Consider the following 72,089-nt stretch of genomic DNA (forward strand, 5'->3'; position numbering starts at 1 on the left):
GAACAGATCAACACTGCTATAAAGCTACCAGAATAAAACCAAACAATGTTTAAAAGCTATCACAGTAAAATACACATCAAAAGTATTTGAAGGCATCGTAAAGGTTCTTTTGCCCCCGCCCTCCCCCATTTGGTGTGCGTCTTCACCGTTTAGTGTTTATTTGGTCCACTATCCCAGTGTTTTGTATGACTATTTTTCATTAAAAATCCTGAGTTGTGCACCGGGACTTCCCTCTCCTTTTTGCTTCTCGCATCCTGGGTTCAACTTCATTGCGCACCCGAGGCAAATCATGACAGAATACTCCCACCAAACCATGAAACCACCGGGAAGCGCTCAGAATACTCTTTTTGATTTTTCACGGGCTACAACCTGGTGTCGGCCCCTTGTACACTCCTTCCCCCTTGACGCTTGCGGGACAATGTTTCGGCGAACCCCCACTGGGGTTCACGTTTGACTCTCTACCTTGGAACTCTGCGTGGTGGCCTGCGAGGAGGCGAGGCTAGATGTTGCGTCCAGCTGGCTGGCCCTTGTTATGATGCCAAGGAGGACGGTCGGACCATGCCACCCGCTTAATGGCGGCGGCATGTGCCGTTGCGAATTCCGGCGGCCACCTTCGAGCATCGGATATTCAGGAGTTGTTTTTTCCTTCATATTTGGACAGCAGCCTTGCCCTCCTCCAGGCCCCCTGCCGCCCTCCCTTTGTTGTTGATAGTTGTTTGGTTTTGGGACGTCTGGGATTTGTCCCTTAAGGGCGGGTTACTATCACGTTTTGTTGGGGTTTTGGGTGGATTTATGTGTGTTTTCCTTCTGTGTACTTTCAGTCTGATTGTTGCATGCATTTCGCATCTTGTGTCACTCTGGGCTCCCCTTCCCTTGTTTGTCCAGGTGTTTGTAGTTAGCAATCAAGCCCTGTGTGTGTATTTAAACCCCTGTGTTTGGCGTGTCTGGTTGTGGGAGTATTGTCTAGTAATGTCTTCTGTATACTGTTTCGTGTTTCCAGTTGTTTTATAAGTAGTAGTTTTGCCCCCTTCGTTTGATGTGCGTCTTCCCCATTGGGTGTTTATTTGGTAAGTTTTTCCCAGTTTTTTATGTCTATTTTTCATTAAAAGATCCTAAGTTATGCACCAGAACTTCCCTCTCCCTTTTGCTTCCCACATTCTGGGTTCAACTTTGCTGCGCACCCGAGGCAATTCATGACAGATCTTCCCTTGCCTATCTCAACAGTCGATAACAAAGAAACCATTCTTAACCCATCTACAGGTACACATTATTTTTAAGCAATGAAATAATACGTGATTACAAGAAATATTTATCTTCAAGACCTCTACACAAAATTGTCCTTAGATGCGCTCAGATTGAATAGTGACCAGCTGAATATGTTCCTGGACTCTTATCCAAACTTCCTTTTCTTTCACTTGACCCTTAAAAAGCATGAGAAAATTGTCTATTCACATATGCTTTGAAGTCACTTGTAATTTACAGATTATGACATTTTAAGTTCATCATTCATTTGACCGTTAAATACATGATATTTTCGCCCAGTAATGAAGACAGAATGTATGAGACAAATGCATAAGTTGTTGTTTGTTTTTGGATTGTTTTTACGTGATAGAAAAATAAAACACTTTACAACCATTCTTTCTTTTCTGCTGCGGCAGCACCTTCAATAACCAAGTATATTTCTTTCAATGGTTTCAGGGGGCATCATCATCATCCATCATTGCAATTTCACAATGAGGCTTCAGTGTGCAATTTGTTTGCTGGCAGTGTTTTTTGGTCGAATCTTGTGTTCCCAGGGGAGGAAAAAAATACTATGTAGGAAAACAAGAAAAGCTGAAAGCAATTTGAAAATTCAACATTGCCTTTATATAATTTCCCATGCTTGTTTTGCTTTTGTTGGACTGTTTACTGAAGTGCCAAACAATACTATAAGATCACACCGTCTTATGTGTTATTTTTACAGTTGCTTCTAAACAATGCTTTACACAGCCTTTCCTGCAACTTTTTTGTTCTTCTCACCTCATCTTTGACCCTTCTCCCCTTCACCTTAGGTATGCTTAAAGAGGAGCCACTTCACTGAGGTAATCTGCTAATACAAAACCATCTATGTAAGACTATTTTTATATCTACCCACCGGTACAAGACTTTTGCATTTCTTAGTTACGTTAAGTCCCACTATCACCTCAGGGCGTACTTGACTGAATTTGATAGATTGGACTTCACTGAGCCACAACCTGTAGTCCTTTCCGTTGCATTTTTAATCCCATTTCTATGTTGGCCAGGAAGCCATAGTTAGTTATCAGGAGTGATAAAAGCGATGGCAGGCTTTTTCATGCACTGCATCCTCATCCGTTTACTTTCCTACCTGTAGTGGCCAGTGTATTAGTTTTTTTTCCCCTCCTAGAAATTCATTTTTTTTTTAATCAGAAAAAAAGATTACAATGGGTAGGTTATACATGTTGAGTAGGAAATTGCTCCAGTACGAACACTAACGATGAAAACCTATATTTATTTTCGTCCAACCAAGCAGTGAACTGTGTGGATTGAGAAAGTGGAGCAGCCATATTCTGCTACTTGGATCACAACATCTAACTGAAGACTGCGTTCACCAAGTTACAAATGAAATGTTGGCAATGAAAAGTTTTTTTCCAACAATATCAATTGAACAAAAAGTCTTTAACTGGTGTTGTTGGCCTGAGCTTCGCCAAAAGTGCACCAGTAAAAAGAAAAAAATCCTAGTTTCAATATTTAAAATGATAAATTATTGGTTATTCAATTGCTATGCTTGCTTGTAGAGTCGAGATGCAAAAATAAAGATATTTACCATTTATAAGGGGTCCGAGTTCTGCCCAAGATTCTTCCATGTTGGTCCTCGCTTGGCCTTTTTCTGGCTCAGCCACTTGTGCCAAGCTTTGGTGATTTTGCCTTCAGTTTGAACTTGTATAGTCAAATCTCCCCCAAAATCGGGACTTACTTCCTCCTCGGACGACCTTTCAATTTTGTGTTCAGACTCATTGCACGATAAAATCCAAGAATCTCTACTACTTTTTTCCGTGACCGGACATTTCGTCGCCGGACACTTCGTCGACGGACACTTCGTCGCCGGACGCTTCGTCTCCAGACAGTTCGCCTAACCTTAACCACTAACATTAACCACTATTAAAGAAGACAAAGGAAATTCACATATTCTTTATTAAAGAAAATAAAACAGCAAAAACTCAACTCGACAACACAAACACATTAACATTTGGGCGTGTGCGTACTAAATGGGCTCGTCTCTAAACACACTACGCACGAAAGGTTTCCTACGTTGAGCGCTCCATTTTTAAAATAAAAGGCGATACATAAAATTATTTTATAAAAAAAAATATTAAAAAGAAGACAAAGGAAATTCACATATTTTTCGTCGTCTTTCTTCTTTTTTTGCTTGGTATTCCCATAGGTATCGTGTATACACACTATATTTCCGATGCGCGTTGTGAGGCAACGGAGCTAGATGTCGTCGTTTGTCGGCCATTTTAAGAACAGGCCCATTCGCTCCTATTAATAGAGTCAATAGAATTTGTTCTTTGAAAGGACAATAGATTGCTTGATTTAAAATCAAACGTGTGCGTCTATATCAAAGTCAGAGATGCAGTATTTTTGGCATACTTCATAACAAATATCAGTATCCAGTCAGAATCGTAGCCACATCAATTCGCGATTAAAAACCGAACAGTTAATAGTAATTTAGTGGAGTCACTCAGTGACCCCCGAGGAACCGTTTTGTGCGTAGTGTGTTTAGAGACGAACCCATTTAGTACGCACACGCCCAAATGTTAATGTGTTTGTGTTGTCGAGCGAGTTTTTGCTGTTTTATTTTCTTTAATAAAGAATATGTGAATTTCCTTTGTCTTCTTTAATAGTGGTTAAGGTTAGGCGAACTGTCTGGCAACGAAGTGTCCATTTGACGAACCGTCCGGGGACAAAGCGTCCGGCGACGAAGTGTCCGTCGACGAAATGTCCGGGTACCCTTTTTTTCCAGTGAGTCATATGCCCTCTGCTGGAATCCTTACCTCTGAAAACGGTATCGATTTCAACTATGCCGAGGCGCACCATGACAAAAGTTGTCATTGCACATTTTTAGTAGTTTTGGATCTGTGTGAGACTTAATTTATTGATGAATACTCTTTGAGACGATCCAATTATTTAATCAGTGTATACAAACTTGTGATTATGGAAATGCATTGAAAGGTGACTGTCACCAAGAAAAAAAATGCAATGGTGAAAGTGGCTCATTCATTCATTCATTAATTCATCTTCCATACCACACATCCTTGGAAGGGTTGCGGGGGTCCTGGAGCCTAACCCAGTTGACTTTGGGCGAAAGGCCGACTACACCCTAGACTGGTCGCCAGTCAGCTGTAGGGTACACAGAGAGACAAACGACCATACGCACTCACAATCATACCGCCAGCAGCGGTAAGACAGCTTGACTGTCTGTGGGCACTGCCTACTGACGCGCTATATTTATATAGTGAAAAGGCGGATGGGTGAAAGGGGAATGTGTGTGCGCAATTTCATGCTTAAAGCATGACTATATCAGCACTCGACAATGATATTTTTGTCTGCTACCAGTGACCAGATTAGAGCTGAAATGGGTAAAATGAGATCAGGTTTACAAAAAACGTACTTAAAAAAATCCCGTACAAAAGTTGTTATACGGCGTACACAATTTGAAATCCAAACATTTATAAAATACGGGGAAAATGTATAGTCTAGGGCAGGGGTCCCCAAACTTTTTCTTGTGAGGGCCACATAACTTTTCCCTTCTCTGATGGGGGGCCGGTGTCAGTTTGTAACAGAAAAAGTGTGACGATCGTAGGGGAGCTTAATTTTTTTTTATTGTTTTCCAGAAAGCCACACATAACCAAATAACCCTTTCCAGGTTCTTTACAGAATAAAAGTCAGGAAACATATAATAACACTATTAATGAAATAAATAATAACTAAATAACCCTCTCTGAGTTCTTCACAGAAAAAACAGGAAATAAATAACACTATTTATGAAATAAATAATAACTAAATAACTCTCTCTGGGTTCTTCATAGAAAAAAAAGCCATGGAACATTAACTTTCTGTTGTGCCATGCACAATCTTCTCCCTTTGCTCTGAAGTTTATTCACGACACCACAACCGTCATTACAGAATCCCACGTCAACATTTTGCAGCACAGTGCTTGGTGTTGAATTTGGCAGTGGACTCGTAGCGGGGCGGTGAGACCCCTTTTTTCCAACTCCCGGTTCATGCGTCCCATTATTAGACCGCGAGTTTCGGCCACCATGCTAGGAGCCCCGTCAGTCGTGATGCTAGCTAGCTTTGACCGGTCCAGGTCCAACTTCTCCATGGTTTGGCACACTTTGTCAAAAATATCCTCTCCCGTTGTAGTCCCTTTGAGACTTTGGAGGGCTGCCAGATCCTCGCAAATCTCAAAGTTTGCGCTAACTCCACGAATAAAAATGAGCAGTTGCGCTGTGTCTTGCACGTCCGTGCTTTCATCCAGTGCTAATGAAAAAAAGTCAAATTATTTCGTCTTCTGCTGCAGCTGGGCATATACATTACTCCCGATTTCTTCAACGCGTCTGGTCATTGTACTCACCGACAGACTTACGACATTAAATGCATCTTTCTTCTCGGGACACACCTCCTCCGCGACAGTATCCATACATTTCTTAACAAACTCTCCGTCAGTGAAAGGCTTACCGCTGCTTGCTATCAATTTAGCAACCCAAAAGCTGGCCCGAACGGATGCCTGGTTCTGCTGAGATAGTAGTCCACTTTTTCGCTTTGAGAGTTTGTCTGCTCGTATTTGGCCTTGCAATCTATCGTACTTGTCTTTGTGACGGGATTCAGGGATTCATAGTGTCGGCAAAGATTGTATTCTTTGAATACCGCCACCGCCTCTTGACAAATGAGACAAACAGCCTTTTCTTTGCATTGAACAAAAAAATAATCGTTTGTCCACTCCAGGTTAAATACCCTGCATTCTGAATCAATTTTTCTCTCACCTAACTTTTTCGCCATTATTCCGTTCTCAAACAGGTTGCAGTTTTAATATGCTTGAATAGTCCGCGATGGTCCCAGGGCTCCGCCCTCACCTGCGATCGTCCAGATGTCTCGGTAACACTGCTCGTGCATGCAACGGTGGACGTGCCCGCATGCATCAAAGGGAAACACTCTCCCCGCGCGTGTCACAAAAGAAGCAATGCGAAGCCCCGCTTCACTGGGATGATTTGTGGGCTCAGCAGGGGAGCAATGAACAAAACACAAGATTAAAACGTCCCAGTCTTCAAGGCCAAATAGGAAAAAAAATCCGATAGCGTCTCTGGTATTGTTCAGAGGGCCGGTCCAAATGTGCCGGCGGGCAGCATCCCCCCCCCCCCCAAATAAAAAAAAAATTAAAAAAATCCGATAGCGTCTCTGGTATTGTTCAGAGGGCCGGTCCAAATGTGCCGGCGGGCAGCATCCCCCCCCCCAAAATAAAAAATAAAATAAAAAAAATCTGATAGCGTCTCTGGTATTTTTCAGAGGGCCGGTCCAAATGTGCCGGCGGGCAGCATCCCCCCCCCCCCCCAAAAAAATCCGATAGCGTCTCTGGTATTGTTCAGAGGGCCGGTCCAAATGTGCCGGCGGGCCGTATCCGGCCCGCGGACCGTAGTTTCGTGACCCCTGGTCTAGGGTGTTGTCTGCCTTTTGCCTGAAGACAGCTAGTATAGTCTCTATTAACCTCTGAAACCCCCTTAACCTGGTACGGCAGACTGATGAATAATTAAATAGTGGGTCACAGTCCGCAGCTGAGTGGTAGTTTGAAACTGTTCCTGTGACATTAAAGTGAGCGTTGTAGTGTATATTATGCTTATATTGGAGTGCAAATTTATTTGATCAAACCCTAGAGGTTCGGTGAGTCGGTCTCAGGGGGATTCGGTGGAGCCTCTGCCATGGAGGTCAAGACACATCGATTCATCATGTCTATTCACGATAACATGCCATCACTGGCTGCAAATGATCATATGACATTGCTTGGCCAATCAGTGCTGCGAGAAATTTATATATCTTGAATTTGAAAAAAATCACATTTTATTTTACACTAAAGTAGGGTTCGGTAGCTCCAACAAGATTAAGAACCACTGTATTAGACGCTAGCCCCCAATCTTGTTAGAACTCATAATTTTCTTATAACTCCACTTCAGAGAGCAAGCATGATAGAAAGAGAGAGAGAGACACAGAGAGAGAGAGAATGAGAAAAGAGATGGCGTGAGAATGAAAATGATAGGGGGTTGAAGAGAGAGTGTTTGTACAGCACTGCTCAATGTGCTGTGACAAAGTAAATGCTGACATCAACACTTGTTCCCTGAAGGTTACTTGAACCTTTCTTGGAGCATACTTGCTCCTGCACCTATCATCACCACATAAAAGACCTTCCTCGATAAACATATAGCTTAGGGTAGAAATAGAGAGGAAGAGAATAAAAGTATAGATAGAAGTGGACAACTTTTCTATTTACGAATTATAAAAAAACAGTTTGCTGTTTAGGTGAAAATTTTTGCAAGAAGCATGAAATACAGTTTCTGCAGCCGGGGCTCGGACCGTCAAGAATCCCTCCTTTGGCTGCCGCCCAGGTTTCGGAGCACCCGACCTCTTTGGCCCCTCTCATAGGTGGTGAGGCCATGTGAGGGGGAACCCACGTCGTCTCTTTGGGCTGTGCCCGGCCGGGCCCCATGGTATAAGTTGATGGGTCTGTAAAACAATTTAAGGAGCAGGTTAAGAAACAGTGAGACCAATTTAAATGAGATTCAGTTTATTACCAGACTGCAGAATGGGGAGAGCTCAAACAGCGTGAACCGCTCACAGTCTGTTGTCCTTGCAGCTCTCTCCGAATGACCAGTGAGGGAATCTTATATACAGGCAAAACTGACAGTTGTCAGCAGGACTTTGGACAGATATGTTTTAGTCATTTGCATGGCAAAAAGTAATTGATCAGTGTCGGACAGTTGCGTGTTTATGCTGACATGTCAGCCATTCACAGGGATGACTACGATGCTGTTATACTTACAAAAACTGATACCTTATGGACAAGCAATTGAAAGAGACTTTGTCTTATCTTACATAAGTCCTAGCCACCAGGCACTCGCCATCGTGCCCCTCTTTTGGTCCTGGCTCCAGAGTACCCGTGTCCGGGCGAGGCAATCGGTAGTTGTCTGGTCTTTTTCATCATAAGAGGTCTTCTGGGCCATTCTTTGTCTGAGAATCAACACCTTCAAATCTGAGACCGTGGTCCTCATTTGGAAAAAGGTGGCATGCCCTCTCTGGGTCAGGGATCAGGTCCTTCCCCATGTGGAGGAGTTTTAGTTCTTGGGGTCTTGTTCACGAGTGAGAAAAGAATGGAGCGGGAGATCGACAGGCGGAATGGTGCTGCATCTGCAGTGATGCGGACTCTGCACCGATCTGTCGTGGTGAAGAAGGAGCTGAGCCAAAAGTGAGGCTCTCTCTTTACCGGTCAATCTACGTTCCCACACTCATCTATTGACCACCAAAAGAACGAGATCCTGGATACAAGTGACTGAAATGAGTTTTCTCCACATGATGTAGCACTCTCCCTTAGAGATAGGGCCAGAAGCTTGGTCATTCGGGAGTGGCTCAGAGTAGAGCTGCTGCTCCTCCTGATCGAGTGGAGCTAGATAAATTGGCACAGGCATCTGATCAGGATGCCCCTTGAACACCTCACTGGAGAGGTGTTCCGGACACATCCCACCAGGAGGAGACCATGGGGCCAACCCAGGAAGCGCTGGGGAAACTATGTCTCCTGGCTAGCCCAGGAACGCCTTGGGGTCCTCCTGGAAGAGCAGTATGAAGTGGTTGCAGAGAGGGAAGCCTGGGCTTCCCTGCTGAACCTGCTGCCTCCGCGACCCGACTCCGGAGAAGCGGATGAAGATGGGATGAGAGATGAGGGATAAGATGAAGTAGATTATTTAGCTGATCATATGAAAAAGGAATCTTAACCACAGGTCTTGTATTTGGAATCAACACAGTAGAGTAATAGTTACTGATGGACTGATGGATGTAGTCTCCTGAACATCACATCTTACAATGGCTACCCAGTATCCCACGCATGTCACACTACTGTAATTTGTAGAATAAGGCTTAGGCCTCAGGCAGAAATAAACTGTTAATGTCACTAGAGAAGTCAAAACCACAGTCGTGTGTATTGTTTTGCTGCTGCTGTAGCTCATTATTTCAAGTCCACAAAACAAGCTTGACCTTTGTGACAATTTGTAATCATCAGCATAGCAGTACACCCACATGGATCGTTAAAACTGCTCTCTAGTGTGTCAGAAAGATAGATGCGGAGGATGAAATCCATGAAAATATTTGTGAAAAGACAAAATGCCATGACTTTGCCCAGACATATTATCTATACAGGTGTGTACAGTGAATGTATAGCTAGAAGTGGACAACTTTTCTATTTACAAACTGAAACAAGAATCTGTAGTTCTTGTTAAGGGTGCATTTTGATTACTTGTATAGCAGGAAAGGGACCTGAAAAGTGAACAGCAGGGCCTGGAAAATATAAATTTTTGTGTGAGAAATATATTTGTCTCGCAAAATAAATATAATTTAATTTTGGCCGCAGAAAATAAATATATTTAAATTTTCGCTCTAGAAAACAATAATTGAACATTATTGCAATATATTTTTAAATAGTTTTTAATATTTAGCAAATTTACAAAAGAAAATTGACGTGTAACTCGTTAAGTTTCAAGGAAATTTATCGCATTTGGCTACCTTCATAATTGAGTTCTGACATTGAGGGGGTGAACCGTCTAGAACTTTAAACCCCAAAAATTAAATTTTGATGACCCCTGAGACTACAACCCCAAAGTTCCCATCCAAAATCAAGAAGAAAATTGCGCTTTTTGGGTTTGCGGTTGTAGATTTATATGAAAAAATTGAAAACTATGGGGAACCTTCCAAAGGAGCATTGTACGATACGATACAAGAGACGAACTCGCGATCCCAAAATGGAGTCTCACCAGCGCTTCGTTCTTCTTGGACATGTTGAGCCAATGTTGAGTACGGAATAACGTTTGCAATTAGTGGTGCGCAGTTCAAAGCGTGCGGTCAACGTGGGGAAATGCATGAGCCAATCAACTGGCTCTAAATGTCCCGACCAATAATTAGCCGCATTGTGATCACGTGGATTACGCATGCACATGCAATGCTGGTGTGTGCGCACGTGTGCACAGCGCAAACAGCATGTGACCTTGAATGCATGGCGAAATGCGAGCAATTTGCATGCAAGCATGGTTTTTGCGTGCATGCATTTGCAAATTTCTCGCACGCTACGGAAATGGTCAAGGAAAATTATTGGAAATAATTGTGGTTCGGCGACCAATAATTGATAATTTTTCCACATAAACATAAGTATATTTACATTGTGAAAGCCCAATTGAAAATATATTTATGGCAATATACTGCAATAATTTTCTACCAATTATTTATTGCCAACCTTTGGTGAACAGGGATAATAAACTTGCTGATTGCATGGTTTTACAGGGCTAGAAATGCAGGTTTTGCTGCATTTTTGAAATTTTCATGAAGTGACATCCTTTAAGGAAACATTATCATCTAAACCATTTAGTGATGCGATAACAGAGATGATTTTCAACAATGTACATATTTTTTTAGGTTCACCCATAAATTATTAGGTATATTACTATAAGTAATTTAAGTACTCTTAATGTAAGTAATATTCAAGGGGTGTCAAACTCAACTTTGTGGTGGGCCACACTCAAGTTAAGGTTTCTTCCAAAGATCCATTATGTCTGTCGACTAAATAAACTAAATACTTAAGTGATTTTTAAATGTTGTTATTTTTTTGTTTTTTGAAAAAAAATCTGTAAATTTACTATTTTGTCTCTTTTATTTCTTTTGGCTTTAATTGATATTAATTTCAAATGTTACAGTTTTAATCAAAACAAAAAAGGAAAATGTAAATAAGTGGCCTGGTAGCCGGTGGTTAGCGTGTCCGCCTCACAGTTCTGGGGTCGAGGGTTTGATCCCAGGTCGGTCCTCACTGTGTGGAGTTTGCATGTTCTCCCCGGGCTTGTGTGAGATTTCCCCGGTTTCCTCCCACGTCCCAAAAATATGCAGGGTAGGCTGCCTGAACACTCATCCAGCGTAAATGGTTGTCCGTCTTTTTGTGCCCTGCGATCGGCTGTCCACCAATTCAGGATGTTCCCCGCTTGGTGCTCATAGTTAGCTGGTATAGGCTCCAGCACCCCCCACGACTGTTCTGAGAATAAACGGTTCACTATATAAATGAATAAATTAAAAAGGTAAATATTCATTCATTAATTTACTGAACCGCTTTATCTTCAATAGGGTCGCGGGGGTGCTGGAGCTATCCCGGCTGACTTCGAGCCAGAGGCAGGGGACATCCTGAATCGGTATCCAGCCGATCACAGTGCACGAGGAGATGGACAACCATTCGCAACCATTCACGCTCACACTCATACCTAGGGGCAATTTAAACTGACCGACCTGGTTTTGCACCCAGGACCCCAGTACTGTGAGGCCGGCGCGCTAACCACTCAGCTGACGGGCTGCCGGTAAATATTTTATTATCTTAAAATAAGTGTACATATTTATTGTACTTGTAAATATGCTGCAACAGAGTCTGAATTGCAAGTCATCCACATGGAAATTCCCTAAGAACTTTGGTTCCACATGCAGCACTTATCTTGTGCTACTAATTAATGTCATGAGTGTACGCATAAAAATGCATAAAACAAAACCAACACAGTTTGCAACTGTAACATACATGATACATACAAAATGCAAACTGTTCAATCTTTTATTAATCAAATAAAATGCTATGTTCCCTAATATATATACAAGGGCTTAATTTAATGAAAAGTTTTTGAGACACTTATAAATCGCTGGGGCTTAATTCAAAATACGCATAACTAAAAACCCAGGAGGACTTATAAAATAAATCTTAATGTCACTGCAAGTCTAATTTAGGCTGCAAAATAATTTTAAACCTCTGAAACTAAACATCAATGCCAATTTCTGTTGAGGGTAATATCAAGTCACAACCCGCTTTCTTTTAACACCATTTCTTGTGTCAGGGGAGAAATCTTAGCAAGTCAGCAGCCTCTGAAAATGTCTGGGATTGATAGGTGAATGAAAGGTTGGTTACCACCAGGTGCTGTCAGCGGCTGGTACAAGGCCACCGTTGACTGAGCATCCCTTGGCTAAATGCTCTGTTCGATATCACCCTGGAAGGAGGAAGAATCCGTCAGATTTAAATTTAAAAGCAGGCTTTTAATATTCCTTTAAAGGGCCCAGGAGAGCTCAGGCAAAAAAATAGATACTATATTTTAGAGTCTGATTAAAATGGAAAGAAGGCACTGACTGACCATCACTATAATCGCCTCCTGCCTAAAATCCATCACAAGAGAGTTGGCACGTACCCTCGTAGCATGCATTGTGGAAAATTCCCCCCAACCAACAAAGCAGTTAATAGCCAAGAAAGGAAACGTGTCAAGCAAACCACAAATTTTGCTTAAGCCCAACATTTAAAACATGACTTTCTCTGTTTTACCAAGATGCTATGCCCAAGTTGTAATGTATATTCATCAGTAAACCATTTGCTACCATTGACGGCTAGACAAACAATGCAAGCTGTGATTATTGGACATCTGCTGTCGTCAATGGCAGTGTAACATAACCACTCAATGCCAGCCATCCCAGTTCAAATTGATTTTATATGTATCACTGTCAATGGCACTCAATGATTTAACATGGTAGGTAAATGGGGTGACAATATTAGTCGTGCATGTTGGGTACTATTAATGCGATATTATAACTCTTACTTTTTTCATAGTTTGACTGAGCCCGACTTATACACAGGCAGTGCTGATAATAAATAAGGGCTGATGAGAAATTTAGCGAGCGAGTCAGGGGGTAAGAGATCATTGGAACTTTTTTTTCCACACTGGCAGCACTGTGAAGGAGAAAGCTCTGTCTTCTGTAGATAGGTGCATGTCTATAAATGCAGGCAGATCTGCAAATAAGGGTGTCACTGAAAATGTTTCATCTCCGGTCTATGGCTAACCCGATCAGCTAACCTGTCAATGAGCTCTAAACAAATCGATTGGAATGATTTTCCAACGTCAGGCTCTGAAATGAACGCCTTCATTATTTTATTTGATCTTAAGTAAATGCAAGTCACTGGGGATTTGCAGAGCCTCTTCTCACCGTCTGACCAAATAGGCTATTCAGTATGTATATTCATTCATTTTCTGAACCGCTTTATCCTCACTAGGGTTGGGAGTTGGGGGTTTGGGGTGGCGAGTGCTGGTTTTAAACCCAGGACCCCAGAGCTGTGAGGCCGACGTGCTAACCACTCAAGCTGCTAGGCCGCCCTCAGTACATATATACAATACATACAATTTGGGAGAAAATCTACTATTAGAAATGATGGTACTGTAACTTTATGTTATGTAGATTAACAGACACAACAGTCCTCTTCATATTTGTATCATCCATCTGGTTAGTTAAAGTATATGACCTACATTGCCAAGGCATATTGTGTATCCCTCTGCGTTGTATGCCCCGATAGTACCCTCCCACCAAGCTGTGAACCAACCCTATTTGATAGGAGACATTCCAGTGAATTTAGCTATATTTGGCACAGCTGAGCCCAGAGTCACCTTGCATTGTCCTTAGGCTTTTGGTGTGTGGTGTGTGTGCGTGTTGAATGAGGAGTGGCGGCTCTCCAGCTGGGACTGGCACCCACAGTGAAAGCACGAGGTGTCATAAGAAAAAGCAGTGACTCTGTAAAAAGTGACAATCACTTTTAGAATAGCGGATATCCGCCTGTCCATCTGTCCGTCCATCCATCCATGTCAGTGAAATAATAAAATTATTTTTACATTAGTTAGAAGTTCCAATTAACCTGATGCTAATAAAGCCAACATATATATCATAAATTCATGTGGGTATGTCAGATTTGTGTCCTATTAAAAATCAACAAGATTTAATACTGATAAAGTCCTGTTGTGGATAAATTAAAACAGCATCATGGTCCAAGGAGCTGAGGCGAAAGTTGAAGCTCCCTATTTACTGGTTGATCTACGGTTCTCTCCTCATTTTTGGTCACGAGCTGTGGGTCCTGACCAAAAAAACAAGATCCCAGACATAAGCGACTGAAATGAGTTTCCTCCACAGGGTGTCCGGACTCTCCTTAGGAGATAAGGTGGGAAGCTCGGTCATCCGGGAGGGGCTTAAAGTAGAGCTGTTGCTCCTCCAGATCGAGAGGAGCCGGATTAGTAGGCTCGGGCATCTGATTAGGATGTCTTCTGGACGCTTCCCTGGTGTGGTGGTCCGGGCACGTCCCACCGGGAGGAGACCACCCAGGAGGCGCAGGGGAGACTATGTCTCCTGGATGTCCTGGGAATGCTTTGGGAGCGCTAGATGAAGTGGCAGGGAAGTCTGTGTTTCCCCACTGAAGCTGCTGACCCTGCTTGGATAAGCGGAGCAAGATGAAAATAAAGAACATGGTCCATTGATAACATTTGTAACGTCGTTGGTGTGCCATGAAATTAAAATAGGGGCCATGACTGAATAAAGGTTAGGAAATTTCGATTTAGCATAATCAAACAGCACGCTAATGGAAGAAATTCACATACTAATTGAATGGAATACTAATAAGGAGTTGAAAGTTCAGGAGACAGTTATGCAGCCAGCAACCAATAACATCACATCTAGGTCTATGGCTTTTCCACTATTTGAAAGAATACCTTGGCTCACACATTGTAAATGTTTTAAAGTGCGACTCTAGTCAAGACAGTACCTTTCATTTTTTTCATTTTATTCTCTGTAATCACCTGAAATATAGAAGCAAGCTTATTCTCTCCAGACACAACTGAACATCACTGCATTACAAGGCGAGAGTGCGACTTCACGCAAGTGTTTTTTACACTGTTACGACGCCCTTCATTACTATTCAAATCATAAGTCCAGCCATCCATTCTGTTTGTTTCTCAGTCTCTGTTTCACTCTGGTGACCCTTGAGGGGATACGCCGAAAAGTCAGAACAAGGGGATGACGTGGGCAAGTGGAATGGGGAAGAAAAGAGACAGAGGTAACAATGCTATTGTTTACTGCATTGTATACACCTATCAATAGTCCAAATCTTGTAGGCGTCATGCCTTTTTCTCCTCATTTTCTTCCAACTCAACTGGTATGTCGGATGATAGCTTTTCTTTCTCATCCAAGTCATATCGTGATTCAAATCAATAGGCTTCGAGGGCAAACTCTTTTCGCTGGAAAACATGCCCCTCCACAACATCTCTCTCATCTTCACTCAAGATTATTTACGCCATAAGGTCTGAAATATTCAATGGTTTATGATCGGATTGTGATGGTCCATTGGTGGCCACCAAGTTCCTGACTGACTGTTCACTGCATCTTATGTCAAACCATTTAAAGAGAGCCACATTTTTTTGTTTGTTACAATAACTGCACTTCTCTCCGCGATGGACTAAAATAATTGCATCCAGCTATGACTACTTTATCTAGTCTAGTTGCTACCCATTCTCCCCTGTCACACTGTGGCCACTATGCCACTTGGCCGGTGTAGGCATCCGATCTGGTCAGGGTACCCAATGTGCTTGGAGGCTTGCCCCTAATGATGACGTCACTTCTATAGTCGAATTGCACACAACAACGCAGTTCAAAACCACACATGTTGGCAAAAATTGATGTCCTAATTTGCAAGGAACAAAACATTAAACTAGATAAAACAAGCAAAAACAAATAAAGCAGAAGACGTTAAAAAGGGTTGCGTCTCAGACAGGGTTAAAAGCAAGGGAATGAAAATTAACTTTTAAAAATGTTTTAAGGATGGACACCGATGGAAGCTGAGAGAGGGACAAAGGGATGTGTGTGCACATGTTTGTCCCATGTAAAATAGTTAATAATCATCTCTGTGTTTGATGTCGTCACTCGCTAAAATATAAGCATTTTTAAATGGGCACTTTTATGAATGGGTTAGTCTATTAAACGATTTTGCAATTGGTTTTTGGGTTCAGCTTCCATGGCTAATATCACTTAGGAAAATGGAAGATTACATGGTCACATAGAAGCTGAATTGTGACTGGCCAAAAACTAATCTTCATACTCTCGAGTAGAAGCTGAGCATTAAAGACATGCTATTAAAGGAGAACAAAAGAAGGATGAAACAATATAATTATGTTTTATGTATGTTTCTTAGCGGCCTGGTAGGTGAGTAGGTTTTGCTATTATATACGTCTAACTGAGAGTTTCATTTTGATAACTATAAGTTTAAAATGTGAAGTCTCATTTGGTACAGCCTGTAGTCTGGTCCTTGATAAATGATAATGTTGTCAACCTATCTTTAACATTAAATCATCCTCTATGGCCAATTAATTTTAAGATGAGTTTGTCCTATTAGGGGCTGTCCTTTTCGTGATGACTGGCAGAATGCTTCCTCCCTCTGTGTCTCAGAGTATCAGCATGACACATCTAGATGTAACTCCTAAAAATTCCCCACTGATCCTCACCTCTGGGTAAAACAGATTAACAAACATCTTAAGTTAGAAATTATAAGAATGTACAGGTATGTGCTTGTCCGACACAGCATCGACCATGTTGTAAGACTTGAACTAAAAGTGCAATTTAATTAACTTGGCACTCAAAGACTCACTATGTTAGGTACATTAAATTATTTCCTTTTTTCACAATTCGTTATGTTCTATGTTTTTTTTGCCATGTCTTGTTTCCCGGTGTGTCTGTTTTTTCTGTTGTTGAGGTGATTACCTTAACTGTTCCATATTGCTCATCAGCCGTCCCTTCTTCTTGACTGTTCAAGTGTTCCATGTTGTCTTGTCACCTTAACCTTTACGGTTGCCATTGTTTGATCTGAAAAGCTCTTATTTTGTTAACTTTTTGTAGTATTGTAGAGCAAAGTTATTAACTCATTTCCTGCCATTGTCAACGATAGGCTTAACATCATCAGGTTTCAGTGATATTGACAGCACAACACCTCTAATCCATTTTGACTGTGAGGAGCGAATTAACCCACTCCAAGGGGCAGCCAATGAGTTAAGACAGTGTAGTTTGATTTCCCATATCTATGATAATTAACACAATCTTAGTCTTAATCTAAATGTACGAATGAAATATTTTAAACTGTCTTATTTAGCATTTTTCAGCATTTGAGTCAGCACTATCTCATTATACTTCTTTTATCTTACACAGAAGGTCAGAAAAGTAATTAACCCTGTTCTGCGTGCATCAAAAGAAGAACTGAGACAAACAATCTTGCTTTTTAAACTGCGCGCACATTGTTAATCTCTGACTTTTATCCCCAGCCCAATTATGAAGAATGCTCAGTGAATCATTTGCCATTTAATTGAGCAGTATTTTTGGTTTGTTCCACGAAGAGGTTGGCATGTGTCAGTCAAGTGCTTATAGAATACAATAGATAACTTGGTGTAAAAGGAAGAAAGATGTGTGTGGTGAAGCCATTAACCAAGTCAAAAAGGGTGACCTGCTGCTGAAACTTCCTCTCTCAGCGTATGTGTTGAAAGCCAAGGTGATTTATCACACATCCATCCATTAAAAGACCTGCGTCATGCTACCATAACATGGTTTAGATCACCGAAGATGGATATTCACTTTCATGCATCATTTAACCTGAAGATGACAACTGCAGCAAGCCACCTCAATTGCAATGAATTCAATGCAAACTTTCTTGTCCTGCATAATACTGCACCATATCTTTACACTATTCTCAGTAAACCTTACAAAATATTCTCAATAACAACCGCACTAGAGGAAGTGAATATAAATCAAGAGAGACTTCACTTTATGCATGGCTTAAAGTGCTCTTCCTTATAATGCCGAAATTCTGCCTATTTTACAGCCACCTACTTACATAGTACGTGAATGTGATTCGTCACCTAGCTAATTGAGAAGTATATATCCAGTCAGACAGAGGCAAAGTAGGCAATGTCTTATTTAATATTAAAGCCATGAATATGCTGACGACATACAATCTCGCTATCTTGGAAAAGGGAAACTAAACTAAACTGCTAGTCTAGGGTGGAGTCTGCCGTTCGCCCGGAGCCTGCACTCCTGACAAGGATAAGCGGCGTTTAAAATGAAAGAATGAATAAACCAAACTATAAATTGCAATTTCTGAAGGAGTGTGGATGGTTTTCTCTCCCTCCCATGCGTCACTCCCTCTAGATTTTTTGTCCTCTTAACATTGGGGCATTGTCACATCACTTCCTTGTTCACTTCTTGGCTGCCATTAATGGGATTCGACGTCCAAGCCATTTTGACCCGGTCAAAATATTTTAGACTTCATGTGCCGTCAATGGCACTGAAAGATGATCGTCCACGTCAGTCCTCCCAATTTAAATCCAGTAGGGTGTCTATCATCAATGGTAGCAGTGGCGGGCGGTGCATTTTCTGGTAGCGCCTTCAACGTATCAATCCAACCATCCAAAACTATTTTATGGCTATAAAACCTCAACTGCAGCTACAGCTGCGACACATAAAAATAATCAATAAATTAATGCACAAAAATGGGGTAAAATCCACTTCCTAGCAGCATTTCATGATTAAATACAAATACTGGAGCTTTTCAGACATTAAAACCAGGCCAGGGGGTGATTTTCCCGGGAAAAGACAGCGATGAACGTCAATGGCGTACGGGCGAACATTGCCCGAAAATGGGGTAAAATCCAGCCAAAAACAGCATTTATTGATTAAATACAAATACTGGAGCTTTTTAGACATCAGAACCGGGCCCGGAGTATCATTTCCCCGGTAAAAAGACAGCGATGAACGTCGATACGTCCATACGTGAAATGACAAAAAATGCACTAAAATTAGGTAAAATCCACTTCCTAGCATCATTTATTGATTAAATACAAATACTGGAGCTTTTGAGACATTACAACCAGGCCAGGGGGGTGATTTTTCCCGGGAAAAGACAGCGATGGACGTCAATGGCGAAACGCCAAAAATTAAACTGGGGTAAAATCCACTTCCTAGCAGCATTTTGTCATTAAATACAAACACTGGAGCTTTTCAGATATCAGAACTTGGCCCACAATTGAAATATTATTTAGGAATATAGCCATATTTGTAATTTTACTCACCAAAAATCCTTTTTAAACAATATCCATCCTCCTTTCTTTCTTCCTTCTTTCCTATCGCCATCGAAGCTAATGATGAAAGTCGAGCCTGTCCTGTCATATTTCCGGCATAGTCCGTTTTGAAAATGGCATTAAATCAACACAACAATATACTATTTGCTTGTGGAGCTAAGTTAGCGCGCTTAAAGTGCCCCACACACCATTTTCCCGGCTGTAACAGGCTTGCTAGCTTCGGAGTTGACCGCCCTTTCTTAATGATGTCCATTTTTTTCCTGAAAAAGTCCGTCTAGAAAATAGCTTTGTGAGCAAACAGAATCTATTTGTTTTTGCTTCTGTCGGCCATAGTGGGTGGAGTTTGCGATCTCGGCTGCCTCGGTACTGCTTTGGCCCGCCTACTAGCCAATCATAGTTTGTGAAAGCAATGACATGTCCCAGCCAGCAAAACGCTAACGCCTATGAAAAATCATTGTGGGGTTGCCAACTCGAAATCTGATTGGTTAAAAGCAACAGTCTAGTTTAATGCAGCAGAGCCCGCAAGAACTGATTGTGCAGGCTTTGAGGCAGATCTGATCTGGCAACAAATAATGGCTGAAATGTGATTGGTTAAATGCTTCAATATGAAAACACACATCTGGAAGGAGTGCAACCAGGGGGAAAAGCAATGAAAGGAAGCTAACAGACCATTTGGAATAATAAGTACGCATTGATGGACAAAATATAATATGATTCAGATATTTCTTAGGCCAGCAGAGAAGGCCTTGAAGGCCCTGATGGCCCGCCACTGAATGGTAGACAATAGGTTCATTTTGGGTCACTTGGTTGTAAATTTTAGGGTACTTACAGATCACTTCCCTTGACATTTTTGGGCATTCTGAGCTCATTTCCTATCCATATTGGATCATTTTTAGATTAACTTTTATCCATTCGTACTCGGGAAATTCACTTTATTGCATTAGCAAGAAGACACGGACACAGGAAAAGACATTGTAGACCTAAATAAAACTGGAACCACACAGTAAGTCTTCCACAAGGTGGGGACCTTCCGCAGACTGAGAGTGAGGTTGAAAATATGCAGAATCACTCTTCCAAGCATGACACTTTTAGTTACACATTAATTGATTGAATTGTGTCAAAGAATATTCAATATTGTTATTATGATGTTACAGTTTGCCTCGGCATAGTTGAAAAAATGGTGTAATAGAAGGTAAGGATTCTGGCAGAAGACATATGACTCAATGTAAAACCGAATTTGACACCCATTGACTTAACTGTGGAATTAATCGGAATATGAAATTGAAAGTGGGTCAGTGGAGGAAATATGTCCGGATTTTTTTTCTTTTTTCCTGGGGCCGAGTGAGGGAAAGAAGAAGAGAGAAAAAGTCTGACACGGAATCATCTCTGTTATGATTCGCCTCGGCTGTGGAGCGGAGTGGAACCTGGGAGCAGGAAACAGGCAACGAAAAGGGAGTGCTGGTGCACAAACAAGGTTTAATGAAAACACACAACAGAAAAAAACATACAAACTTAAAACTGGGAATAAATTAACAAAGAAACTAACCTATCGAGGAAAGATGAAACCGCACAATGACAAAAAAGCGTCATAACCATAGACAGTAAATACTCACGCGCTGACGCACCCAAACACGGGGTTTAAATACACAGACAGCGGTTGATGAAAATTACAAACACCTGGGTGTCACAAGGGAAGGAGAGCACGAAAAGTAATAACAGGTGAAACTCATATACAATCACGCGGACAGGACATACAAGGAAACACACCCAACCACCAAAACACCAACAAACATGACAATATTGGACTCTATTAACATCAGATCTAGCAAGCATATTGAATGCAGTACTAATAATTTATCATCTGAAATTATTAAAAACATGATTTTTTGATTTTGGTTCCAATGTCTTCGTTAACAACTTCATCATTGGCAAAACACCATTTGTCACTTGATCAAACCAGTCTTTAGTAAAAAGTTTTGATCAAAAGAACGTTCCTTACCAGCTCATCCTTTTCCTTCGTTGTGCTCAATCCACTCAGCTCACCTTTTGCGCGGACGAAAAAAAACAGAGGATTATAACGGCACTGCTATGCTGGAGCAATTCCTTAGACAACACATATTAAAAAAAAATCTGATAAAGTGATTGCATTTCTTGAAAAAAAATAAACAACTAAAAAACTTACCGCAACAACAATGAAACTAAATGGACTGCGCAAGAAAAAGTTACTACCTTTGATTACACTAATTCCAGTTACTGACTCTGCATCAGTGAAATTATATTGTGTGCTCATTTGATTTATATTACAAATAATAGGACTGCAGGTTGTGGTTTTATGATGTCCATTCTATCGGATTCAGTAAAATACCCCGTGAGGTGACAGTGGGACTTTAAACAATGATTAGCAGCATACCCACCACAAGAAGGACCTTTAATATTGACAGGTTTATTAACTCCGGTGGCGGACAAGCTGAAGCTGAAAAATGATAAATCACCTCATTAATTTCTGATCCAAATCTCAAACAAGACAAGTGGGGGATGTGTTTCATATCATCCAGTTGAGTCGAAAGTGGATGATTCAGTGGTAATTTCTTTCATTATCTTAGTGATGAGGATGCCAACCTTCTTTAAAAAAAAACAAGAGGTGTTGGTGAGATCACACAGACAGTGCTTGGCTGATCAGGAGCAGATCAAAATGGAAAAATGCCTTTTTCTTTAAACCAGAAACTACGTGTTAGTGGCTATGATAGTACTGTAATACCTTGACATACGAGTGTCCCATCATACGAGAAATTTGAGCTACGAGGCGGTCACCAGGTATGCGAGAGGCTCCTTATGAGAACAGCATCGCTCTGTCTTTCTCGCCGCATCTCCCATAAAGCGAGTGATGGGTGTATGAATCATTTTAAAAAACGAACTGGGATACACTCGGTTGTGAGGCACGGGGAAATTCTGACTCGTTGGTGTCCGTCAATTCTCTTGTCCTCTCTCTCCATCTCTCCTCCGCGCACTCCGCAGTAAACGCTACCGTCTGTCTGTACTGAATAATGTCACATTTTGAACATCATAACCTTTAAATATATTTTTGTTACTTTTTGAGTAGGTGGTGAATTAGAACAAATACAAATATTTTTTCCATTGTAATATCCTGTTTTTGGTGTAGATCAGGGGTGGGCAAACTATTCCAGAAAGGGCCGCAGTGGGTGCAGGTTTTCATTTCAACCCATAAACAGGACACCTTTTCACCAATCTGGTATCCTACAAGTACAATCAGTGGATTGCACTCAGGTGCTTCTTGTTTTCTGCAGAAATCTCATTGGTCAAAGTGTCTGTGCTGGACCGGTTGGAACAAAAACCTGCACCCACAGCGGCCCTCGAGGACCAGTTTGCCCATCCCTGCCGTAGATGGTGGGAACTGTTTAATTTGTATTTAGTTCATTTCTATGGGAAACAATTATTTGAGCTTCTCAAGAGGAGATTTTGCAAGAGGTTTTCGGCGCACAAGGAAGATATTGATGGGGAGTTGTGACTGCAGTTTCTTTTTTCGTACAAATACTAGACAAGCATTACAAGGACATGAAACGATCAAGACGATTGCCATATTCCATGACTATGATCATCTTGTCATCAATCTCCAGGACCTGTTGTTGAAAACTGAACGCCATATTGAAAATTTCTTGGGAAATTTCATTTTTTTTCCTGGTGCGGAGTTGAGTGACAGTCCCCTGCGGGGTCTTCCGCAATTTTCTTAGTGGCAAGGGGAAAACAGGTAAGTATTTGATCAAAACACATCTGGTATAAATTGGCAAGCTGATTAACAATGGATCCACAACAACTAAGGAACGAAGGAATGAATTCACTAAAACTATAATTTATTGAACAAAAGGAGTACGCCAAAAAATGCGAGTACCAAAAGGAGATAACAAAAACAGCACGACCGAGTTGGCGAATAAACTAAGGATCAAAGTGCAGCAAAACCGCAAGACCGAGTCGGCGAATAAATGAAGGTTTTAGTATTAAAACGCAAATATACAGCTTACAGTTACAGCAAAGTGTTGGGCAAGCAGGGTGGTAAGCAAAGGCAAGGCACGCAATACTCCGACAATCTGCCGGATGTGGCCAGAGTTCTTAAATATTACCTCAATTTACTGCAGGTGTGTTGATACCGCCCCCGTCTCATTGGTTTAATCAGCTGCTGAAAAAACACGTCATCGTAGGCAGTAGAACATGACAACATCCAGAATTATTTTGATTAAAGTTTTCAGAAAAAGCAATGGACATAACAAAAAACACATTTTTTTAAAGAACAGAATATAAAAATACTGTATGAATGAAACTAATTACTTTTTCTCTGTGGGACAGTTATTTATTTCCTCCCCATGCTATTAATGCTTTATATTATCTCAGAGAAGTGGCTTTCAGTGGAAACCCATTTCCATGAAGCACATATTGCCTGGAGGGGGAACATCTCAGTTATTATTTCTCAAACGTTTAACACCACAGGGACAGTGTTCTTCACAAGTATCATGCTTACCGAAAATAGGCCAGGCAGAGTGGATGAGAAAAGGAAGGAAATAAATAAAGTATATGACATGTTAAAAAGCCAATCCTAAATCCCCGCCAAAACCTTAGAAATGATTAATGCGAGTGACATCCCTTTAGGTAGTAGACTCCTTCATGGATAGATTTTTTCCTCTTGAGAACATTGGTTCATTAATGCTTCAGGTCAGGGTTAGTTGGTTCAGCCATTTCACTGCTTGTCGTGCAGCTCTTTAACAATTTGACTTCAACAATGACATTTTTGACATGTTTTGAGTGGCAGTGTCACAACTGCCAAAGGTGTGGAGAATCAATATTGTTGTATTGAAAACAAACACCTTATTTTCTTGTTACTGATTTAGATTTTATCGGCCTTTATAAGCCTTTCATTATGGTTGCCCAGGAAAGAGGAAAATGTAGTCACCAAAAACACTCAGATAGAATGATCACGTGATGCAAATTAGGCACCGCAACAGTAGAAACACGAGAATATTGAATTATTTTTATAACTCGGTGCATGCAAAAAAATGGAATATCAAGTAAAAGTTTTATTTTGGCAAATTAACAAAAAGTATCAGAGAATGAAAGTTTTTTTGAGTCATTACATGGAAATTGGTCATGAGCCTTTAAGAAGTCTTAAATTTGCTCTGTAGAGTTCAGAAGCGGGGAAGACTGCTGATTTGCCAGGATATTTTCATTTTCCATGTAGTACTATAAGCATTTGGTTTGGTTACCTTTGGCAGGTTGTATCTGGAGCGATATTTTGTTGCTCTGAAATACTCTGACAACAAATAACTATGTGATAAAACAAATCAACCAAAATCAAAGTCTAATAAAATACTTTTTTTGTACAACACTACTCATGAAATTACATTATTCTCTTATAACTGAACTTCATCTATTCCAAAGGTGTCCAAACAAGGGCCGCAGAGGGTGGGTGTTTTCATTCCAATCGAAGAAGGTACATTATCACCAATCTGGTGTCATTAATTCATTCATCTTCCATACCGCCCATCCTCGAAAGGGATGCTGGAGCCTAACCAAGCTGTCTTCGGGCAAAAAACAGACTACACCCTAGACTGGTCGGTAGTCAGTTGTAGGTCACAAAGAGAGACAAAGGACCATCCGCACTTCCAATTGAGCCCGTGCCTGCCCACACCGAAGTCAGGCGAGTGATCCTCTACACAACGAGGCCGCCCAATCTGGTGTCCTTAAAGTATAATCAGTTGATTGCAGTCAAGTCCCGGTGGTTTCAGAAGAACCTTTATTGGATAAACTGTCTGTGCTCGATCAGTTGGAACAAAAACCTGCACCCACTGCGGCTCTTTGTGGAATAGTTTGGACATCCCTGATCTATTGCAAATGTAAAATTGTTGCGGGAAATGCATGTTAGCAGTTTAGAGCAATTACATATTAGCGTCAATGTGTCCTGATGAGAAGAATGATGGTGGAATCATAACAATGAATAGAAGAGTGCAAAGAGGTGGAGCTCTAACATAGGTGCTGTGGGCGGTGAATTATTGCAATCATGGTTTGTGTCTTCTCTGAGGGTCATGTAGGCATGCTAGATTTATTGAGCAGCCATGTCGAGAAAAAAAATAGCCTATGCCAGTGGTATTCCTCCTACCTGTAAAAGGAGATACAACTTTCATCCTGACCCTCGTGGTGGCTCAGCATGACGAAACACAGTTATGGATAGCCCCTCCTTCTTCATCCTCCACAGTTGGAGCCGTTAATCTGACAGCCGTCTCTGTTAATCGCATTGCCCGGCTCATTATTCATGCTGAAAGGAGAAATCACGTTTTTCTGGTGTTTTCTTCTTTCTTATCAATTTAATTTCATCAGGGGGAATCTGGATAAAGAACTTGCTGAACTGACATTAAGACTTTATTGAGTAGGTAAGGCCGCCTTCATATGAATGGCTTTATGATGTAGATGCAAAATGATGAATCACTTATGTAATCCTCTTAAGGTTCTCATTATTGCTTGTTATAAACAAAGAAATAGTCAAAATCTAAATCTACACGATCCAGAAAGATGCAGAGATTATGCATTAAAATTAGCTTTTAAGTTTTGAAATATTGTCTTCAATCCTTTTTGAATACGGTAAGCGGGATTGCAATACATCTGCATACACAGTCTATATTTGAAGTGAAAAGAGAACAAGAGATTGTTCTAATTTCGGCTGACTTTTGCTGCTCCACTTGCTTTCCCAACTGAACTAGCTCCAGGCCCTGATTAAATCACCTCACCTGGAGCCCTCTCCAGTACAAGTCAAATGCAACAAGTTTAGTTTAATTTATTGTAAAGCAGCAGCCCTCATAGCTCTGGGATCCTGGGTTCAAATCCAGGTCAGTCCACCTGTGCGGAGTTTGCATGTTCTCCTGCGTGGGTTTCCTCTGGGTACTCCGGTTTCCTCTCACAAAAACATGCATGGTAGGCTGATTGGACACTCTAAATTGCCCCTAGGTATGAATGTGAGTGTGAATGGTTGCCTGTCTCCTCGTGCCCTACGATCCGTTGGCCACCGATTCAGGGTGTCCCCCGCCTCTGGTCCAGAGTCAGCTGGGATAGGCTCCAGCACCCCCCGCAACCTTAATGAGGACAAAGCGGTTCAGAAAATGAGATGAGAATAAATAAGTACTCATCAGCACAACTAAGTAGGGGAGTGCACAAACAACAACTACAAACAAACAAATGAACAGATAAATAATAAACAAATAATAGTAATAATAAATATCGGTCATGTCGGTGTGATGCAGACCCTTTTTTCTGCCCAGAGAGATAGCCGTTGTTATCATCACTGCTGTCCACATCCCACCGGATGCTAAGTTAAGTACTGCTATCTCTCTAGTGATGGACACAATAAACAATCACCAGGACTCCTACCCTAGTGCTGCACACAGTGGCGGGAGATTTTAATCAGGCAAATCTCATACTTGTTCTGCTGAAATTTTACCAACACGTGAATTGTCCAACAAGAGAGGACAAAACTCTGGATGATCGAATATCAAAGACATAGACATACAGAGCCATACCACACACACACTTGCTACACTCAGATCACACCTCTTTGTTCTCAGCCCCGTTTTACACTTCCTTTGGCCGACAATCAAAGCCACAAAGGCGCACCATTATCACATGGCCTGACGACACCTGCCCCAGACCACAAGACTGCTGTGAACAGACACAGTGGGAAACTTGCCACCATGAGTACCTGGGAATTTTCACAGCCACAGTACTGTCTTAGATTAGATTAGATTGGAACTTTATTTCATCCCGTATTCGGGAGTTTTCCTTGGTTGCAGTAGAAAGTCACACACAGAAGACATTGTAGACCTAGCTAAAAAACTGGAGCCACACACAGGAAGTCCACAAGGTAAGGACCTTCTGCAGACTAAGACTGAGGTTAAATGTGCAGAATCACTCTTTCAAGATGATCCGCACAGTCCCTCAGTACTCTGGAGGTGATCATGCAGCCTTCAGATCCAGTGACAGGGCACTCTATAGCACAGCTTGCGCCAGCCTGAAGAGAGCCATTAAGGCTGCCAAAGCAGACTACAAGGGGAAGATAGAAGGGCAACTTGACGACCCCCGAACGATGTAGCAGACCATACGGACTCTCACCAACTACAAGGGCCGAGCTGCGACTCCTGCGGACTCAGATGCGGCAATGCCTGAGGACCTAAAAAACTTTTTTGCCCGCTTTGACTCCCAAGCCCACCATCCAGTGGTCAAAGTAGTGCGCTCTCAACAACTTGGCACTGAACGTCTTGAAAACCAGAAAACTCATCCTGGACATCCGATGGAAAAAAGCTGCTCTGGCACCTCTGTATATTAATGGCGAATGTGTGGATCAAGTAGAGACATTCAAATTCTTAGGAGTCCACATCTCTGCTGATCAAACTTGGGCGGTAAACACGACAGCACTCATCAAGAAGGCGCAGCAGAGGCTACATTTCCTGAGAGTACTCAGGAAGGACCAACTGAACACCAACCTGCAGGTGACCTTCTACTGGTCTGCCATTGAGAGCATGCTGACCTACGCTGTGTCAGTGTGGCATTCAAGTTGGAAAAGAGTGCAAGAGGGTGATTTTTCTATCGCCGCTGTCACTCAAAAAGAACTTTGGGCCCTGTGGTGCCCGTAACACACGTCTTCTTCTGTACAGGCAGGCTACAGCTATTGTGGTACCCGTTAGTCTGGATCACATCTATTATGGAATTAGATCCAGTTTGAACCAGTTGTGCAGGTGCCCGTGAGTCGCGGATAGCATCATGTGTTTATGGGGCAGGGTCCTGACCTCCCAAGAGCGATATCAGACGATGACAAAACGATGACGAACGACGGCAGATTTCCTTCGTGTTTTAACTGTACTATGCTCAGTCTATAAAAGATGCCGAGTTGTGAAATAAAGTAGGTCTTGCCTCCTATCTAGAACCGAAGCTTATTGTGCATTTTGTTCAAACTCCAATACAGCCTACTTCACTGTGCATTCTGCCACTTTGGTGAATTTATGTACTCCACATTATACTCAAATCAAGACAAGAACCAAAGCCATGGCTCGTGAGAGTCGGGGCTTTTGAAAAAAAGTGACTTTGATTCCCACTCAGTAAATGTGTCTTTGTGAGTGGAAATGGTTTTCTGTCTATATTGTGCCTTACAACCGTGACCGGACGTTTGGTCGCTGGACATTTGGTCGGCGGTCATTTGGTCGCCGGTCGTTTGGTCGCCCGGACGTTTGGTCGCCCGGACGTTTTGTCGCCGGACGTTTGGTCGCCCAGGTGAATATAATTTTGAGAGCTGGTTTCAACAGTAGATATTTAGATATTAAACTCTCTCATGAATATAATTTTGAGAGCTGGTTTCAACAGTAATCTCTCTGTCATGTTGTCAAATGTCCGGCGACCAAACGTCCGGCGACCAAACCTCCGGGCGACCAAACTTCCGGGCGACCAAACATCCGGCGACCAAACGTCCGGCGACCAAACGTCCGAGTACCCCTTACAACTGACTGGCAACCATTTTAGCGTGTAGTACTCCTGAAGTCAGCTCAGCCCCCTACAACCCAGCAGTGTGGAAAATTCATCCATTCATTCATCTTCCATACCGCACTCGTCTCGTAAGGGCTGCGGTTGTTGCTGGAGCCTAACCCAGCCGACTTCGGGCAAAAGGTAGACTACACCCTTGAGTGGTCGCCAGTCATCCTTCGGGCACACAGAGAGACAGACGACCATTCACACTCACAATCATACCGCGACCAGCGGGAATTAAGCCTGCGTCTGCCCCCGCTGAAGTCAGGCGAGTGAAGCTCTACACCAGGGGGGGGCAATTCCGGTCCTCGAGAGCCCCTATCCAGTCTGTTTTCCATATCTCCCTCCTCTAACACACCTGAACCAAATGATCAACTCATCAGCAAGCTGCTCCAGATTATTTGATTCAGGTGTGCTGGTGTAGGGAGATATGGAAAAATGACCAGATCTGGGCTCTCGAGGACGGGAGTTGGCCACCCCTGCTCTACACCATCGGGTGATTCATTGTGGAAAATGAATAATATCATTGATCTTTTGAATGTCTATATGCTAATGTGATGTTGAAATATAATGTAATAATCTAATAACTGATTCTCGAAGATAAATGAGAATTTCTATTGCTCACGTAAGAGCAATGTGCATCTATATTCAAGGCAACCAGGATTTTCTCCAAAGGCAATGAGCTAATTGAAAAGAGGTGTTTCTTTTAGTCTCTCAGGTTTCAAGAAGCTATCTGAGCACTCTGTATGGCCCATACACTGATTAGTAACAAGTGTTGGGAATTTTATCTCTAAATTATATTAAAGTTAAGTTAGTAATCTGACTCCAATTTGTGACCTTACCCAACTGCCACTCATCCAACAATTTGCGCGCTCGTTCTGTAATAGAAAGGTATCAGGAAGCTAGCATTTTCACACACGAGTGGATTTATTCCTAACACACAAAACTAATACATACTACTGGGTCTCGGGTCCCTCTATCACAGCTCTATACGCCTCTGTTGCCACCAGCCGACGTACTACTCATCCGAGTTGCCCAGCACTGAGTTATACTACACAATATGCAAATGGAAAAGCAAGTAGGGCATCCTGGCATTATTCTATTGGCTATGTGTACACTGCAGTTAACTTTAGCTTGCTTTCATTGGTCTGTCCTCCTCCGTTGAGTCGTATCTGCTTTCTCCTGGGTTATCTTGTCCTCGCCGTCTTGCAGATTAGCACCGTTTGTTCTGAAAACATTCCATTCTTGCACATACGCTCAGCACTTGTCAATCTCATACTCATTCACAGAATGTAGCAATCATCTAATGAACTACTTTAAGCTCAAACTCTTATGTTCCTTTACAAGCCAGATTAGGTAATTGTTTTTCTTAGTGAAGAAAAATGCTAGACCTCAGTTGTTAATACTTTGCATGATCCTCAGAACCATAAACCATCCCTAGCGTCACTCAACAAGGATGGAACCAGATGCGGTCAAAGATTAAAAACACAAAATGCATACAAAACAGAACACTACTGTTGCTCCTGAAACATTTAAAGAGATACATTAAAGTGGCATGAATAACATTGTTGCTGATACTACTGTCAAAATGATGAAACGAGGGGAGGCCACTTAGTTCAGTCAGAATATTTAATCAATGTTCATACACAGCAATTTGTCTAACACCACCTCACATATTTAAAATCACCAGCACCATGTTGAAAAAAGAAACTAATACAGAAAGGCACATGATTTCAGATGTTTTTCTTCCAGATGTTCATTTAGAGTTAATCTGTGCGTTGCAGCTCAATAATGACTTTGAATGCCAAAAAGTGCTTTTGAGTGCCATTTGGGCTAAAAATAAAAAATAAAAATATAAAGTTACGTTTCGCCTGCCACGCCAATCTTCCTTGTGCTTGGGGCCGCAAATAGTGTGTCTCACTGCAGCCACGGTAGCTGCGCCATGAGGTGTGCTACATTTTTTCATCCACACATGCTCGAAAGCACAAATATTGAGTACTGCCAAGTGGCCATCCGGGTTCGTACTCATCACCCTGCCTCAAATTACCCATAGGTATGAGTGTGAGCGTGTATGGTTGTCCGTCTCCTTGTGCCCTGTGATTGGCTGGCCACAAAATTAGCGTGTTTTCTCCGGTTGCTCTTGTTTCCTTCCACATCCCAAAAACAGTTGGGTAGGGTATTCTAAATTGCCCCAAGCCCTGGGTTTGTGTATGGTTGTTAGTCTCCTTGTGCCTTGCGATTTCCTTGAAACCAGTTCAAGGTGTCCCCCGCCTGGTGCCCGAATTATGCAGGAATGGTCTGTAGCACCACCCCCACAACCCTTGTGAGGATAAGCTCTACAGGAAATGGATAAAAACATAGGAACATTTTAATATTCATCATCATTTTTGTATCGTTTTTCCCTAAAAAGATATAATCCTGTAAGGAATTATTTAGTAAATATTTGTATAAATAGAAAATTATTTTAGATTGTGTCAGAAAAATTAAATGATCCTCATCACTTAGGGTAAATCAAGGCTGTAGGATTCATTCTAAATCATTGTTAGTGACTATCATGGAATATAAATACGTAGAAGCTTACCATATCTTGTGCGTATGAGGTTTTCGCCATAGTAAGAGATTTATTTTGAATTGTGCCCAGTGTTTCTAACTATAATTGCACTGGCGCCTCTTTAAACTTTCTAATTTTTTCCAACCAGACTCCATTTGTGTTGGTTTGTGCCGTATCCATGAGTCCACGTGTGCTATCTTATTTGCATATTTTTTTGTGTTTCTGTGCAATGGAATTGTGGGAAGTGTTGATTTGTAGGATTCGTGACTGATTGTTTTCTGAAAATTACCATAAACAGTCCTGAAAAGCTCCAATTGTTGTTTAAGTTGTTTTTTTTTCTGAGATAACTGCGACGCACTGCACACTGCAGTCTCTGCTTAATTACCACAGATTAGTCTTCATGCCTCCATCTCTAATGATATCTAGGTAAATTACATGTCAGTCCATTCACAATTGAAAAAAAGCAATGCTTTCCTCACAGTTGAACATTTTTTATCTATAATGATCTCGGGCATTTCTGGGTCTGTGAACTATTCAAAATGTACTTTCTTTATGTAAATTACACTTCCTTTGGGTATATTTTCTGCTGGGTCCGTGCTTGCTACAGTAGCCTGAACAGAAAGATGACTTACTGCTGTGATCCCTCACCACTTCAACATTCGCAGCTTCAGTAAATTGCAGTTTTTTTTATATTAATATAAAAAAAACATAGAAATGTCTAAATTCATGCTGAAACTCGCAAGCGGAAGAGGTGGGCTAAAAAAATGGTGGAAGTTAGGGGTGTTTCTTCTTTGACGCTGATGAGGGTGACGCCCAGTGCTGAAGAAAAAGTGATGTTTCACCGTAGAAGAATGACACCCGAATAATATAAAAGACAGAGGAAAAATGACGTATTGCCATTTCCTGGTTTCTTAGATTACATTTTGAATTGCGCACATTACCTGTGGAGAAACACTGCAACGAGCCTATTCCAGCTTTGTTTGTATTTCCTTGAAAATGCCTCCTGAGCACCAATGAGTCCAAGAAATAAGGAGACATGATAACAGTGACCAAAAAATTGACAATGCTATGCTAAAGGCGTGTTAAGAACACTAAGCGAGTGGAAACCACTATGAATAAAAAAATGAACCATTATTATGAGGGTTTTACGCCATAGTTACGGATGTGATGCTGGAATGACGAGACATCTGGAGGAGATCTTCAATATGGCACACAGTTTTCAACAACATGGTCGGATTAATTGAATTTGCCAATCGTCTTGACAGTGTCATGTCCTGTCACAACAGCATATTTGAACAAGAAAAGAAACAGTAGTCGCCACGCTCCTTGTGTGCCGAAAGTCTCTTCCAGAAAGAACCTCCTCCTGCTGCCCCTAAGGCGCCTCCTGAAGATTCCATCGATGATCCAATGCCTCTAGAACCTGATGAAGAGGACTTGGACTAAAGCTCCGAAAAACCTTTTTTTTTTTTTTAAATAAAGCGAAGAGGAACTATTTGAGCTGTGAATACAGTACTTAAAGTATTTTTTTTTTGATTTAATTTAGATATTAATACATTACAGTCTTTTTATATGCCTATGACTGTAATATTTAATACAGTTCTTGATAAAGGGGGCCCAACGGCTGGCCTCACAGTGGGGGACCTAGGTTTAAATCCAGGTCGGTCCACCTGTATATATATATATATATATATATATATATATATATATATATATATATGTATGTATATATATATATATATATATATATATAATATATATTTCGAGTGAAAAATGATAAATGATAAATGATTATCTCTAGATACGAGAAAAATTTCGAGATGCGAGAAAGCCAGGCTATATATATTTTTTATATATATATATATATATATATATATATATATATATATATATATATATATATAAAAACTAGAGGAGCCGTGTAAGAGTGCATGCGACTACGCAGCAAAATTCAAACCATCAACACATCAACACATTTGGTGTGGAGTTTGTATCTTCTCCCGAGGCCTGCGGGGGTTTCCTACGGGTACTCCGGTTGATTGGACACTCTAAATTGCCCCTAGGTATGGGTCCTAGTGTGCATGGTTGTCCGTCTCCTTGTGCCCTGCGATCATCTGGCCACTGATTCAGGGTGTCCCCCGCCTCTGGCCCGGGTGTTCCAAAATGTTATACCCCATTTCGTAGGTCAATAATTTTGACAATTTTCGTTGGAATGACCTCAAATTTTCACAGCTTGTGTAGAAACGTTTTAAGTTTTTGTATGTACCGTTTGGCAATTCTATCTTTTTAGGTTAAGAAATGTCATTCACTTCAAAAGAAAAGGCTTTTTGCAGGTTAGAGTATTCTCATACTCAGTCACCTCATTGTGACTTTTTAACATATTTTGCAAAGAAGGCACAAACTACAAAACTAATTAGGACTAGGCAACAAAAAATTCAAGAAAAGGGCTGCATAAATTATCATTAATGCAATTATTTTATTACTAGTCTTCTTTGGTTAAAATAAAAAAAGCCACTCAATTAATGTCTGTTGTTTTTTTGCAGACAGGTGTAAATCAACCATTTTATCCATCGTTTAAAGCATTTCTGCCCGTCTTCCCTTAGCTACTCTTATCAGGAAATTAATGAAATGAATGGAATTGTAATGGCCGGCACATGAACCTTTTTTTTTTAATAAGTAGAATGAAAGATACTATCTGGTTATATAATCCAGCAGGACGAGCCTGGGTAAAACGAATGGCAAGCTTAAGCATCAATGTCATCTTTCTGCTGATTTTGCACTGAGACACTTCCTTATGCATTTTGAGAGCCCCTAATGGCAAGAAAAGCTTCTCGATACGTACTGACTTGCAAATCTGTGCTGCAGCAGACAAAGAAGAGCACTTTGTGGACGCTACACAGAGGATATAGCCCACCATCTTATGTTAAGAGTTTTAGTGGACTAGTGCAAAACACAGTGTATGTATACTAAGTTGTGGAATTGTATTGATTTTGCGTTTGAGTTTGATTTATTTAATAAGGGAGAGCACATATTAATGAACATATTTATATTCGACGTTCATCGCTGTCTTTTTCTCGGGGAAATGATACTCCGGGCCCAGTTCTGATGTCTAAAAAGCTCCAGTATTTGTATTTAATCAATAAATGCTGTTTTCGGCTGGATTTTACCCCATTTTCAGGCAATGTTTGCGGTACGCCATTGACGTTCATCACTGTCTTTTCCCGGGAAAATCACCCCCCGGCCCGGTTGTAATGTCTGAAAAGCTCCAGTATTTGTATTTAATCATTGCACTGAGACACTTCCTTATGCATTTTGAGAGCCCCTAATGGCAAGAAAAGCTTCTCGATACGTACTGACTAGCAAATCTGTGAAAAAAACGATTACACATACTAGACACACAGACACACATACACCCACACGCAACACACAGACGCACCCACGCATGCACATGCACACACACACGGACACCCAGACACATAGCACAGTTTTAGACACCATTCTTATCGCAATTTTGTTCGTCTAACAGCCAGTCTTTAAGATTGAATTGGATTGGATTGGATTGGATAACTTTATTCATCCCGTATTCGGGAAATTTTGTTGTCACAGTAGCAAGAGGGTGAGGATGCAGGAATAGGAAAGGCATTTTAGACATAAATAGATAGGTAAAAGTAAGTTAATAAATAGATACATGAATAAATATATAAATAAATAAGCGTGTTGCTTAGCACATATATACATACATACACATAAATATACATGCATGCATACGGTAGGTCTCAACACAGCCATTTTTTTGTTAAAGATGATTGGCGAAAAGGTTCAGAGATGGGAGTTCATGTATATATGTTAATTGGTATTGAGTTCTAGGTATGTGCTGCACGGACAGAGAAGGTGCTTTGGCTAAATGCACTCTTTTTTAATGTAACTACACAGTCACCTCTACACCTAGCCCTTTTTGATATGTTGGAATTGTTTTGTCCAAAATCTTGCAGAGGAGGAGGAGCTTTGTGTTGGAAGATTTTGTAAGCTAAGTAACTAACCAGTAGAGATTTATTTGCTGAATTTTAGCCACGCTAAAAATCAAAAATCAACTATCAACATACTTGAGGGCACCTCAACTGGCAACCAGTGACACCGAACTATGGGTATCTGCGGCGCGATGTCATGTGTTAAAATTGGAGTGGGTGAGTTTTTTTTATCCAACCTACTAAAGAAATTGGAAACAAAAATCATTTACCATTAGCACGTGTGATCGAAGCCAGACAAGTACAAATGCTGCACAGCCTTTTGCGAAAATCTATGTGTCAAAATTAAGTTTTAAATCTCATTTAGACCAAACGTTTTTGACTTTGGTATTACCCTTAATTTTCCCACAAATTAACTGAACAAATTTATGGTAGCAGTATAGAAATGTTAATCTTCTAAAATTAGGTGATATTTTACTTTACTTCCAGCACTACAGTTGGTTCCCCAGCCACAATGGTTATCATTAGCCACTATGAATAGCAATGAATTCGTAATCTGATCTAAAAGATTTCTTAATGAAGTCAAAATGATTGTCTTAAAGGATTTGCTTCATTGCACTCATGCATATAATTTTGCACCTCTTTTGATTAACAGAATGAGCATTTGGTTCCCAAAGTAGGGATGAGCATTCTCGATGGCATGGACAGGATCCTTTGCACGAAAAGGATGCACAACAATTTGAAAGAGTTGCATTTCCACGACGTCAGAATGGTCATTCATTGCGTGGAAGGATTTATTGCTAATTTCGTGGACATAGTATTCCTCAAAATAAAATATAAGACAACTTATCATTCATTCATTTTCTTAACTGCTTTATCCTCAATTGGGTCGCGGGGGGTGAAGGAGCCTACCAACCTTTCACACTCACACTCATACCTAGGGGCAATTTAGAGTGTCCAATCAGCCTACCATGCATGTTTTTGGATTGTGGGATTAAAACCGGAGTACCCGGAGGAAATCCACACAGGCCCAGGGAGAACATCAAAACTATCCACAGGTAGACCGACCTGGATTTGAACCCAGAAACCCTGGGCTGTGAGGCCGACACGCTGACCACTCATCCGCCGGGCCGCCGTGACAACTTATCATTTACAACAGGGGTCCTCAAACTATTCCAGAAAGAGCCGTAGTGGGTGTGGGTTTTCATTCCAACGCATAAAAAGGACACTTTTTCACCAATCTGTTGTCCTACAAGTGCAATAAGTGGATTGCAGTCAGGTGCTTCCATTTTTCCGCAGAAATCTCATTGGTTAAAGTGTCTGTTCTGGATCGGTTGGAACAAAAACCTGCATCCACAGCGGCCCTCGAGGACCGGTTTGCCTACAGCTGATCTACAAATTAAAAACCTAGCTGTTTGCTTCCTATTTCAACACTAACATGTTTAGTCATCCTGACTGTCGTCTTTGTGTGTTGCAGCCAGACCTTTCACACTAATATCTGGCTTGACAAATGATCGATGAGTCTAAAAAAATGTAAGATAGGCTGTCATCCCCCTTTTTTTATTACTTGCATACATCAGAATGTTTAAAAACTCAGGAAGAGCATAATAGTATATCGTAGTATGTAGAGTTGAAATCTGACCTTCTTCGTGACCACACATTCAAATTATTTGATGAGCAATAACCCATACAGCCTTGAGGGGATAAAATGAACCCTATAACCTGACAAGGCCAATAATCACTCCTGGTGTCATGTGGATGACCTCGTAGGATACAGGGCACAAATTCATCACCAACAACTTTCATTTACTACTAAATGATTAAATGGTTTGAATACACTGCACATATGTGGATGAAACATTTTTCCAATCTATTATCCCTTTATAGTGCACTCTTTGAAATCATTAGCTGGCATTGACAGCACTAGACATCCAATCTATTTTGACGCCTAGCGCTTCCCGTGTGCCATCAATAGTGGAGAAAGATGACAATTAACAGCCAGTCTCACCGTTCAAATGGATTACATATTGTTGTCAATGGTAGGCCATGAGTGAAATACTTTGGAAAAGATAAAATAATAAAAACAAATCAAGCACAAAGTAATATTGGCAGCCATAATACATGTTTTTATTTAAATTACTTTTATTTGTAATTATTTAGTTTATATTGTCATTAAAATATTCATTAAAAATGAAAAAAAAAAAAGAGTGCTAACAATTATACACTGGATATGACCCAAAATGATCTTCATGTGTAGGCACCAGGTGTTACGATCGGGGGTGGAGGACCCCAAAGCAGGCGAGGGTGCGAGTCTGGTTCGTTCAAATCTTTATTTCGATCGTCCGCAAGGCGGGCGAGCACAAGAGGTGACGGCGCAGGCGGGTCGTAAGCCGCAGCGGGAAGGTCAGCGAGGTCGTTGTCCTTGGTCCGTGATCCATGGTCGTGGTCGTTGTCCTTGGTCCGTGGTCCGTGATCCGTGGTCGTGGTCGGGGTACTTGGTCCGTGATATGTGGTCGTCGTCCTTGGTCCGTGGTCCGTGATCCGTGGTCGTGGTCTTTGTCCTTGGTCCGTGATCCGTGATCCGTGGTCGTGGTCGTGGTCGTGGTCGTGGTCGTGGTCGTGGTCGTGGTCGTGGTCGTGGTCGTGGTCGTGGTCGTGGTCGTGGTCGTGGTCGTGGTCGTGGTCGTGGTCGTGGTCGTGGTCGTGGTCGTGGTCGTTGTCCTTGGTCCGTGATCCATGATCCGTGGTCGTAGGGGGCAGAGCGTGGTCGGAATCCTCACAGTATTCTGTTTGACGATCCAGCAGCATGGTCATGTTCCTGGTGGCCTTAAATACTCCTTGTAGGGTAATGACTCACACCTGGCAGCACTCAAGTCATTAGGGGCTGGACCTGTGATTGGGTGACGGGCGCAACCAGCCACCAGTCTAGTCTGGGGCCTGACACCAGGTAATTATAGGATTAAGTTATTTTGGATGATCAAAAATAGTCACTTGCTCTTTGAAGGAAATACAAATGGCATCTTCAGAGGGACATTTGGAGGGGCATTCAATTCTTGGTAACGTCACGAATAACCTTTTCTCAGCACTTGTTGACTGTCTTCCTCATGTTGCATGGCATTTTTATTGCCTTGGAAATTGTTGTGTACCTTTCTCCTGACTGATTCTCACGCTCATTCAGTTGAAGCTCAATTCTGGCTATGGACTCCACTCTAAAAAGTGACTACAGAAATGTCAGGAAAAGGCTACAACAGCTAAACTTTGCATGTGGTTAATCAGAGGCCACTGAGGAAATTTAATTTATTCCAATGATCAAATGGTCTTTGTATTTACAAGACAATACAGATCTGTCATCCTTCACCCCTTCGCAGCTTTAACATTTGCAGCTTCAGCACATCGTGGTTTCTTATATTAAGTGTAAAAAAAGTCCATAAAATGTCAAAATTTACTTTGAAATTCGCAAGGGGAAGACACTTATCTGTCTTTCACTTGCCATAAAGAAAATGGCGGAAGACAGGGGATTGTCACTCACCGGGCCACCTACAGTCGTACCTCTACTTACGAAATTAATTGGTTCCAGAACTTTTTTTGTAACTTGAAAATTTTGTAAGTAGAGCAGTACTTTAATGTCCCAATTTCGTATGAAAGATGTGAGGAAACACACAAAAATGAGAGAAAATCATAAGCAAATGACTTATTAATGTCTTAAAATGAATACATGTTAGGTTTGCTTTGTTTTGTTATGCTTTTCCCCCCTGGTGTCCTGTCCGAGTGGTTGCCCATTGTGTTCACCTGTCGTTTCTACGCCGCTGGTGTATCCCCTGCTTGCACCATGTGTTTCCCAGATGTTCCTAATTGTCTCGTCAACCCATGTCAGGCTATTTCAACCCCACTGATTGTTTTGTCATTGTCGGATCATCGGATATACCCTTCCATGTTTCCACGTTTAGTTTGATTTTGTTATTTGACACCAAGCGTTTGTTATTTTCTAAAGATCCTGCTTAAGTTATTAAAGTTTTTCCTTGCCTGCTTCCCTGTAATTGGGTCCATTTCCATGTTTCCTCGCCATGATGTCGCCAAAGACTTAACAATAAAGCATACAAAATCTATCCGTGTTGAAACGCATTGGAACAAGAGGAACGGTATGCAACAGAGAGATTGCACACAACCACTGTCATGTCTTGTTTTGGGTGGATGTGTGTGTGTGTGTGTGTGTGTGTGTGTGTGTGTGTGTGTGTGTGTGTGTGTCTTTGCTTTTTCCTCTTGTGTCCCTCCAGGGCGGCACAGAGCAGGTTAAGCCCCGTGGGTACGGGACACAAGAGTGGGAAATCAAACACAAACACACACCCATCCAAAACCCTAACAAGACATTACATTTAATGTGGCGGGCCGTCAGGGCCTTCAAGGCCTTCTCTGCTGGCCTAAGAAATCTCTGAATCATATATTATATTTTGGCCATCAATACTTATTAAAGAATTCCAAATTGTCTGTTAGCTTCCTTTCATTGCTTTCCCCCCTGGTTGCACTGCTTCCAGATGTGTGTTTCACATACCTGTCAACCTCTGCCGATAACTGCCCTTATAAATGATTATGATTCCCCTTACAAACCCCAAAAAAACCTTACAAACACCGTACGACTTGTACGGTGTTTGTAAGGTTTTTGGGGGGTTTGTAAGGGGAATCATAATCATTTATAAGGGCAGTTATCGGCAGAGGTTGACAGGGAAGGTTTCATATTGAAGCATTTAACCAATCTCATTTCAGCCATTATTTGTTGCCAGGGTCAGAAATCTGCCTCAAGGCCTTCACAATCAGTTCTGCGGGCTCTGCTGCATTAAACAGGCGTCAAAAAGACTGTTGCTTTAACCAATCAGATTTCGAGTTGGCAACACCACAATGCATTGTCACAGGCATAGGGATACGTCATTGCCTTGTCATGGGCGTAGGTATACGTCATCACTTTCAACAACTATGATTGGCTAGTGATTAGCCACAGATACCAAACTGTATTGTTGTGTTGATTTAAAGCCATTTTCAAGACGGACTATGCCAGAAATATGACAGGACAGGCTCGACTTTCAGCATTAGCTTCGATGGCAATAGAAAAGAAGGAAGAAAGAAAGGAGGATAGATATTGTGTACAGTTAAAAAGGATTTTTGGTGAGTAAAATATGGCTATATTCCTAAATAATATTTCAATTGTGGGCCAAGTTCTGATATCTGAAAAGCTCCAGTGTTTGTATTAAATCACTAAATGCTGCTAGGAAGGGGATTTTACCCCATTTTAGTGCAATTTTTGCCGTTTCGCCATTGACGTCCATCGCTGTCTTTTCCCGGGGAAATCACCCCCTGGCCCGGTTGTAATGTCTGAAAAGCTCCATTATTTGTATTTAATCATTAAATGCAGCTAGGAAGTGGATTTTACCCGTTGAAGGCGCTACGAGAAAGTGCACGGACCGCCACTGCATTACAACCACACGGACACATAAGCACTTGTCTTATAAACGCAACATTAAGAATTCAAACAACAACATTAACAACATTAATCAACAACAAATATTGACATTTTATGATTTCTTTGGAATTTAATTTTTCACCCATTTTATTAGTCGCTACTGGTTTTTACCTATTTGGATTTCACTTGCCCTCCTGCTGTGCAGACACAGACAAACATTGTCAAAGTGGGCGATCGTACGACTCGTGCACACTTTTTCTGGATGGTGTTTTTTTTTCTGCGAAGACAGAAAATTCGTGAAATATCTCAAACATTTCTTTGATTTTTGCTGTTCCAATGCTCGCTGCTTCCTCCTCGTCTGCCTTCTCGTATTATTACCCGTATTGTCGAGTGTTCCATTAACTCTAGAGAGTTTGTTTTTATGCACCTCGACCAATTGGTTGGCACATCGACCTGACAGTTCTGAGATGGACTATTGGGGGTGGGTCCCACGCTGACCACTTTTTTTTCATTCGCACTGGTAATTTTCTTGGGAGGCATAATGATAAAAACACAAACAGCTTCTTTATCCACACTTGTAAAAACTAAAAAAAAAACACTGTCAGAACTCCGTAACGACGAACGGTGGTCAAAAGTACATAAGAGAGAATCTTGAAACATGGATAGTGGTTGTTGTGAGACAGCCAATGAGAGCCCAATAGGGTTTAGGGAGGTTTTAAAGTGAGAATCAATGCAACTGCGACAATAATCTCAAAATAAAATAACGGATAAGGAATGCATGTACTTTTTGGGGGTTTTCGTAACTTGGATATTTTTCGTATCTTGAGGCACTCATTTGCATGTAAAAAACTTCCTTAACCTGAAGGTTTTGCACCTAGTGGCATTCGTAAGTAGAGATATGACTATTTACAATTTCTTTAGAAATAGATTATATTTAGATATTAATACATTACAATATTTTCATATGTTTATAGCTGTAATATTTATTAAATACACTTCATAATTGTAGTTGTGTACTTGTATTTTTGTATAGGCGCGGACACGTAGTATGGTGGTCATATAGGGATGATTCTACTTCGCAGTTTCTCAGTTATTGCGTTCCATGTCTGATTTACATCATCCGCGACATTTGGGGAATTAGTATACATATAGTTTAGAATGTCTATTTAACATACCTTAACTGTCTGGTAACCTCCGAATGTGTTGTTTTTATTTTGAGTTTCATAACTCATCTGATTGCAGCCCAATGGTGTCACACAAGGACACATCTGCACTCAGTTGCAATGCTCTGTGTTGTGTGACTGTTGCCTGTGACATGTGTCATGGGATAGGACAATCGTGCTTTCGAATTATATTCCAGTGAATACGGATGAATTCCAGATTCCTTCAAGAAAATATCATCTATATATGTTTCTCCTAGAATCCCGGTGGGGCACTACCACTGATCTTCCTGACTGATTGGTACCCTGTAATTTCTCAAGAACATCTCTGGCAGACACATGAAAAAACATTCCCTGAATGAATTGGATTGTCTTCATTTTGGAGGATGTAATTTTAAATGCATTGACTGTAACGGTGCCATTACATATTGTTTGCATTGTATAGGGAAAGGTGCCCTCACCCCCACCCCAAAATATTTATAGAGTATTATTCATACACCACAGATGGTTTTGTGTGACAAGGAAAAAGCAAGCTCAGATATGAAAGCAGTGTTGCTGTGTTTTTTTTCTCTGATGTGTTGCGTTTTTGATTGTGTTCATCTCCATCTTTGCGATTGAAATGTTGAATAGCAATAATGAGATTGGAGCTGAATAACAATGATAATATTCCATGATATATTACGGTGTAGTACACTATGCTGTGGTTTCACGCCTTCCTGTGATTAGAGTTGCAAATTTAACACTTGTTAGGTGTAAACAGCACTGTGGGGGATTATTTTTCAGGCGTGTAGAATAATATTCAGTGTACGATTGCACCATGCTCATCATTGTCCCATCTGCCTTTTATGCCATCATTGAAATATTGGTGCAGAAGAAACATTAAATTCAAGCAAACACATTTCACCGACATAAACATGAAATAGTAGCAAGAATTGGATTGGATTGGATAACTTTATTCATCCCGTATTCGGGAAATTTCGTTGTCACAGTAGCAAGAGGGTGAGGATGCAGGAATAGGAAAGGCTCTTGCTAATTTATAAAAATATTTATCATAAGTAAGGAGCAACAATTATCCACAATGTCGTAAATGCACATGTAGTATGTGTTTGTTCGACCATCAGCTGCAATTTATTTCACAAACCAATCAGCATCATGAAGCACTTTTATGTGGATCCTTTCATGTTCATGCTCCATGCACATCGCTACATTTAATTACATATGGTTGCTGGATCTGTGAAACTGAAAGAATTTAATTGAAGAATAAAAAAATACAATTTTATCCATCGCATGTGATTTGGAGGTTAATTCAAAGTTATAAATATTCATTTATTCATTCTTCTTCCATACCGCGCATCCTTGTAAGGTTTATGGGGGTTGCCGGAGCCTATACCAGCTGACTTTGGGCGAAAGGCAGACTACATCCTATACTGGTCGTCAGTCAGCCGTAGGGTACACAGAAAGACAAACAATCATTTGCACTCACAATCATACCGCCACCAGCGGGACTGGAGCCCACGCCTACCTGCACTGAAGTCAGGCGAGTGAACCCCTACATCAGGCGTGGCCAACTCCAGTCCCCGAGAACGCTATCCGGTCTGTTTTCCATATCTCCCTCCTTTACCACACCTGAATCAAATGATCAACTCATCAGCAAGCTCTCCAGAAGTTTGATACCGATCCCAATTATTTGACTCAGGTGTGTTGGTGGAGGGAAATATGGAAAACAGACCGGATTTGGAAATATATCAAAATAATTCTGGTTTTAGAGTTGCAGGATGTAGTAGCGTCGTGGCTGTGTAGTAGTACCCAAACGTGGGGAAGCGAGCAAGGACATGGAGTGGAGTGCACTAAAAAAACTTTAAATAACTGTGGCAGGATTATCACAAAGTAACAAAGACTTTGGAATCAAATAAGAAAATCTTTCCTGGATGGGAGGATGTGGTGAAACGAGGATCACAGGACACATTGCTTTTGCTTTGTTGTTGTGCGGCCTTTGCAACTGTACTGTCTAACATTTAACCATGCCTTTTCTTGCTACTGTCACAATGAAATTTCCAGAATACGGGATGAATAAAGTTATCCAATCCAATCCAATAACAACGCATAACAAAGGGTTTAAATAGACAGACAGACGGGTTGATGAGACAATCAGAAGCACCTGGGTCACACAAGAGGCAGCAAACAGGAGATACACAAGGGGCAGGGAGACGACAGGTGAACTGAATGGGCAATCATATGGACAGGTCACAACAGGTAAAAAAATATAACAAAAACAATCTCGAACTAGAGTATCAACATAGAAGAGCAGTTGCAATACTTGAATCTCGAGCAAGGAAAAAAAACATACTGTAAAAGGCAATGTGGCATATAGTGCCTTACTACTTAACTATCTAATTAGAATGATAATTATTCACAGGTGACATGTCACAATATCTAAGTATAAATAGTAGTCCAGCCATACCATCCTCATCTCCCTAGGGTTCTCAAACAGTGGGGTTTTATGACCCTGGAGAGGTTGGGAGACAATAATTAGGACATGAAGTCCTGGAGCCTTTCCCTTTGCCCCCAAAACTGATTTGGAGTGTTTTGGTTCCGTGTTTTGTGTGACGTTGATACGACAACATTTTAGCCCTATATAGACAAAGGTGTAATATTTATACATGAATGTTCAGCAGTGTGAGATTTTTTTTCGTGATAAAATTAAATGTAAATTAAAAATTGATGCTTCATGGAAAGAGTGGTTAGCGGGTCAGCCTCACAGTTCTGGGATCGAAGGTTCGATCCAAGGTCGCTCCTCTCTGTGTGGAGTTAGCATGTTCTCCCCGGGCTTGCATGGGTTTTCTCTGGGTACTTCTGTTTCCTCACACATCCCAGAAATATGCGTGGTAGTCTAGAGTGTAGTTCTTTCACCCACAGCCCTTGATGAAATGAATAAAGGGATAGAATCTTGTCATAGAGTATTCACAAATAAATTATCAAGACTCTTGAAATTGTTCGTTCACTCCTGTGACTCGTAGAGGTATATTATTTTGTAGCACATTGTTCTACATAATTCATTAACTTGAAGCTCCTTCGTACAACTGAGCAGTCACGAAGTGCGTCGTTTTCTACAGAATGCACTACAGGCAAAACATTTAATCATGAATGCTCATGAGGTATTTGTTGGGAACTTAGTCATTTTGATACAGCATGAGTAACATTATATTTTTTTGCGGCTCAAAACATATGGCTAATATGTCCATATATGTACAATATATCGTCCAATGTTGCTCATTCAATGTTTTGTGTTGCGTTTTGTGTTGCCTACCCCTACTCTAGATCGAATAATAAGCGAACAAACAAATGCATCCTTTATCCTTATCTAACAATGTTAATCCTTTTTTGACCAGATCAACCAGTCCTACTTCAATACAATCCTTCATTCATTCATTTTCTGAACCGCTTATCCTTACAAGGGTTACAGGGGGTGCTGTAGTCTTTCCCAGCTAACTACTGGCACCAGGTTGAGGACGCCGTGAATCGGCGACCAGCCAGTTGCAGGGCACAAGGAGATAGACAATCACTCATGCTCACACTCATAACTAGGGGAATTTTAGAGCGCCCTCTCAGCCTACCCTGCAAGTTTTTGGGACGTGGGAGGAAACCAGAGTAGCCGGAGAAAACCCACAGGGAGAAGATGCAAACTCCCCACAGTGGAGACCGACCTGGGATTGAACCCTAGTCCCCAGAACTGTGTGGCTGACGCGCTAACCACGTTTCACCGGGCCACCCTAATACAATTCTTCCTGTGTAAATACAAGACAAAAAAACAACACACCTATATTTGGAGAAAATACTTTTGTATGTGTGGGTGGTGGATAAAAAAGTAGGAAACTAATTAAATACAGGCACACTGGCATTAGAAGAGGAAATGCATTTTAGCATAGAGAGACAGACATTTAGAACAAGCCTCAGAATTGGCAACAACAGAGGACAGATGACACATGTAGAGAGATGAGCTGGAAAAAACAAAAATGAAATGCTTTGATAGGTCAAATTGCTCTTTTGCACTTGTCGTTTTCATTCTTCTTTGAGCTGCTTTGAAAAATGAAGACGAAGTTTTAATTGTCTCATCACATGAATACAATGCACCACAGAAGACCACACACCCACCCCGCAAAAAGACAAAAATATTACCTATCAAATTAATGAATAAAAATGCCATCAATGTGACATTGGCTCCTTCTGCACGTACTCTAAAATGTTACATCCAAACTATAACCTGCTGAAGTAGATCTATTCAGTTTTTTAAGATGGTTTATAACAAGCATTTGACATTTATGGGTGACTATAATTGTGAAATGTGAAGTTCTAATTAAAAATATGGAAATGTTAACAACTAACAATGAGCAAACTATACTTTCAATAATCATTTGATACAGGAGTGTTACAACTCCATTCCATTGACAAATGCAATTTTAGCAGTTTTTCTAACTGTATCACACTAATGTGATATATAAAATTTTCATGAATTTAATTTACTCATCATATTAACGCTATAATATTTAGTTAGGAAATATAAATGACTTAGTTAACCATTGACTGCTAAATAAACGTGAACATAAACTATTTCAGAGACCAACCTTCAGGATACAATATGTATGCTTTCCATCCAAAATGAATTCAGCAACAGCTCCTATAAAATATTCAGGAGTTCCTCTCCTTGGCTGTAAGACATACAGCATATGGTCATTGTCCCATTGCTTCTTTACTCATAAGTATAAACTAGTCTACATTTCAGAAACCCAGCAATGTTTTCATTTTCACAGTCGTGTGCCGTCAGGGCCTTCAAGGCCTTCTCAGCTGGCCTAAGAAATATCTGAATTACAGACTGATGTTAATTATATTTTGTCCATGAATACTTATTAAATAATTCCAAATTGTCTGTTAGCTTCCTTTCATTGCTTTTCCCCCTGGTTGCACTGCTTCCAGATGTGTGTTTTCATATTGAAGCATTTAACCAATCACATTTCAGACATAATTTGTTGCCAGGGTCAGAAATCTGCCTCAAGGCCTTCACAATCAGTTCTGCAGGCTCTGCTGCATTAAACAAGCGTCGATAAGACTGTTGCTTTAACCAATCATGTTTCGAGTTGGCAACACCACAATGCCTTCTCGCAGCCGTAGGGATACGTCATCGCTTTCACCAACTATGATTGGCTATTGATAGAGTGGACTAGCCAGAGCTAACAAACTGTATTTGGAGCGAGCTGCACAAGCAAATATATTGTTGTGTTGATTTAAAGCCATTTTCAAGACGGACTATGCCAGAAATACGACAGGACAGGCTCGACTTTCAGCATTAGCTTCGATGGCGATAGAAAAGAAGGAAGAAATAAAGGAGGATGGATATTGTGGACAGTTAAAAAGGATTTTTGGTGAGTAAAATATGGCTATATTCCTAAATAATATTTCAATTGTATGAAATTCTCGAGGAAAGTCGTCCTCCGGGCCCAGTTCTGATATCTAAAAAGCTCCAGTGTTTGTATTTAATCAATAAATGCTGCTAGGAAGTGGATTTTACACCATTTTTGTGCATTGATTTATTGATTATTTTTATGTGTCGCAGCTGTAGCTGCAGTACAGGTTTTATAGCCATAAAATAGTTTTTGCTGAAGGCGTCACTAGCAAATGCACGGACCGCCACTGGTTTTCAGTATTAGGTTGACTCTATGGGCAAGAGAAAATCAGCTATTTTTAGTTGTATATATTTGTTGGAAGTCACTACTGATCAACCCAAGTTCCATTAAGCCCTTTGGAGCTCACAAGAGAGCTTCAGAAGACCTGCTTAAGAGGACAAAAGAAACGCCTTTAAAGTGCTCTGCTGCTTCTTTGTCTGAGCTGAGATAACCATCATTTCCCTGTCTATTCAAAGGCTTTCAAATGGTCAAAGGGTAGTGAATTAAATTTACCCTTTATATTTCTTAAGCACATTCTCTCTTTTTTTTCACTTAAAATTTCTCCCTGTCCCATATGATTTGAGGAAGTCTTATGATATCTTCAATGTCACCTTCAGAGACATGACCTATCAATAATGTATCCTAACAAAAACACATTTCTGACGAGAGCAGATTAATATTGAAAAATACTTAGAATATCATTGTACACTATCCAACACTTTATGTGCTGTATATGAATTCATGGAAAAAATGTATACATATTTTTCAATTTCAAGTCATCACCATAACCATTACTCTCATCCCCATCAAGAAAAGTTTGGCACAATTTACACAAAATGGCTTCTACATGTGCAAACTATTCAGCAGTATATACTTGAATTTGCTTGATGTTTCATGTTGCCTACAGCAAAAGTAAAAACTTTAATAAATCAATGGCGTAAAAAACAAACATGCAAGTCCAATGGTACTTAAGCCTAACAGCGTATTTACACCTGTACTGTTTGGTCTGGACTAAATCCAAAAAGTTCATGCTAAGCCCCTTTTGGGCTGGTGTGAATACAAACCAGCAAACTCTGGTGCGGAGTAAAATGCCAGTCTAAGACCTGGACGGAGGTGTGGTCTTAGTTCACGTCAATGCCATGGTGCGAACCAGTTCTCATATCACAGACATTTTTGCACGTATCAGGCGTCCATAGCCACGGGTCTTATGGGAAATAGTGATTTGCTAGCATTGCAGCACCGTGATTTTTTTTAGTTCTGTTTTGCCAAATGATTAAATGATGTCCCTACATGCATGGATTTCTTGTCAAATCCTGGGACTGTGGCGAGAATTGCAATGTGAAAAGAAACCTCATCAAAGTGTTTTGTCCAGACCAAAGAACGCAAACGATGGACTGTCCTCGTGCGAATATGCTCCAATTTTGTTGCTATCCTAATTACTTAAAGCAAATGATGATGTTTGAGATGCTTGCTATAGTCTACTCAAGTTAACTATAGTCATATGTTTGTCAAGTCAGCAGATGAGTGGAAGCATATGAATTCACTGAAAGAAAATTGTAATTATGTTTGCACTCACTGCCTCCACATGACAAGAGCAAAACAAGCCTGCTTCATGGCCACCAATCCATTTCCACTTCTGTACCATATCTGGCTTCAAAAGAGTATTTGCAAATTAGGCACATGTCCCTCTGGACAATAAACTCTGCTCTCAATCCATAACAGAATGTCACGGCCAGACTCTAGCACTGAAACAAGAAATAGGAGTTGAAATCTTTAGCACACGTTGAAAATGACCTTGGTTCTTGAGATTAAAATATATAGTATTTACAGTTAATATCAAGTAAATAGTCAGGTCCACAATACATCCTAAGGTATATGTGAATGTCAGTAAAATGAAAATGTTGACGACGTCTCTTTTTCGAAACAAATTTTTTTACCATTGATAAATGCCGGTTTTGAGGAAGTGAGATGAATTAATACATATTCAGAGCTGGAGAATAACAATGAATAATAATCACTGGAAGAGACATTTCCCCAAAACGAGATGGACTATTATGTTTGTTTAAATAAACTGGCCCATTGTATATGTCCTGACCTAAGTCAACCAATTAGGTAAATTGGAGGAATAATACACCGTCTGTTAAACACGGCACCATTTCTACCTGAGGGGTCAAACCAAAGTTAACCCTCCTGCTGGCATAATGATACAAAAATCCTCACAGCGGAATATGAATTTGCTGAAAGTTTAATCCACTGCATGCTTGCCTGGTTAAGTCAAATATTGTGAAGAAGTGTGTGGTACTTGGAGAGGCAGAACATACCCTCTTTGCCTTCTGATCTGTTTTGAAGACATGGAATTATATTATTCGCTGTTTTGTATTTTCTAATAAATGGGGAGCAAATGACATGGGTGTGCTTGGCGATGAATTATGGATCTGTTGCTGGCTCTGGGTGTGGATATGAAGTGTGCATGCAGGGGCCAGATAAGGCCAGATTTACACCTTTGGCTGGCAGGCATGGAAATTGAGTTTGAGGGAGTTAATAAAACAGACCCTGTTGCAAGACAGGACCCTCTTTGCATACAACAGGTATGATGGCAAAACACACGGAAAGGTTGTTTTGCCTCTCAATAATGTGATTCCAGCACTTGGGATGATGTTTTTATTCGTGGACTAGTACACAATGGAAATGGGTTGCTGCAGACATTGGCAAAGGTTTTCAACGAGAAGTGATGGATTTGACTGACTACTCGGGTGGAGCGACATGGATTGTTTAATTAGTTTTATTTGAATTTTACATTAAAGAAAACGACACACTCCCATCACATAACAAACCTGAAATGTTCCTCCAGTTCTTCCAGCATTCCTGCTTTTCTTCACTTCCTTTCCAAATTCTCCATCACCCTGCACTATTGACCCTGGGTACTTGCAGTCTATTACCGTCACATCTACTCCTTGTAACTTCACTCTTCCTCCTCAAATCTTTTCATTTACACTCAGTTTGTGTTCGGATTATTTCTCAATGGATTTCCATTTCATAACAGAATAGTCGGACCGAATGGACCAGAGACTCAGAAAGCATTTTTCATGTATTTGCTGTTCACGATCACATGATCTGTAAGCTAACGAGTCATTGTGCGTAGTCATAGGCGATAAAATGATAACTATAATTATATATTATCGTCAAATCATTTTTGTCAACAGTAATAATAAAAACTTTTGACAATATTCGATAAGTTTAAACTGGAATTATACCACCCGAACACCACAAAGAACGGGCGCGCTGATGATGCTAGTTCCACACCAACATTCTGTAGACAAAGAAAATGGTAAGGAAAAGCTGTTCTTAGCATGGTAAGCAAAGGATAATAACACAGCCAAAATGAGCGATTATGGGATGTAGGACAACACCGAGCTGACCTATTAAAAGATCCAGGGCCTGTTGTTTTCCTTCTTTCCCTTCCCTTCCTTCTCTTCCTTACCTTCCATCCCCACTCCCTCCCAACCCTCACCTTTTTTCCTTCCTTCGCTTTTTAAAATCATCATATTTTCTATTATATTTTATTTCAAAGTAAGCTAAATTAGTTGTACTTTCATAATTGAAAAGGCGAGGAAAGTTATTTAATTACTCATTCACATTCAGTTTGAAATTTGAAAGAAAAAGGAAATTTATCGATAGGGCTGATAGGGTTTTCTTCTGTATCATGTAAAGTTTTTTGCCATATCGCCCAGGCCTTATTGTCTGGATTTACAGATATGATAGGAATGTCAACAAAGACTGATAGATTGACGTCACCTGAACGATCCTGTACGGATGGTTGATCCACCTGCGGAACCCGACCAGTCCACCCTTTATCCGAGGAACACACGGCTGTCATTTTGAGAGCTGATCTTGCCATATTATGAAATGATTCTTGTCATTTAATTATATTTGTACAAGGCGTATTGAGAAAGAAGCTGGGTTACGTCGTAACATTTCCTATCAAGGATATTGGCTATTGTAAACTACCGTAGATGTTCCTACAAAGAACATGGGCTACCACAATCAACCCTAGATGTTCCTATAAAGAACAGTGGCTACTGCAATCAACTCGAGATGTTCTTAAGTTCTGCGTCATAAGGTTTGTGTGTTCATCGCTGTACACTATTTAAATCTTGGTATTCCAGAATAAAACTACTGTTGTGCCAGTGATAGAAGAAGTGTTGGAGGAGGGGCTGTCAGAGGAGCCGATTTTTCCTGGCAACACTATCGTCAGCACACTAGTGGAAAAGGCCTAGCGGGGCATCCAGGTGCCTAGCGGCTGCCCCATTGGAAAATCGTTTGTCCCAGAGGCATTACGCGCAGGATTGCTGAAGTGAGGTCAGTTGTCCACACTCTCTTTCCATCCTGGTGTGTCTCACACAATCTTCTTGTTATCCCAGATGATGGATGGATGGGTTTGCGCAATGACATCATGGACTATGTCTCGGCTTGTTCCACCTCTGTCCACGGCAATGTGGTTCATTGTTCTACAGCAGGATTGCCTGTTCCACCTCAGCTTGGTCCCATGCGCCTTTAGACTTAAGAACCGGTAGTCCACACTCCATGGAATATTCTTTCATTTTGACAGTAGTGTACCAGTTCTCAAGACTGGCACACTTCATTGCGCTGCTCAAGTTGCCGTTGTCTCTGGATACTGCTGACCTACTGGTAACTCACATTTTTCGAACTCAGGGCATAACGTCTGATCTTGTCTCTAAGAATGGGCCCCAATATATCTCATTGGTTTGGACTGCGTTCTGCAAGACCTTGTGGGCAACATGAAGCAGATCATCAGGGTACCACTCGCAGTACAATGGACAGAGGGTTTGTGTTCGGATCCATTCTCAACAGCTTGCCATTGCATAACAAAAAATACCCTCCTTCATTAATTTTCCTCTTTTCCTCGGAAGTCAACGATTAGAAATGCACTTTGACTCATCTCATCTCATTTTGTGAACCACTTTATCCTCATTAGGTTCATGGGGGTCCTGGAGCCAATCCCAGCTGTCTCTAGGGCCAGAGGCGGGGGACACCCTGAATCGGTGGCCAGTCGATCGCAGGGCAAAAGGAGACGGACAACAATGCACACTCACACCCATACCTATGGGCAATTTAGAGTATCCAATCAGCCTACAATCCATGTTTTTGGAATGTGGAAGGAAACCAGAGTTCCCAGAGGAAACCCACGTAGGAGAACATGCAAACTCCACACAGATGGACATGACCTGGATTTGAACCCAGGAACTCCAGAGCTGTGAGGCCGGCACGCTAACCATTCGCGCCACTGGGCCGCCTGCACTTTTACTATTCATTATAATTATTAAATATATTTAATTGTAATTTTCCACAACATTCTTTCTAGATGAAAGATAACCTGAAATTCAAATTATATGTTGTCATGAGGCATTTTCTAAAAATACAACACATATTAATGTCTTCTGTTCTTCTTGTGCGACCGATGGTGAAAGATTATAAATCCGTAGCCTTCTCAGGATAGGATGACTTCGTTTATGTCTGCTCTCATGATCTGTATTTTGTAGCTTTGTCTGACAGAAATCATATTCTTATCTGTGACTACGATTCTTGAGTCCAGTCATCCGTTCCTGGACAGAGATGTGAGACAACATAACCCAGCCTGGACACATTTGTTGTTAATTAATTACCTCCCTGAAGTCATAACTAGCGTTCCATACTGAAATACTGCCGGATGCTGTGTTCTCATTTTATGCCGGCATTGCCCTCTTTCCATGAAAAAGGATCCAAGGAACATCTCTTGCCCGGAGATGAGCTTCAAGAGGTTGGCCAACACACTCTTTGGAATGTCATGGATAATGCATGGCATTGTATCCATTACATTTAGATAAACTAGCAGAGTTGAGAGACTGTCAGATAATGATGGTTAGGTGGGAATTTTTTAATAACACCAAGGCAAAAATGTTGCATTGGTGGGAAAAGAAAACTACAGCTGAATGTATGTCATGTTGTATCATTTCATAATCTTGAGCACCACAAGGCAGGGCAATGCATTATAGTGCATTGTTTGCTTTCATTTGATTTAAAGGCAGGCACCAGGAATGGGGACATAATGAATTAAAATAATGTATTTATTTTGGCCACATGGAGTATAATTCCTAATAATAGTTACTGAAATGCTTCGGTCAATAAGGACAATCCTTTAATCTTCAAGCTATCATTACTTTTACAGTAAACATGACATGTTGCAAGAGAGTCGGGCTGACCAAAGTGCCGGACTACTCGCATAGAGTGAGAGTCAACCCAGGAAGACAATTTGGGAAGGAAACAACACTGTCAAAACAAATGCACATGTCATGCTAATGATATTGTTTCCAGGCTTGCAAGACTGTGCTATAATGAATGAAGTACAGTACAATTCAGTGCATATTATTGTGGTTGCTTAGTTAGTTCAAACTAAAAACTCAGTTAATTTATTAAAAAACATAACATTCATTCAAATACATTTACTACAGTTAATTTTTTTAATCCCTAACATCTTACAGAAAACTTAAAGTCTACATTCACCGTGCAGAGCATGATGCCAAATTGAGATTTTTCAGGGTTAAATATGATTTTTCTGTGCGTAGCCATTTAATTTGCAAAAGCATTAGCGACTTGAAGTGTGAACACAGTGTGATGTGAATTGAATTGAAGTGAATGCTTTTTATTGTCATTATATACAAGTGTTGGGTTTATTCTGGGATGTTACTATATGTTCATTAAGCATTTAATAGGTAATGAAGCTATAAATTAATTTGTGCTATACTTTATGTTGGGACCGAGTAAGCTCGAGGACACTTTCCCCCCACAGCTGCTTTCGAGGCCAGTTAATTGTTTTCAGGACTATTGACCAAACAGGACACCATGTTACAGGCCGAGACTGTTGATCGGAGTTGGCAATGAAGATCTACAAGGGACTCTTAAATTGCTTTGACTTGGATTCCGGCAGATGGCGATAATCGAATCAACTTCCGAAAATACTCGCATTATTGTTTAAAAATACGGTCGCTCTGTTTACCTTGTAAAGAAATTATTATGCTTATTCATGCAAATTCTTACGCAGTTGTTTTGGTTTTCCGATCCAATATGAGATTGATGTGGCAGTTGTTTTCTTAATGGTTTTATTCGGTTAGCTTATGCAATTGTTTGAATCAGATTACGTCAATTTTTTTGATAATGCGCCAATTAAATTGACAGAGGAAAATGCCGTTTCTTTAGAATCATCTTGGACGAGGGCGAGTCGGGAGTGATTTTCCTTGCAAGTTGTAGCCAGAGTATGTTAATGATGTCTCCCTGTTTTGATTAAAGTGTATTAATAATAAACCTATCAAAAAGTAAAATGAGATTTAAATCTTCACCACAAAGTGCACAAATATAAAAACAAACAAACAGACAAATAAACAACCAATACATACTAATCAATAAATAAGTAAACATAAATACAGTGGGGCAAATAAATATTCAGTCAATTGTCCATGTTGAAAAGATTAGAGAGGCCTGTAATTGTCAGCATGGGTAAACCTCAACCAGCAAATCACATTGTTTGATTTTTAAAGAATTTATTTCCTAATTAGAGTGAAAAATAAGCATTTGGTCAGCTACAAACAAGCAAGATTTCTGGCTGTTAAAGAGGTCTAACTTCTTCTAACAAGGTCTAACGAGGTCTCCACTGGTTACCTGTATTAATAGCATCTGTTTTAACAAGTGGCGGGCCGTGCATTTCACACCTGGGCCTTCAATAGTGCTACGTGTGAATCAATCCAACCCTCAATAAGTATTTTATGTCTATAAAACCTTTAATGCAGCTACAGCTGCGACACATAAAAAGAATCAATAATAACTTCAAAAATTTAAATATTATTTCAGAAAATAGACACAGTTTACTCAACAAAAATTCTTTTTATTTATACACAAAATCCATCCTCCTTTCTTTCCTCAAGAAGACTTCAATTACTCTGTCGTACAGACTACACGTGCGTTTCAGGTCCATCAAGAAGTTCCTTTCTATGGCCATCAAAGCTAATGCTGAAAGTCTAGTCTGTCCTGTTGTATTTCTGGCATAAGTTTTGATTCTATTTAGGGCTGAAAACGTCCGTTCGACAGAAGCAGTGAACACGGGGATGGTCACTGCCAAACACACTAATGTGTACAGATGCCCCATGCGCTCACTCAAAATCATCCATGGCATACATAACAATCAGTTCTGTTCTTAGCCGAGACAGATCGAAAAGTGTACCATGGCTCTGCGTTAAGATGGAGAAGGCTGCATGTGGGAAAGTTTCCTGGTATTCCTGAAACATCTGCGAGTCGAGGAGGGAGAGAAACATCAGTCTTACGTGGTCTTGAAATCTGGTCCGCATCTGGCAAATAATATTGTCCAGAATTCTGTCGTGAAGTTGTTGGTAGTGCACGCGAGAATTTTGCGCTTGACCTCTTCGTGCGCTTGGAGCACCCGCACTGCGTTCGGTGGCCTCGTAGATTTCCTCATATCGGCTCCTCTCGCGTTCAACTGTGTCACAAAACTCATTTACTCTTGCAAGACAAAACTGTACATCCAGTTTGTGGTTCTGTAGTATTGAAAAAAGCACGTCTGAATGCTCAAAAATGCCATTAAATGTGTGAAGCAAAAAACAAAATTCAAAATCATCCAGACGTGCTTTAAATCCATCAGCACACCGCACAGACTCCTCGTCGTACTCGTCATGATGCTCCAGGATGTGATGAAACAGTTCCTTTAGAGCAGCTCTCTTCTCAAATACTGTATTGACCACCCTGGATGCGTACTGTCACCGTGTTGGTGCCACACGGGGCAGACGCCGCTGGCAGATTTCGTCCAGCAGCTGTGTGCGTCGAGGCGAAAAAAAATGCAGCAAAGCCATTCAGGTGAGCAAAAAATATCTTGCATTCTTTAAGCTTTGAGGCCCACTGAGTCAGTACTAAATTGAGCCGATGGGCATAGCAGTGTATGAATAAAGCTAACGGTGCTCTCTCCTTAACTTTAGCCTGCACCCCATTTAATCCAGAAGACATGACCGCTGCACCGTCATAACACTGTGCCACAACTTTACCCAGATATTCATTTTCCACCAAAAATTGAATGATGAGACCTGCAATGTCATCGGCTCGCTTCGCACTGGTAACATTTTCAAATCTGACGAACCGCTCCTTGACACCTTTGCCCGTGACATAACGCAGAGCCAGTGCGAGCTGCGCTGCGTTACTCGCGTCTGTCGTCTCATCCACCATTACAGAGACGAACTGTACTTTTTTATTTCGCTTCTGATCTCTTCCTCCATCACTTGAGCAATAGCAGTGATCAGGCCGTTTTGTATTTTGCCCGATGTGCCACTAAATACTTTATTAGTGGACAGGTGGTAATGTAAATCCGGGTTTTTCTCAGCAAAAAGAGAAAGAAGTTCCACATAATTTCCTTTGTTTGGGGAGGCAGCGCTTTCATCGTGTCCACGAAATGAAAGTTCCTGCTTGCCCCAAAAAATGACGCAGTCCATCAAACTTTTTAAGATTTCCCTATTTTTCTTTACCTTTTCGTTGTGGCGCTCCGTTTCCCTGCGCACTTGCTCGTTTAATTGTAACTCCACTCGAGTATCTCCAAAAGTTTTGGAGCGGACCGTTGCTTGTAAGTGTCCGGCAGAGCTTTGGTGTCTCGTTGCTGCTTTGGTTAAACAAGACAAATTTGCAAATCCAGTGTTGCTCCAAACACCATGTCGATCGGTGGCAAATAACAAGCACTCCCAGCAATATAATTTTCTGTGTTCATCGGAGCCCGTGAGCCAAGGATAGCGCTCGTAGTTATCGCACTGAAAGGTCCGAGCACACCCTTTTCCCGGCTGTAACAGGCTTGCTAGCTTCGGAGTTAACCGCCCTTTCTTAATGATGTCCGTTTTTTCTGGAAAAGTCCGTGTGGAAAATGGCTTTGCCAGCAAATCTGCAACCAAATCCATTTGCTTTCCTACGTTGGCCATTGTGGGTGGAGTTTGCTAGTCTGGCTGCCTCATTCTGGCTTTGGCCCGTCTACTCTAGCAAGCCAATAATAGAGGGTGAAAGCAATGATGTATCCCAGCCAGCAAAATGCTAATGGCTGCAAAAAAAGATTGTGGGGTTGCCAACTCAAAATCTGATTGGTTAAAAGCAACAGTCTAGTTTAATGCAGCAGAGCCCCTGATTGGACACTCTAAATTCACCCTAGGTATGAGTGTGAGCGTGAATGGTTGTTTGTCTCCTTGTGCCCTGCGAGTGGCTGGCCACCAATTCAGGGTGTCCCCTGCCTCTGGCCCGGAGTCAGCTGTGATAGGCTCCAGCACCCCCCGCAACCCTAGTGAGGATAAAGCGGTTCAGAAAATGAGATGAGATGAGACTAACATTAACCATTGTGATCTATTTTATATTGGATTTATTGTCTCCATATGCCAAAAAAGGTGAAAGCGTTTCAATTGAGGCTCAACCTTCTTACGAAAAGCTAAAATGTGCATCAAGACAAGAAAATTAAGATGGGGAAAATAAAATAAACTCGGACATACTAAGACCTACTGAACGTAATTTCCAAAAGTCCAAAAGAAATCAAGATGACATCCCTGGGGGAATGAACACCCACACAATGATTTGCCTCCCACATATAAGACTTCTACAATCACCATTCTTTGGGGGAAAGGGTTTTTACAAAACAAAACTTGTCTTGTAAAAAAAAAAAGAAACTGTCTCTCCTGTAATGAAAGCAGTAAACGACGAGCCAAATTTTTTCCACCGATAATGACTTTGCTAACTTCACCTATTTTTAATCTCACAGGTCAGTCTGAATCTGGGGCCGGTAAATGAGACATGGTGTAGCCATATTCGAAGACAGACTACGCCACGGATTCCACGTTTTGACCTATGGTGGATGTGTGTGGTGGAAATATATTATGTGACTCCTGTCAAAAAGAAACAGGACTATGTGTTTTGGTTTCACTGCTCTTATTGATATCTGTTTTTCCATCTACAGTCGAGGAAATACAATTGGCGACTCAGAATTTCGGTGCGAGGGCTGGCCACTCCTGATGGCGTTGAGCCTCATGGAGGGAAGGCAATCCGACTTACATTGATGCTATTTGCACCCCCAGAGGCGTACCAGATGAGAATGGGTTGGCTAACCAAATTCCAGCAAGTTGGGAGTCTTCTTTTCTTTGGGGTACTCAAAATAAAAATATGGATAGGATAAACAACATCCATTACAATGTCCAAAAACTATTAAATTATACTGAGCAGGGATTTGTAGCAATGAAGGAACAGCTGGCAGCCACCAGTTTCATGGCTTTCCAGGACCACAAAGCGGTTGATACGCTTCTAGCGGAGCAGGGAGCGTGTGCAATGTTTGGAGATCAATGTTGCACCTTTATTCCCAACATACGTCAACCGATGGGTTCCTAAGCAGAGCCGTTGAAGGCCTGCAGACCCTGAACAACAAATGAAGAGGCATTCTGGAGTGGAACTGTTCGCCTGGGCAGACTGGTGGGACAAGACCTTCGGCAAGTATAAAGAAATGACCTTCTCTGTGGTGATCTCAATGGCTGTTTTTGCTCCTACTTTGACATTGTGTGGGTGCTGTTTTATCCCTTACGCTCTTTGCCAAATTGACTTATAGTTACTGCAACGTGACTATGATCAACATGAAAGTGAATTAGACGAGATTGATTTTGTTCTTCCTTTTTCAGACCTGACCTGCAAGTAAGGGGAATTCGGGTAAAGAGCAGACCTGCAAGTACCCCTGTGTGGAATAATATTTTTAATAAAAATGAATTATTAAAATATAGGCATATGGAAGTTTCATTAAGGGCATTAAATTGTGTGCAAATATATAATAAAAAGAGGGGAATCTCAGGATTTTATTTCTTATTATTATACATTTGCTTGCAATGAAAAAATGCTTTGCAATTTTTAATATTATATGTATCTCTCTCTCTATATATAAATGTATATATATACATGTATATATATATATATATATATATATATATATATATATATATATATATATATAATATTAAAAATCAGCGGCGGGCCATGAATTTCTCAGCGACGCCTTAAAGTAGGATCACCCCTATTATTATTTCCATACTACATGTTTTCGCCCCTGTACAAAAATACACAAGTACAATTATCAGTCTATAAAGCAGAGGTCTCCAAACCGGTCCTCGAGAGCCGCTGTGGGTGCAGGTTTTTGTTCCAACCGATCCAACACAATCAGTTTAACCAATGAGGTTTCCCCTGAAAAAAAGAAGCACCTGACTGCAATCAACTGATTGCACTTCTAGGATACCAGATTGGTGGAAAGGTTTCCTCTTACAGGTTGGAACGAAAACCCGCACCCACTGCGGCCCTGTCTGGAATAGTTTGGGGACCACTGCTATAAAGTCTATTTTTCAATGTTAGACTTATAGGCATATGGAAAGACAGTAATTTATTAATGTCTAAATAAAATCTATGAATAAAAAAAATTAAATACTGTAAAGTCCTGTACTACAGTGAAAATAGTTTCTCCGAGTGATTAAGAAAAAAAAAGTCCAAGTCCTCTTCGTCAAATTTGAGGCTTTGGATCATTGATGGAATCTTCAGGAGGCGTCGTAGGGGAGCTTTTCAGGAAGAGCTTTTGTGAGAGGTTTTTGGCGCACAAGAAAGATGGTGATGGGGAGTTGTGACCGCTGTTTCTTTCTTTGTACAGATAAGCTATTTTACAAGTACATGACACTGTCAAGACGATTACAAAACTCAATGACTCTGACCATGTTGTCATCAATCTTCTGGAGCCGTTTTTGCAAGCTGAAGATTGAAGAATTCCTGCAGATTTCTTAAAGTAAGACCACATTCTTCATCCTCATCCTTGTCCGCTGCCTCTTCTTCCTCACTCCCTGATGGCATCATTTTGACGATGTCCTCATCAGTTGGTGGGGGGTTGAGTGACTCTCGAACAGTGTGTTGACGTCCTAGCCATGTCTGAGAGGTCTTCAGTGGCTACCAACCAAACCACCTTCACAGCCTTATGTACGGCTAAATCCATCATAATCCTGGTTCATCTTTTGATTCCTTGTGGTTACCACTCCTGCTGCCATTTTCCGAATGTTTGCTTCTTCTTTCTTGATATAACGCACAGTATATTTATTTATGCCGTAATGGCGTGCTACATGGGCATACTAATTGCCCTCCTTTAGCATATCTAGCAACGTCACTTGGCAAGACGTCGTCCTTCTCGGCCTTTTATATTATTCAGAGCATCATTCTTCTACGGTGAAATTTCGCTTCTTCTCCAAGAAGTGGTGCCCTGACTTGCACCATTTTTCATCTCCTGTCTTCTGCTTGCAAGTTTCAGCGGGAATTTTGACATTTTTATGAACATTTTTTATTTGGATACTCAATATAAAAATGTGATGTACTGAAGCCGCAAATGTTGAAGGATGACAGTACACGTCATTCTGATTGAATAAGTGGAAGCTTTATTTGCAAAGATATCTAGTGTCTTGATGTTCTTGATAAAACCATAAAGGGTTAATTTAGGGTGCCCAGGTGGGGGGTGGTTAGTGCGTCGGCTTCACAGTTCTGGGGTTCTGGGTTCAAACCCAGGTCGGTCCTCCTGTGGGGAGTTTGCATGTTATGACTGGCTTCTGTGGTTAATGATCTTGTTCCTGATTTGAGATCAACCATTGTGACAAGGTGAGTAGGTGGATTCAGTAGAGCTTACAACTTCTCTACGACATTAGGCCGAAGGTGCAAAACTGCTCGGTTTCTGTCACAGCTTGGTGGCATGATGTGGCTCAGCCTGAAGTGTATCATGAGGATGGCCAGTGTTGTTAGAAAACTGATGTGGGTCATTTAAGCGACAATAATGAAAAAAAAAATGTATTCGCTCTGAAAGCCTAGACCAGAATACTGCAGTCATTTGATTATTTTGATGAAAGGCTTTCAGTGGAAAGACGATAACAGAGCAAATGCAGTTAATTTACCCCAGCATTCAATTTTGTCCTCACTCGATGGGTATTTGGCACATTAGGGTTGAATAATTTGCATAATTTTTTTAACTTAATTTAATCTTACAACAGAGTTGAGTGAAAAATTACATTTTACTCGTCTACCAGTGAGTGCATTTTTCCACAAGACCTGACAAAACACATATTACATGGTCCAATAAGGTAACAAGCTCATTATTTTTTTCAAATTATATATTTCTATAGTTTTGTCGTCATTGTGACATTGGTGAACTGGATCTGATCTCGGATGGCTTCGTGAGAGTCATAGCCCAATTGAATGAATTTCTAGTAATTTTTAACAAATTGTCACTGTGTGAATGTTTGACTCTGACTACTCTAAAACAAAACAGAACACTCATCACATGTTCGATACAGACAGTTTGTCCATAGACTGACCTTTAATGTGGATTTCACTAAAACTAAAGTTAAAACTGTCCCACTCAGAGAAATTAAATACTCTGCTGACAGCACATATTTATTAGTGTTTTCTTTATAATTACTTGTCTTAAAAAAAAACCATTTCTAATTCAATCCACTCTATTTTTTCCAACATATTATATAACACATCTTAACATCCAATGGTTTCTGTATTAGATGAAATTTCATGTGGGAAGTAAAGCAAATCTGATCGACTAAAAGGATTATAATTCCGAAATGAAACCATCCTTGCCAGCCCACAAGCTGCTGACTCAGCCTATGTGGGAAGAACCAGCGTTCAACAGTGGAGTAAACACCAATACGTATTAAGTGGTATTTAAAACTATATATATATATATATATATATATATATATATATATATATATATATATATATATATATATATACATATAATATGATTCAACAAAAAATCTACATAAATAATAGTACCTATTCATTTTACTGGCTTATTAAACAATATTTTTAACTGTTGTTTTGCATACATACATATATTTGCATACATGTTTCTTAGAAAACTGGTATACCTTTATCATTTTTTAAGGGTTCATGGTGTAGCATTAAAGATTTTGGATAAAAACGGATAAAAACATTTGCTAAGATAATGTAAAATGTGGTTCTGCTTATGAAAAATCCAAGTTGAGAAGCAATTTCTGGAATCAATTAATTTAATAAGTACTAGAGGTACCACTGTTCTAACCCTTTTAAGACGCATTCGGCTTTTAATGGGAAATGACTTATAGGGTGACAGAGCTAAATTTCCATTAATTATTTGATACTGTACTTCAACTTTTAGGTAAGTCTTTTACTTTCTCTGTTTGGGTTATTTTGTTTAACAAATTCATTGATTTAATGCGTTATGTTTGAGCTACACATCCTGCCAATCAGGGCGGCCCGGTGGCACAAGTGGTTAGCGCATCGGCCTCACAGCTCTCTGGGTTCAAATCCAGGCCACCTCCACCTGTGTGGAGTTTGCATGTTCTCCCCAGCCCTGCGTAGGTTTCCTCTGGATACTTCGGTTTCTTCCCACATTCCAAAAACAGGCATTGTAGGCTGATTGGACACTCTAAATTGCCACTAGGTATGGGTGTGAGTGTGCATGGCCGGCCACCGATTCAGGGTGTCCCCCACTTCTGGCCCGGAGTCAGCTGGGATAGGCTCCAGCACACCCCACGACCGTAGTGATGATAAAGCGGTTCAGAAAATGAGATGATATAGGGTGGGGAAACAGTAACACTGTCCTTCATCCCAACTGCCATGCCTATCACCTGACACTCAACAATAACCATGTAAGAATGCTGAAAACCACATAATAATGTACTGTACAGAACAGACTGTAAAGATTTAAACACCCACCATCGCTGTCTTGGGCGTTTTGTGTCAAATTGTGTGTCTTTCAAAATCAATAGATCTCTGCCACATATATAAATTGGGGGGAAAAATATGACTTAGACTTCTGCTGGCTGATAGAAACTTAACTTTAAAACATGTAGCGTGATGTGCTTGTCACTAACCCTAATTTTCCATGCAAATATTGACTTCAGTGCCCTGCTGGGAACTATTAATCATTTGTCTTTGCAAGATATCCTGCAAGCACAAAGAGGTCGAATTAAAAATATATATGTAAGGAAGGCTCCATTTTTATAGGTTCAAAGCTGTCCTTGGTTATAAAAAAGCAGATTTTCAATGCAAACCTTTTGGCGGGCACTCTCATTTGAGCTACACAATCTGGTGTAGCGAGATTATGTCCTTAAATACATACCCGACCCATGTCACAAATTGGTATTCATTCATTTATCTTTTGTACCACACATCCTCATAAGGGTTGGCAGAGCCTATCCCAGCTGACTATGGGCGAAAGGCAGACTACCCCCTAGATTGGTTGCCAGTCAGCTGTTGAGACAAATGACCATTCACATTCACAATCATACCGTCACCACCGTGAATTGAGCCCGTGCCTCCAAAGTCAGGCGAATGAACCACTATACATATGTCGGCCTGACAAATTGGTATCTGAAACATTATGAAATTACTTCTCTTTAGAGCAGGTCTGGTGACCCGGCGGATGTGTGGTTAGCGCGTCGGCCTTGCAGTTCTGGGTTTGTGGGTTCGATCCCAGGTTGGTCTTCACTGTGTGCAGTTTGCATGAGCTTGTGTGGGTTTTCTCTGGGTGCTTCAGTTTCTTCACACATTCCAAAAGCATGCATGGTCGGCTGGTTGAACACTCTAAATTGCCCCTAGCTATGAGTGTGAGTGTGAATGGTTGTCCGTCTCCTTGGGCCCTGTGATTGGCTGGCCACTGATTTAGGGTGTCCCCTGCCTGGTCCCGAAGTAAGCTGGGAAGGAATGAAAGAAGATCAAAGAAGGGGAAAAGTAGTCCAGAAATCATGGTAATTAAGAAGCATCAAGATTTGTTAGATTCAGTATGCATATTTAAAATTATGAAGACTAAAAGCATAAAGTATCTAGCCCAATGTATCTTTTTTTTCTTGTTTGCAGATATGTAGATAGAAAATTCAATAATAACTCTAAAGTGAAATGGGATGGGGGCACGGTTAAAAACAGTTCTAGCTTTAAAAAGAGCAAATAGATAATCTCTTGAATTTCTTAAATTCTGGTATTAAAATAATAATTTTAAAAACCTGGCTTTACACAAACTTAAGGTTGATATCCTATAACAAAAGACAACAAATTGCATCATTACAAAACCCAGAGAGGAGCAGAACTAACACAAACAGCAACCAATGTGTTTAATGACTGACCCAAAATGATGAGGTTATGCAAATAACAGAAAAGTAAAATTAATTCACCCGAGAAAAAGGATAGCAAAAAAGCATGGGCAAAAAAGGAAAAATGCTTCAGAATAAAAATTTGACAATTTGATAAAAGGTTAGGTTTTGTTTTTACTTATTCCAATTGGAATTATGAGGAAGTCACCATGTGAATGAACCATCACTTTCTTAAGGGTCACTTTTATTCCAATGGCCGCTTTAATACTACACTAATCCCTTGTCTTTCGCGAATAATGTAGACCAAACATGGCCGCGATAATAAAAAAAACACGAAGTAGGATCACCCCTATTATTAATACATACCATACTACATGTTTTCGCGCCTATACGAAATGTACAATGATCACGATGTGTATTTGTTAAATATTACAGGCCTATGAAGACTATAATAAATTAATATCTAAATACAAACTATGATTTAAAACATGTAAATACTTTAAGTACTGTACTCACAGTGAAAATAGTCCTCTGCTTGATTTAAATAATAAAGAACAGGTTGATACCCTTTTCGGCACTGAGAGATTAAGCGATGCCCTGACCTCCACCATTTTTCACCGCCATTTTTCATCTGTTTTCCAGTTGCGAGTTTCAGCATAAATTTAAACATTATGAAGTTTTTTTTTAAATTTCCCTCAGGAAAACAATCCACAACGTAGTGAAGCTGCGAAAGTTGAAGCCACGAAGTGAAGGATCACAGTACTGTGTTGAAAATGTCAATAGGAATGCCACCAGGAAGTGCATTTTGAATGTTTTGCATTATTGCGAGAGGCTGATTATGATTTCACAGCACTGTCTCTCTTGCCGCATCTCCCTCGTGCAAAGATCTCTACGAACACTGGGCGGAGCGTTTCATTTCCTTTTTTTCCGTCTGTTTTTTTGCATTAGTCAGTCCAGAAATAAGGGAAACAATGGATCCAAAGCAAGCCAGTGCAATAAAGGGTAGTGCGAAGAAAAGGCGTATGACGACAATCGATATTAAGCACGAAATAATAGAAAAATATGAGTATTGTACGCTTGACTGAGCTGGCTCGTCAATACGTATGGAGAACCAGGAAATTCGCGGAAGGCCGCGGTGGAATACATTAACCTCTTTGCCTTGGTTATTGCACAAGGTTTAAATTTAGTGTAATGTAAGATTAAAACTTTTTTTCAGTGTGTGTATAGGAACTTAAGTTCATTTAAATTCAATTTAAAGTTTCTGTTGAGTTACGAGCGCATGCGTCAAGTGACTCTGTCTCACTCCCCCTTCCACAAACTCCCAGTTGTATAAAATAATGTCCCATTTTATTATTAAACATCATAACCACTAGTTATTTGTTATCCTGTTAGTAGATAGCGAATTAGAACCAATAAAAATGTGTTTTTTCCCATTGTAATATCCTGTTTTTTGGTGTTTTTTTCAGTGGGTGGGAACGAATTCATTTGCATTTAGTTCATTTCTATGGGAAACGTTGATTTGATATACGGGTAAATCGACATATGAGCTCAGTCCCAGAACGCATTAACCTCGTGTATCTCAAGGTACCACTGTACTGCATTTGTCTGTTGTCAATTTTGACAGAATTAATATAGCTGTAGTAATCCCTGATGGAATGGAATAAAGTCATCATTATAAGTAGCATAGTTACACATATGTCAGTGTATTTTTATGTATAGTTATGTTGGTCGGGCTTTTCTCCAAACAGCTGCAAGATTTTTCTAATGGTTGCAATGTGAGGGCTCTCCTTTGAAGAAAACCTCTCATTATTATTAATTAAAAAGCAGTGGCGGTCCGTGCATTTCCTAGTGAAGCCTTCAGCAAAAACTATTTTATGGCTATAAAACCTCTAGCAGCTACAGCTGCGACACATAAAAAATAATCAATAAATCAATGTGGAAAAATTGGGTAAAATCCACTTCCTAGCAGCATTTATTGATTAAATACAAATACTGGAGTTTTTCAGACATTACAACCGGGCCAGGGGGGTGATTTCCCCGGGAAAAGACAGCGATGGACCTCAATGGCGAAACGGGAAAAATTGCACTAAAATGGGGTAAAATCCACTTCCTAGCAGGATTTAGTGATTAAATACAAACACTGGAGCTTAAATACAAACACTGGAGCTTTTCAGATATCAGAACCGGGCCCGGAGGACGACTTTCCCCGGGAATTTCATACAATTGAAATATTATTTAGGAATATAGCCATATTTTACTCACCAAAAATGCTTTTTAACTGTACACAACATCCATCCTCCTTTCTTTCTTCCTTCTTTTCTATCGCATCGTCGTGTTTCTGGCATACGTTTTTATTCGATTTAGTGCTGAAAATGTTCGTTCCCGCATGCTTCCTTTGGAGTTGTCCGACCCTTCTCAATGATGTCCAGCTTTTTTTTCTTGAAAAGTCCGTCTTGAAAATGGCTTTGACAGTAAATCTGCAAACAAATCCATTTCTTCTCCTCCTTCAGCCATTGCGGGTTGACAAAACCGCTATTAAATCAACACAACAATATATTTGCTTGTGCAGCTCCCTACAGATACAGCTTGGTAGCTCTGGCTAGTCCAATATATCACTAGCCAATCATAGTTGGTGAAAGCGATGACATATCCCTACGCCTGCGAGAAGGCAATGACATATCCCTACGCCTGCAAAAAGGCATTGTGGTGTTGCCGGTACACGGTCGATTGGTCGCCGGTCTTTTGGTCACCGGTCTTTTGGTCACCGGTCTTTTGGTCACCGGTCTTTTGGTCACCGGTCTTTTGGTCGCGGTCTTTAGGTCGCCCGGAAGTTTGGTCGTCGTCTTTTGGGTCGCCGGTCTTTTTTGTCGCTGGTCTTTTTTGTCGCCGGTCTTTTGGTCGCCTGATCGGCTGCTGCCATCTACTGTCAATTTATTAAATAGCAGATGGTGTTTTTATGGAAGCAGTCCAATGAACCTTCATTCTCTCTGGGAGAACTTGCAATGTTGAAATACTTCAGATTAGATGGTCATTTTTATCAAACAAATAAAAGTATTAGTATACTTTTAGTTAGACAATATTTAGATGGTTTCAACAGTATTAGATGGTCATTTTTATAAAAACAAATAAAAGTATTAGTATACTTTTAGTTAGACAGTGTTTAGATCGTTTCAACAGTATTAGATGGTCATTTTTATCAAACAAATAAAAGTATTAGTATACTTTTAGTTAGACAGTATTTAGATCGTTTTAACAGTATTATATGGTCATTTTTATCAAACAAATAAAAGTATTAGTATACTTTTAGTTAGACAGTATTTAGATCGTTTCAACAGTATTAGATGGTCATTTTTATAAAAACAAATAAAAGTATTAGTATACTTTTAGTTAGACAGTGTTTAGATCGTTTCAACAGTATTAGATGGTCATTTTTATCAAACAAATAAAAGTGTTAGTATACTTTTAGTTAGACAGTATTTAGATCGTTTCAACAGTATTTAGACTCTAAATACTGTTGAAACGATCTAAATACTGCTGAAACGATCTAAATATCTAATATCAATAAGAGCACTCATTTAATACATCGGCTGCTGCCATTGACTGTCAAAGGCGTCCAATGAACCTTCATTCTCTCTGGGAGAATGAATGGGAGAATCTCTCTTAAGGTAGAAAAATGGTTAAGAATGCCCAGAAAAGTGTTCCAAAAGCGGAGTAATAGTTTTTAAAACAGCATTTAATGATTAAATACAAATACTGGAGCTTTTCAGACATTAATTGGGGGTGATTTTCCCGGGGGAAAGACGGCTATAAACCTTGGCGCGACCAAATGCGACGACCATTTGCGAAAGGGCCTAAATTTCACTAAAACGGGGTAAAATACGCACTTATTGATGAAATACAAATACCAGATCTTATCAGACATTACTGCCGGGCTCTGGGGGTGATTTTCCCGGGGGAAAGACAGCGATAAAAGTCGGCGCGACCAAATGCGACGACCATTTGCGAAAGGGCCTAAATTTCACTAAAACAGGGTAAAATACGCACTTATTGATGAAATACAAATACCGGAGCTTATCAGACATGACTACCGGGCTCTGGGGATGATTTTCCCGGGGGAAACACAGCGATAAAAGTCGGCGCGACCAAATGCGACGATATGCGACCATTCGCAAAAGTGCCAAAAATGCACTAAAATGCGGTAAAATCAGCACTTAGTGATGAAATACAAATACTGGAGCTAAAATGACAGTCGATGGCAGCAGCTGATGTGTTAAATGAGTGCTCTTATTTCTCCCAGAGAGGTTCATTGGACGCCTATGACAGTCAATGGCAGCAGCCGATGTGTTAAATGAGTGCTCTTATTGATATTTTGCTATTAGATATTTAGATCGTTTCAACAGTATTTAGATCGTTTCAACAGTATTTAGAGTCTAAATACTGTTGAAACGATCTAAATACTGTCAAACTAAAAGTATACTAATACTTTTATTTGTTTGATAAAAATGACCATCTAATACTGTTGAAACGATCTAAATACTGTCTAACTAAAAGTATACTAATACTTTTATTTGTTTGATAAAAATGACCATCTAATCTAAAGTATTTCAACATTGCAAGTTCTCCCAGAGAGAATGAAGGTTCATTGGACTGCTTCAATAAAAACACCATCTGCTATTTAATAAATTGACAGTAGTTGGCAGCAGCCGATCAGGCGACCAAAAGACCGGCGACAAAAAAGACCAGCGACAAAAAAGACCGGCGACCCAAAAGACGACGACCAAACTTCCGGGCGACCTAAAGACCGAGACCAAAAGACCGGTGACCAAAAGACCGGCGACCAATCGACCGCACACGGTGTTGCCAACTCGAAATCCGATTGGTTAAAGCAACAGTCTTATCGACGCTTGTTTAATGCAGCAGCGCCTGCAGAACTGATTGTGAAGGCCTTGAGGCAGATTTCTGACCCTGGCAACAAATAATGGCTGAAATGTGATTGGTTAAATGCTTCAATATGAAAACACACATCTGGAAGCAGTGCAACCAGGGGGATAAGCAATGAAAGGAAGCTATTTGGACAATTTGGAATTATTTAATAAGTATTCATGGACAAAATATAAATAACATCAGTCTGTGATTCAGATATTTCTTAGGCCAGCAGAGAAGGCCTTGGAGGCCCTGACGGCACACCACAGTTAAAAAGATTGATATTCATACAAAATAAACCCACGACAGTGGTTAAAAATGCTCAAAGTGGAATATTACCTAATATTACTTCTTGCAGTTGTGATTCGCAGATCAGAAAGTAAACATGCACTCATGCAAACACCAAAAATAAAACCAATTTCAGAACTTACAGTCTCGTCTTGCAGCCTAATGAGCTAAATTGTCAATCCTATGCCAAGATTAATCAAATATTCAACACAGGAGGTACATTAGCAACTACAGGGAGTCCTCGGGTTACGATGTCCTCAACCAATGAGAGTTCAACTTTATAAAGCCTATGTCTCATCTGCCTTTAAGTCCCCCGCACCATAGGTTAGCTAGTGCCTACTGCTTGTCTGTGTTTGTGTGCCGTGAATATCTTTGCCTTTTTTCCATATTTTGGCCCCAAATGAGAAAGCTGGGTCTTTCTAGGTTGAACCGAAAGAAACGTCCGCACCATGGGAACTAAGCTTAACATTATAAAAAACTGAGAAAATAAAGAGGTACTAATGCTAATAGGGAAATAAATGCTGCATTCAGACCACAGTTAAACCATTATGCTAAAAAACACCTTGTTCGTCGGCAAACGTGATTTTGTGCTCACACACTTTACATCACCGACAGTCAAATACAAACAACTTCTGGTTCACGAATTCCAAAATAAGGAAAGTAAATGTAATGAATCATGTTGTATGCATGCTACATGTTGCAATGTTGATGTGGTGAGTGGTCTCTTTTCTGGGCCAACTCTAAACGCATCATGTATCTGGCAGGAGGCAGAGAGGGAGAAGCAGATGAGGTGGCTGCTTTGGTTTTGTTTTCAATCGACATGCTTTTTGATTGCAAATATTCCACTGAAATCTTGTTTTCTCTCGCCGGAGGCAAGTCACCGGGGCCCAACCCTGGAGCCAGGCCTGGAGGAGGGCCAAGGTGGCGAGCACCTAGTGGCCGGGCTGGCATCCCTATGGTACAACTGGGCACAGCCCGAAGAGGCTTTATTGGTTACCCAACTCATGGGCTCACCATTTGTGGGAGGGGCCAATGCCAGTTGGGCAGCAGCCAAAGGAGGGATCCTTAGCAGTCTGATTCGCGGCTGCAGAAACTGCCTCGTGGAATGTCACCTTCCTGGTTGGGAAAGAGCCTGATTTAGTTTGTGAGGTTGAAGTTACAGCTCGGGCTTACTTCTATGCTCAGCTCTGGTTCTGGTAGGACTCCTTTAATCGGGGAATGGACACTTTTTCACTCTGGAGTCGCTCACGGTGAAAGGCGCCAAGCAGGTACCAGTCCATCGGGGTTCACCCTGGTCGACGAGAGGGACGCATCCTTCCGCCTTCGGGTGGGGGGATGGGACCTGACTGTTGTTTGTGTGTATGCATAAACAGAAGCTCAGAGTACACACCCTTTTTGGAGTCCTTGATAGGGGTGCTGAGTCCCTCGTTCTGCTGACGGACTTCAATGGTCATGGGAGCAATGACTGGAGGGGCGTGATTGGGAAGAACGGCCCCCCTGCTCGGAACCCAAGTGGTGTTCTTTTGCTGAACTTCTGCCCTCGCCATGTATTGAAAATAATGAACACCTTGTTCATGCATAAAGCTGTCCATATGTGCACTTGGCACCAGGACATCCTAGGCCGCAGTTCGATGATTGAATTTGTGAATGCGTCATTGAACTGGTGGCTGCATGTCTTGCGCACTCAGATAAAGAGCCAATCACCACCTGGTGGTGAGTTGATTCCGATGGAGAGAAAAGATGTGGTGCAGTCCCGCAGACCAAAACATTTTGTGAGGGTCTGCTGGGAACGCCTAGCAGAGTCCCCCGTCAAAGGGAGTTTCAACTCTCACCTCGGACAGAGCTTCTCTCATGTCTGGGGAGAGGCGGGTGACATTGAGTCTGAGTGGACCATGTTTCGCGCCTCTATTACAGAAGCGGCTAGCCTGAGCTGCAGCCACAAGGTAGCGGTGCTTGTCGTAGCGGCAATCCCAGAACCCATTGCTGGACACCGGTGGAAACTATTGACGCCAGGCTGAAGGAGTCCTATTGGGCATTTTTTGGTCTGTGGAACTTTGGATGTGGCCGATGGGTACCGGCTGGCCAAGTGGCAACCACTCTGCTGGTCTCTGAAGCAAAAACCCCAACATGGAAGGAGTTCATTGACACCATGGAGAACGACTTTGTGGTGGCTACAAGGAAATTTGGTCCACCATCTGATGTCTCAGGAGGGGAAAGCGGTGCACCATCTGATGTCTCAGGAGGGGAAAGCGGTGCACCATCTGATGTCTTAGGAGGGGAAA

General features: G+C 40.9%; 2 long non-coding RNA genes across 4 annotated transcripts; one reads left to right on the forward strand and one right to left on the reverse strand.

Annotated features, from left to right (window-relative positions):
• The first annotated feature begins 960 nt into the window (after nt 1-960).
• Nucleotides 961-16,707, forward strand: LOC144087231 (uncharacterized). Of its 3 annotated transcripts, none has more exons than XR_013304673.1 (4): nt 961-1,067; nt 1,187-1,260; nt 2,052-2,081; nt 16,523-16,707. It is a non-coding gene; the product is annotated as an uncharacterized LOC144087231 (long non-coding RNA). The 3 variants fall into 3 exon arrangements; XR_013304671.1 differs by lacking the exon at nt 16,523-16,707 and adding an exon at nt 2,528-2,833; XR_013304672.1 differs by lacking the exon at nt 16,523-16,707 and adding an exon at nt 2,531-2,833.
• On the reverse strand, nt 12,078-22,092 carry LOC144087240 (uncharacterized). Its single transcript, XR_013304674.1, has 3 exons — nt 21,743-22,092; nt 21,250-21,293; nt 12,078-14,569 (listed from the first exon to the last, which is right to left on the reverse strand). It is a non-coding gene; the product is annotated as an uncharacterized LOC144087240 (long non-coding RNA).
• Between the last annotated feature and the right edge of the window lie 49,997 nt (nt 22,093-72,089).

This window comes from Stigmatopora argus, chromosome 1, assembly GCF_051989625.1.
Source record: "Stigmatopora argus isolate UIUO_Sarg chromosome 1, RoL_Sarg_1.0, whole genome shotgun sequence".
Classification (NCBI taxonomy): domain Eukaryota; kingdom Metazoa; phylum Chordata; class Actinopteri; order Syngnathiformes; family Syngnathidae; genus Stigmatopora; species Stigmatopora argus.